The sequence below is a fragment of the Anoplophora glabripennis genome, unplaced genomic scaffold, assembly GCF_000390285.2.
Source record: "Anoplophora glabripennis isolate ALB-LARVAE unplaced genomic scaffold, Agla_2.0 scaffold158, whole genome shotgun sequence".
Taxonomy (NCBI): Eukaryota; Metazoa; Arthropoda; class Insecta; order Coleoptera; family Cerambycidae; genus Anoplophora; species Anoplophora glabripennis.
The window spans coordinates 632,385-704,473 of NW_019416265.1; positions in this window are offsets into that span (position 1 = coordinate 632,385).

Consider the following 72,089-nt stretch of genomic DNA (forward strand, 5'->3'; position numbering starts at 1 on the left):
ATTGAAACCACATATTCTGCACATTAATACCCTCCAATTCATCCCATGAAAAGTTATTAATCGTCGCTCGATTTCGACCATCATTCACAGTAACAACGTTTTCAGCTTCATTTTCGCAGAAGTATGGACCAATCGCTTTCGCCAGACCAAAGACCATATCAAGCAGTTACGGTTTGTGGATGCATTGGTTGTTCCAATATTACCTACTTGTGGGTTTTCTTCAACACAGATACGACATTTTTGTTTGTTTACGTATCCACCAATTTCAAAATCAGTTTCATCACTAAAGATGATTTTCTGTCACTGCACTATTGACAAATGCACAACGTAATCCATGAGTTGGCAATAATTATTGTGTTAACTATATTTTGTAAGCCTTTAAGTGAAGATCCTTATGCAAAATATTGAATAAAGTGTTTGTGTAATATCTAATTGGTGTGAATGATGACGAATTGATGTTTTTTGGTTCTTCAGTAACACTAGCATTGAAATCTGCAATATTTTCTTGTGACCGACCACTATGTAAATTTTAGTTTTTTGATCTTGAATTAAACCAGTTTCTTCAAATTTATTCACAATATTTCTAGTGGTGCTGTTTGTGCCAAATTATGCACAACTTTCACCAATTTTAAAATAATTTTTAGGAATAAAGACGCGATATTCAATCGTATACTTCTCCATATTTATTAACCGCCATGTTTCTACTGAACATGCGCCAAAAAAAAAACAAAACCATTTTAGTACAAAAAACAAATGGCGGCAAATTTAAAAAGTTAATTCAAATTTGAACACTATAAACTTACCATTTGTAAAAATTATACGTTTAAAATTAAAATGATTTAGAAAAATTCAGTAATTACATTTCCAATTTCATAAAATACTTATTTATTTTTGATAGAGAAATTAAAAGCAAATTTGACAGTTCTTAAAACTACATACTAAAAGAAATTTTTGCTTAAATTGAACACACAAAAAACTTATTTACTGTTTTCCAGGTTATTTAATCTATGTTTCTAGTACTTGATTCATGTATAGTCTTTCTGAAGTCAGTTAAACATATATAAAAAACCGAGCAATCAAATTTAATGAGTTTCATAGGCGTCCCTAAAAAAGTTTTCTGCTAAAGTTAAAAAATTATAATAATTTGTATATAATGTGTAGAAAATTTCTATTATATGTTCATTTGACCAACAACATAATTTAATTATTTATGTCCTCAAACAATTTTATTATATTGATGGTAAATTTCGTTTTATTCCGTTTCAAACGGTCTCCAAAATGCCATGTTGTAATAATATTAGTAAACCAAATATCCCTCTTATTTTTCCCTTTCGCAATTGTAATATGAATGATTAATAGAAAGGTGCCGATAATAAATTAAGATTTTCTGAATCACACCAAATTCCGCATTGCTGCACTGCACTGCCAGGCGACTTGTCGACAACTGAAATTTATGACGCAGTGGACCAGAGCTACAGTGCGTATTGCTGTATACATTTCTACCACCTGCACATTTCGTCCGACCAGACCCTGCATATGGGTATGGCTAAATAAATATGGGAACAAGTTTTTCAAATATTTCAATGCCGAGAGTTGCTACGTCAACGACCGAACCTGGTACATACTGTCATCCTGTTGGTTCTTCAATTGATATCGGAAAGACTATAACTTTTCATAGCATCCGAATAGAGCGCTTGGCTATATCCCAATCAGATTCGGTCCTCGTAGCTAATTGCATATTTCAAATTGACCGAGAATAATAACGAGGTTAATCTAAATTGATGTTTTAATTAAATTTTAAACACGTCGTTCGATTTTAAAGTAATTAAATGAACGGTAACTTTTAAAATAACTCAATGCGTCAAAAATATTCTGGCATTTGGCATCCCTGAACAGAGTAAATGTAATTGTTTAACTTAACGGAAAATGTTATGAAGTTAAATTAACCGGGAAAGCAAAATATGTAAACAAGAAGGTTTTTTTAAAACAAAATGATACCCTTTTCCACTTTTGTACTCGTGTTTGTTACATCTAAAATAAAATTTAAAAAGTCAACTAACAAACATAATTTTTTCTGTAAAGGGTAAATTTTGTTTGATGAAGTGAAAGTTTATTTCATAAAAAAATCCCACCAGATCTGTGTTATGTGGGAATTAGTTTTTCATTTCAGGGATTGATATATTTTCATATTTTGTATATTATACATTAGAATATTACACGTGTGATAACTTATTTTGCTACATACAGGATCTACCGCTTAAAACTTCTTACACCTGTGTCTTCTGTAATTTGTAAATATTGCAACAATCTAGGTACCTGTTTGTAGACCTCTGCAGCGCTTTTTGCAGTAATTGTTTAATTAAAAAATATAAATGATTATAACAAGAAGTCGCAGTCGAATATTTTGTTTTTTGGCAGGGGGGATTTTTTCTTTAGCGTACTGTACACAAATTTATTATGCCGTACACGGTACCCCGAAATCCCGAAATGAAACACCTATACTTTAACAGTAGTAAGCAGGATATATTTTCCTGAGTAAAAAATGTACAATTCGCAAATTGAAACTAATTAAAGCTAAAGGCATATGTTAAAGTAAATGATTTGTATTAATATTAATTACTAATGCAGGTATTCAAAATTATACTGTTCATTCGCTAGATTTTCTGGTGCTTTTTGATAAAAAAATAGTAACACCGTGTTTCACATTTGAAAACAGAGAGTGCATTGGCATGCGTTTCTTTTACGAGTTCTACAATGACAGTGCAAGATGTGCTGTCGAATAATAATGACGATATCCAACGAGAAGAGTGCTTCATCTTTACGTTTTTTAAAAAGGTTCACCAGCATCTATTAGCAAACATAGTATTCAAATTAATGGCGTCGGAAGACATCTACAGGCTGATGCTGAGGAAATAATGCTTCATGAAATTGAAAATAATATTTGCAGGTGTCAGACAAATCTCAAAGAATACCAGAAGGTCTCATTTTATATGTGATTCCATTAAATCAAGATGTATAATTTTTATTTCCTTTTTATTCAGTACTTGGCTGTAAACATCTACATTTTGCATCTCAGTTTACTACTTTGTTTAATTTCAAATTAATTTATTTTAAGATTTCCGAAGTTAAGTATCTGCCAGAAAGCTATAGTTAATATGTTTTATTATAATTAATTTTGATGAATCAAACCATTTTTTATTTGTTGTAAATCGCTCTACACTTTTTTGTTTTACATATTCCCAAAATTTATACCAGTAAAATATTGCAGTATTATCAGCATATGTAACAATAGAAAAAATATCGCATAAAGTCAATCCTCATACAGTCCCTTGAGGTATCCCATACTTAAATCTTTTTAAATAACTGAAAACATATTTCAATTTCGACGCTTTAATGTCTTTCAGATCGACAGTTTTCAGATCCTACAAAAACCGATTAGTGTCTCGAAGGCTTTAGATAAATTTAGAAATACACATATTGGACTATTTTCATGCAAAGTACCATACCATTTTTAATGTTAGTTGTAAAATTGCATCTTGTGTGCTTTTGCCTGCCTGCCTTCTAATTCTGTAGGATATGTAATTCTTAAGTAAAATGAATTGAAACTATTATTATTTTTAGGTTTAGGTTTTAGTTGCTATCTTTATTAAATTTTGTTAGGCTTCCAGTTCTCACAAAACCATCATTAAATGCATTGGCTATCAATTTTTTGTCTTGGATTACTGAACCATTTGCAGTAACCACAAAATCTGGGGAAAAATTTTTAATTTGTTACAAATTTTTCCATACATTTTATGTACAATATTCCTTTACTAAACTTACATACATTTTATCTCGTGTATTTATTGCTTTCATAATTTCATTTTCATTTATTTATTTAAACATTTTTGTGTTTTATTTTTAATCTTTTGAAAGCTGTACTTTTCTAAATTATTTTTTATTGTATCTATAAAATTAGTAGTTGCGATCGAGATTAAACCAAACAGTGTATATATATTTGCAGTGCATATTTCGTGAACTATAACTACTAGCTACTAACTAGTACTAACTGTAACTATACTATAGCCATGTAATTATCGGTAACTTTTATTTCTATTATTATAGGCAAAGCATGTCCACCTGTTGTTTTTGTTTTAATGAATATGTGAACAATGCATGATTTTGAATTTTCAGATCTTCGAATATCAGGGTGATTCAGAATTTACCTAAAAAAATTTTGAATGTACAGGGGACTCTTGCAAATACAATTTTATAAAAAAAAATCAAAAAGGGCAGTTCGAAAATGATTTAAAAATACACTTCTGCACGGCACTGGAAACTGGTCCACTATAAAACCTTACCAGGCACAATGTAACCGGCATGGCGGTAAAATGTGATAAAAACGGACAAAAACTTGAAAGAATTAAATAGAAATAGAAATAAATAGAATTTTATAGCACCTATTTTATATCAGCAAATGCAACTGCTTTTGCCGCTAATGTTATTATTAATTAATAAAATTAATTTGTTGTTTTAAGTAATAAAATAATTTGACATACCTGATGTTACAACAATTGTTCAAAATTTTGTCCACCGACGTGTAAACACATTTGGGTCCGTCTTACTCAGTTTCTACGAACTAACATAAATGTTGTCTTGCTTCACCATAACACAAATGCTTCACCATAGTACAAATATTGTCTTGCTTCACCATAAATAAAAAGGATATCCATTAACTCCGAGTTGTTATACACGCAAGCCATTTTTGACAGTAACTACTAAAAAACTATTGTAAACACTATCGCAACGACAATTGTAAAATCGGATTTCAATATTCGGAGTCGCTGAGGCCACCTGGCTCTCCACGCGTATTACGAATGATGGTAGAGACTACATTGTCCAGCTATGTAATGGTTGAAAGTACTACAACAATAATTTTTTTCTCGAAAACTCCATGTCTCATACCGGATCTATTCTCAATTTTTTTTGGATAAGTTGTCAATCACCCTGTATTTATAACTACTGAAATAAAACCAAATTTATATTATAAATTATTGTTTATTACAGTTTTTATTTGCTACATTGTTTTGTTGGTATTTTTTAAGATATTAGTTTATTTACTGTAATAATTAGAAAAAAATTAAGATACTCTTAATATCATGGAAATATTGCTCAATGTATGTATATTGGAGTAAAGTTCTGTAACATTTTAACAATTGAACTGTATCCTTTAGTTGTTTACGTGGGGTACCAAGACTAGAATGAAATACATTTTCCATTAATAAACGTTTCGAATATGGGTCACGTAAGTATTCATTTCGATTTTCCTTGCCAATTTACGGACGTAAGCAATAAATGTGAAAGTCCAATAAGAGAGGTAATTCCTTATAAAAGAGAACGCGCCAAAACCAGCTGGTACACATTTCATTCCAGGAACCTTTGTCAGTTTTTCTACAAAATAAGCAATAAAGTGTTTTATGCTGTCGGAATGTAATTTTATTGTATAGCATGATGCTAGAAAAAGTTCCTTTGAGGTTGCGAGTTAAAATGAAACTCGTTACACCACCGACGAGTAGGGTCTCTTTGTGAGATGCAGGACGATAACAGTCTATGTATTACTTCAACTAGTACTCTAACGTAAGCTATTCCCTATTTATATAGTCTGCGAGTTGTAATTGCCTTCGTTAAAATTTTTCTGAAGGAATCCTAAACCTTTCACAGCTTTCTGTGTGGCGGAATAAATTGGATTTTATTATTGTAGAACGTTGCTTAAAAAGAACATTTTTCTGCAGCTACCTTTAAAAGATGCAGGATGTAAGAAGGTTGACTGCCATTACTTCAGCATGAGATACAGTAATGAACAAAAAAGTTGTATATTACAGGGGCGTAAGATTAACAGTTTTCAAAATACAGCGAGTATTAATATTGGGGAGTTTCATCACAACGTGACAACAGCGCTTAACCTGCTGATGCACACCATGTGTACGTACACGGAACAGACTTGTCCTACGGAAAAAATGTAAACAAATATTATTGTGAAACATTTAGTAAATTTCAAGTCAATTGTTTTCCAGTTTTTAAATAAATAAAATAAATTGTGTCGATTTTTTAGTACGAAGATAGTGTTGAGCTTAAATTTTAACTCGAATTTTAATAATTATGAATTTCTTAAAATAGAACTTAACTTTTAATCAAATTACATATTTGAAAAATATGTAAGGGGTCGTTCATTAATCACGTGAGGTTCTTAGGCCACTTTTTACACCCTCCCTCCCTGGTGATACGTGGTGAGGTTGTAAGCTCCCCCTCTCATCTAACATCACGTGTATTTTTTTTTTGTTAAAAAACATCAATATTTTCAGAATATTTTTTATGACGATCAATAAAAAAACAGCGGTGGTTGTCAGCCAGCGCGAGCGGGACGATGGACGATCTTACCACCACCACGATCGATCACGTCAATTGCGCGTTACTTATCGTGATGTCATATCGCAGCTCACAGCAAGGCATTCTCGGGCATGGTTGCGCGAAAATATACACGTGAGATGTAACAACAAACCATTGTGAACAATACTAATGTCCCCTATTTGGACCTCACGTGATTAATGGATAATTCATAATTAAAGTACCCAAAGATTCACGTCGTCCAAATAATCAGACGTATTAAAAATAATTTGGGTACTTACCAGAAAGCAAAATTCAGTAATTTTTAAAGGCATAAGTACAAAACAAACTACAACATATGTTCAGAATGTCCACCACCATTTTCGATGCACACACGACATTTTTGCATCTAATTTTCGCGCACTCGCTGGAAAACATCTCAAGAAAAGGAAATAATGATAAAAAACACTCCGACATGGTCGAATCCAGATACCAACTGAACTGCGCATTGGTGGTTGCTGAATACCTTAGTACCTCTTGTTAATAAACCGCCGCGCCGTTGTCACATTGCTCCATATGAATTTTATTGAATTTTAAATTAATTACAACGCTAAATATTTTTTAGAATTATGCATAAAGAGGTTTAAAAAAGTGAATAACACTGTATTTTATGGTATTCTATGCACGCAGTTATGTCAATATTCCTTAATTAATCGAACTTTTGTACATCAAGTTGGAGATTTTGATAATTTTTTTCTCGGAAATGGTTTCTCGGGAATGGTGATTTTTTTTTGTTTATTTTAATGTATTTTATCGTCTGTTAAAATTAAGGCAGGCAAACTTCTAACACCCTATATATTTACACAGTTCGTGCTGTCTAAAATTATAACTTTACTTATGATGATTGATATTTAAAATATGATGGTTTTTCTGGTTGTTATGTTATAGCCTATGTACCTGCCCTTGTAGTTTTCGGAATAGGCTCTGTGGAGGCAGACCCGCTATCAAAATACCCTATACCCACCTTGATATTCATTTCGATTCTTGTTGCTGGGTCTAAGGCCACTACTGGTGGAACCGTTCTCCAATGGTGGTCCTCTGAGATGTTACGTAGTGGCCTTTGTATCGGTCCCATCCAATATTTCGAAACGTTACGTCATTCTTCATTATAGTCATCTTCAGTGGTGACTCTGCAGAAGCTTCTCTGCGACTAAGGGGGGTTGTGGTAGTGGGTCCGCCCCACAGAGGCTAACCCAAGAACTACAAGGGCAGGTCAAAGATTCCTAGCTAACTAACTGTAATTGATATAAAAATGTTCTTTATTCCTATAGTTGTAATAAATATTTTTTGTTTCAGGTGAGTGTATGGGACTTAAATCCATCTGAATTAAGTGAGTAAATTTTAATATTTAAAACATTTAAAAGAATTGAGATTAAATATGTAGTTAGTATTGTACACAGAGTCAGCTCTAAAAGCTGCAAGAAATATCATTCTAATGCGGGAACCATCAAAAATTACATCCGCCGATGTAATAATTTTAAATGCAAACTTTTTAGTTTTCTTTTTGCAAAAGGAAGCAAAATATTAACTTTAAGCATATACAAAAAGATACTCAAAAATAACAAACGACCTTATTGGGGGGATTCGAATTTATATGTGTTAAAAACTCATTATTATTGTATCCTATAAGCTTACTATGCTCAATAATACTTTTATAATATTTTTTTAAATGTCCATCATCTTTTTTGTAAATATAGAATAGAAACGGACTCTCTTCCAAGTTGTTGCAATTTAAAATCTGAATTATCTTTAAAAGAATGTATTTGCTCCAGCTAAAATGTTTTCTGAAATGGAAACATAAGTTAAAAAAAATCGTCGACAAATGTCATATTTCTTGCCTTTGAAAATCTAGACCGATATTTCCGTGCTTCGAATGTAAGGCACTGGGAGAATCAGATGCCCTGAAAAGGTACTATTAAAGAAACATCAATCAGAAGGCAGCTTGACGCATGGAAGCTACAATGGAAAGTAAAACAAAATGTAACAAGAATAAAATTCATTGCCGGTCCTACGGAGAGACGTCGCGGGTTAAGGTCTGATTCCCTTCGTTGAAAAATGTCTTACTATTTGCCAAACGATGTTAAAACTGCGATATTTTCAAAAAATTATTTATTTTAGAATGACATTATATTCACAGGAATCACTAGTAAGTAAATTTGAAAAATATAATTTCTAAGCTGAATAGTACGCGAAGCGCAAATGGCTCCATCTGTCGTGCTGACTTCCCACTATGCCATTCAAATGGCTACTACAGTAGGAAGCGACCTGCTAAAATTTGCCAGGTACTTTGTTGCACGCTGTCGCTTAGAAGGCGAAAAAATATTTTTAAATTAATTTTAAAACTGATGAGGACTAATAAGTCCTAAACCGGTCTGTGCCTGGTAGGTTAGACTGACGAGCGATCCTAGCTGGTGCACTAGGTGTTGCGAGTGTAATTCAATGCCGGTCGGGGCATATAGCCCGCGGAGTAGTTGTTTCTCGCAACACTGGCAATTTCTAAGCTGAAGTTTCTATATTTTATTAATTTTTCATTTAAAGTACCTAGTCAAAAAAAAAAAAACAGTAAAAAAAGTTTTCCTACTAATATATAGAAAAGTAAGGATTTTTTCTCGACACAGTGACATTTTTCTTCTCAAACCAAAAATGGTATTTTTATATCTTAAAACGAAAATGCAAATTTTTATTAAATTTACGATTTAAAACACTAAATTAACTATACTCGTATTAACCTTAACAATTTAATTTGAACATAACATGTATTGCGAATACATAAAAGTGTTTAAAATTAAAATAAAGTTATAAAATATACCAGAGTAGGTTATTATAGCCGGTGCTGAGACTCCCCCCTCCACTTTCGACCTTGGGATGACCTTGGGTGACCTTGGATGACCTTGGGTGACCTTGGATGACCTTAGGATGACCTTGGATGACGTCATCCGTGACCTGGATGACATTGATAGAGGTCACGGTGACCTTCACTTGACCTGGATNTTCTCGACACAGTAACTTCTTATAATTGGAAATTGCATTTGCCTTCACTGAATATAAAAATAATTTGTTTCATACTTTAATTGAGACATTATTGTTGAATGTACCAGTAACTACACTGAAATAAATTGTTTGCTACGGTTACTAAAAATTTACTAACAGTAGCAAAATATCTGCATTGAATAGATGCCAAGTGAGATGCCTTCTTACCATAACAAAAAATATGCCTTGCTAAAAAGAGCTCTCTTGTAGAAAGTAGAAAGGTTTGCTAGAAATTTTTGTTACCCCAAGCAAGTCGACTCATTGACCCCAAGTGAGCAATTTATACTAACATATTACCTACTTATTTTCTTTTAATAAATTAGGTCAATAATTTGTAAGTAAGTCAGCTCATTAACTGGAAGTGAGCTAATTCAATTGCTATTAGTCAGTTATAAAATGTATTATTATATTATACAGGTGTTCATTATTAGTTATGTGCACAAACTGTAAGGAGTGATTGTTTGAGTTATTTTAAACCAAAAAAATTGTATAAACATCAAATCTTAGTGAAATTGTTTGAAATTGAAAAGTACCTGAAAAAATTGAAAGTACCCAAATAACACACGGGTGTAAATAAAACATATATAAAACCTTCGTCTTCGAATATTTCACGGACATGTAAAGGTCCACTGGAAAAGCATATTTTAGATGTTTTTTCACGGAAAACGGTATAATTAAATTATACTTATAAGTATTTGGTTATATTATTTTAATATTACAGCAGTAAACTAATTGAATGAATTTTAAGCTGCGTTTTTAGGTTATCCAAAAATATGTAACCGAATTTCTTCCATAGACAGTTTTAGATGCCTAGTAAATATTTCTTAGGAGTTTTATAGTCACTTTTGAATATTTTTCAGAAGCTTCTATAAACCATTCTGTAGAACAGAATAGAAAAATAATCAGAAAAATAGTCGGGAACTTCCAATCTTTTGTTTAGGTAGTTCACTAAGACATTGGAGATCATATATTAAATTTAAATGAACAGTTGTAACATAACGAAGAAATTCGAATATTGAAAACAATATGAAACCTAATCTATTGATATGGAAGGTGAATACTTCAGATAGATACTATGATGAAATTGAACCAGTTACATGTATCCAATCATCATAAAGAGAAAAATTTGGAAAAATAAAATTTACTAAAATCTGGAACAATATTAAATATAACTTTTCTAAGTTTTTCTGTGTTTATTGTGTTTGTGCTATGTTCTGATTGATACGAGTCTATTCTATATACTCATACATTATGTATATGTATTAAGCAATGGATTACTTCTGTTTACATATTGAAGAAAGAGAGGCAGCGACACTTTGTAACAATCGTTTGCCGTTCCGAATACAATGTCCTAATGTCACGCAAGAAAATTTGAACTATGCGATGGCAACGGGGTCTAGGAACTATCGCGTGGCGTTGGGCTGCGTGGCAGTGCGTCGCGTGAATAAACGTGTTCACAATAGACGCAATTTTATGAGAAATTAATTGTTAAATTCTCATTACACTGCGTGACATACTTAGGAATAAATCAGAACAGTTGAATTGTTTGACTTTTATACAAGTTAATTTACTGAATCTTCAATTAGAAATGCATCGCTTACTTAATTCATAATGATTCCTAAGTATCTTGTTCTTCAAGGGTTTAAAGACGTAACTGTCTAAAGAAGCAAGGTTAAGGATGTACGGAAGGTGGTGCAAGTTCCAGATATTGTGCAGTTTCACAACAATGTGATGGCTAGAATTTCATGATGATTGTAGATCTTATATGAACTTACTCTTATTCTTACTTTCCTTATGTAGGTACAGACTAGTTTTACAGACCCACAGACAACGTTGTCTGGACCATAAAGCAAACCTTGTTATTCTTACATATTTTCGTCTATTGAAACTAAATCCTTAATGTATAGGTCTTGAAGAGTCGTTAATAGTGAATTCCAGAGTCCTATACTCATTCAATGCCAAACCACTCTACTACGAACGGTAAAACTAAGTATTTCATGCGCTTTTCAAAAAAATGATGACACCATATAATTGATTGATTAACTTTGAAACCAAAACTTAAGTAAACCTATAAGTCTTTATCAGATTCATAACATTTTAGACTCAAGAACTCCATAGCTCCATAACCCTGGGGGGACGGAGACGGGGATTGTACTGTCAGGGTGAAGGAATCCAAATGATCACGAAATTTATAGGGGATTTATTAGAACTAAGACCTAAGTAACCCTATATCCCCATAGAACTCTACCAGAAATTAACATAAATAGAATAACTCTAAAATCTCATGAGCTTAGTAATCCTGGAGTAGGTCATAACCTACAACTTACTATGTTGCAGACCTCCATAATCTTAAAGTTCGTCATACAACTTAGATATTAATCAGACTCCACAGTTATTTGTGAATTATCCAGATTTTCTCTTTTGAACTGTAGTCCTTCACACATGCACAAGATATTTTGCCCGGATTTAACCTGGACTGGATTAGTTTTAAAAGGGAGTCTTATGTTCCATTCCTTCATCCCTAATATAACAATCTTGAAGCTCTGCCCGACGCTATGATTAATTACCACCCAATTGACAATTGATGGATATCCTTGCTGTAATCTATATTATATGGACCTAGCTGCTCCTTGAATGAAAATATTTGGTGGTGGGAGATTCAGCTAAATCCTTAGAGCTGTAGTGGGTGTGACTACGATAAGCTTCGTAATATTTAGGCAGACTAACCTTTGAATACCATTTATGCAGCGTCGTGGTCCGCCATACCATAGCCCCGTAACTGGTCACATCTAATGATTGCGAATGTTTTGATGCTTCACTCTTGGTATCTTTAGTGGTGACTCTGCAAAAGCTTCGGACCGAGTTTTTGAAATTATTTGAATTAGTTCATAATATATTATATCATCTTCTCGGGAATAGTAACCTCTGTGGTAGATTTTCATGGAGAGAAATTGTCGTAGATGAAAATCTTTTATAAGAACCTCATATTATTACCTTCAGTTCTCTTTCAGAAGTTCACTTATCAAATATTAATCATTGCTGTATCATTTGGCTATCTAAGCTGTTTTAAAAACTGTTTCAATTTCACATTCTAGAAAATGGTGGAAGATTTACTCTTGGATGACTTCACTGAAGACAAAATTGTGTCACCTTTCCAGGCCATCAGCTGAATCCAAACCTTAACTGACAGACAATTTCTTTCACCCTTGTGGATTTTAAGTATTTGACGAGTTCTTCCATGAGGCATCATTAATTATTTACTTTATTTTTATTACTTTTTGAAATAGCGTCGTATATTTCATTCAGTAAATGGAATTAAAGCGAAAACACTGCCATGGGAACAACAAGTAGTACTGCCTTTATCTTTACAGTAACCTTTACCAATTAAAGATAAATCGCTTCTGCTACGTAAAACTGGCTCTCAAATTCTCATTTTCAATGGAAATAGTATCACTGAAGGCTTTGTAAACGCGTAACGGAGAAAGGGGTATGCTAACAAAAGGGCAAATGTATAAATTAAATTTAATATCAAAGTGTTTAATCAAATCAAAAGCCATCCTAAAAGTGTGGATATTCTCCATGTTTCAATTGGTTTTGCATTTAACGTCGGAGAAAGTAATTAAATTATTTACTTCGTCGTTAAATAGGAATTGAGCGAAACGCAAAATGTTTGTTCAGTATCTAGAGCAGTAATCGAAAATAAATGTCGGTTCCCTAGAGCAATCATTTGTGTTTAGACGGGAGTGTTACAATAAATATTAATAAAAAAAGAACACATTTAAATATACGGGGTAGTAATCAATACAGTACATTTCTCCGTACTTTATCGTGTAATTGTCAGCATTGCCCTCTGAAATTTTCAATTTATAATCTTTCTGATTTTTAAGTACGTATGTCTTCTTTTAAAACATTTCTGAGATATTTTTAATCTGGCGTTAACAACATTAAATTTCAGTCAACATTGGAAGTATTGTAGTACTCAAACAAAATAAGTAAATTAAAAATTTTCAAAGCCAAAGAAGGCTTCAATAAATTAAACAAAAAAGCTTTATTGCCTGAATTATAACAACAGTAAATATTTAGACCTATATTTTTCTTGAGAAAATTTAATTCTGCTTATTTCTTTTATAAATAAAGGGCTGTATTTACAGAAAGGCCCATGATGATCGCAAAATTTTATCCAAAACCGCCACCACTGAAACGATGGTTAGAATGGAATGAAAAATACTTGAAATTCATTTGTTTTACTTATTACTAAAAAATCGTGATGGGCCATAATTTACTGACTGAATCATCGCAACTGGTTCAGTAAGTAGGCACCTACCACTTTATATAAAACAAAATTATTTTGAATCATGATCCTCAAAAAAAAATTAGAAAGGTATCATGATTATTAGTGAGCTGCACTATAAAAGTTCTTTTGTAAAAAGTTGATATGGTTATGGTTTAATAATTGGGTAGATATATGAACGTAGGTAATTTCAAAAATTTTTCCAACAAAATTAGTGTTAACCACTGCAAATTATAAAAACATATATAATCGAGATTTTATTCGAGGCGAATTAAACCTTTCTGACTTATAATTTTACCCATTTTTAACAGTAATAGAACAAAATCATTACATCTGTTAATGGTATGGTACAGGCAATGTATTATTAAGCCAGATTACACCGAAGTGTTCGTGCATAATTTATTATCGCAAAATAAGTAAAGGCTAGCGGTTCTTACTCTATTCATTATTAAAGGGAAATCAAATATTCAGTGACCGAATAATTTTCAATGCAGCAATATTTCAAAGCTAACAAAATCTTGATGGTCGTTAACCCTTTTTATAAATATGCCTGTGTTGTTTTGAAAATATAATAGAATAATTTATCATTATTGTAAGATTGATAAGGCCAGAAGACAAAGATGATCTAAAAGTTTCAACAAGGTATAATACCACCATGCATAATTGTCGAGATATTCAACTAGTTGTTCCTTCGATTATTCGTTGAACACTTTTTTGTGTGCATTATAACCAATTGTGAGTGCTCCATTAGTTTTCATTTGATCTACAACGTCACATTACGTTAAATTCGTGTGAAACTTTAACGACTTGAAGATTGTATTGATATATTGATGAATTGCACTCAAATGAATTCATTCATCTGAGCCAACTTCAAATCATTTAATTTAATAATAAATGGATAGATAATAAAGAAATTTGATGTTTACCCCTTACATAAATCCAAATGCAGTTTGTAATATGTTAAAATCGACAGCTTCAGATACCATATTGTTCAACGTCTCATTTGTAACAAAATACGACTATAATTAATTCATCTAGCTCTCACGTAATAAGAGTATGATGATCTGTCACGTAGTAAGGAGTGATATTCTGATTATTATTTAATAATGTTTGCTGAGAAGTATGAAATTCTTACTGTACCGAGATTCGATCATAGCTGATGACTCCAAGGATATAAGGAAGATATAACTTTTAACACAGCAAGCATTTCTGTCGACAACCTATTAAAACTTACACCAGTTTCACCCACACCTATATTTCTTTCTTTTATAATTGTACAAAATATGTACGCTTTCCCACAAAACCCTTTAATAACAGTTGTATGCGTATTTCAAAAAATAGTCATCCAAAAACATTTGCATGCAAGCTATAGGTACGACTAATATTGAACATAGAGACACTGTGACAAAAATGTAGTAAATAAAATTATGCAATAAAGGAATTTACGTGAGAATGATTTATACGGAGCCTTCATAAATGATTACAAGCCACATGATTAAGTAATTTTGTTTGAAATAGTAATCTTATTTATTTCGCGTTAGCAATAAAATTATTAAAGTAATAAGATCAAGGTTAAGTTGATAATAACTTTATGTTCCATCGGCTGGCGATTGGTGTAATTTTTCAAGACATTTAGTCAACCAATCGGCGATCGCATTTTCTCGAGTATAGACACAGTGGTTTGCCATTTTTCATTGTAAATGAATCATTAATATTGACGACGCCAAGATTTAGGTATTTTTAGTTGACAATACCAATTGGTTGCCTAAGGATTTATGAAATTTCTGTGTTAGAAGCACATTTACACTGGCCACTTTGGAAATTTATTTTATATTTATTCTGAAAGTAAAATACTCATTTTTTAAAATGACGACAAAATGCAATATTCAACTCTCGACAATTTCGCGTATGGCTTCATTCCGTAAAACTAAAGTTTTTTATATATTCGTTTGCTTTACATTTTTCCAAAGGATCATCTTTCTACAAACAAACTATTGTTTACCATAGGAAATCCCTTGAAAAGGAACAGAGGTGACAAAACAGAAAGTTTAATCCCGAAACGGTGTTGCATCCAGTGGAACCATTAAATCACTGCTGTGAACGTAATATTTACAGGGTGATTCATTAATAATAGTAGGTACACATTTTAAAAGTCGATCAATTCTACCGTTTTAGAATCACACAACAGTAAGATTTTAGAGACTACGGGCCAAAATTAAATAAACAACACACAAATTTGGACTCGCTCTTACAAAATATATTTTAATAATAGAAAAAATAATAGATGGGCATTCCAAGGGGCATAGAACTTACTTCAGTGACAACTAAAACAAATCAGACGTAAACCACGTTAAGGATATATATGCGTAATTTTTTTGCCCAGCATTTTAGAAAAAAATTTTAGAAAAAAACTGCTTGTACCAGTTATATAAATTTTCTTCAGGGTATAAAACAACTAACAATACATTCAAAATAAGAAAAAAGCGTATTTTTACCTCGTGTGTTTATCTTCATTTCCTGAATTTTGCCCGACTGTTGAACGTACAGAAAATCGCGTACGGTATTATAAACATAATCACACTCCGTAGGTTGCTTTTAGGAAACTATTAACACACGTATTAATCACAATTATTGAGTATCTTTACAAATTTGCTGGACAAAGCAGGAAAGGTACATTTTCTGATGTTTGCATGATCTTTCAATGCGAAAAATTAAAGGAACTTGCTCTAGTTTAGCGTTACGTTTCGTCACTTCCTGGATGGATATAATTGTTCTATCATTGACTTACTAAAAGTGCGATAGTCTAGAAAACGCCAGCCTTAACAACTGTCGCTTGCGTTTCCCCACCGTTCAGTTAATCTGGTCTTTGTCTATATCGTTTATACTCTGAATTAGAAATAACTTGTTAATGACTTTAAAATGCCATGTCAGTATAAAATGTAGTTACACAAAGTAGAAAAGGAAGCAGTTAAAAATGTTCATTCGCTACGTTCTAGCTGAATAATTATTAAATGAGTAGCATACTTTTTTATTTTGTGAGCATTACACAACTAAAAATTAAAAAATATTTGTAGTACAATGTGCAGTTTAAAAACCATTAACATTAATTTATATACTGGAATTCAGTTTAACAAACAAAGAAACTACAACCGTTTAACATTACTATTGCAAGTGTGTACAATTATTAACAGTAATTGCAGTAAAACGGCTCCTTAATTGCCTTTTATTTTTATCTTTCTTAATATTACATAAAGGTAGAACTAAGTTTGCCTTCAAAAAAAGGGGTAACTTCTCCGCACTTAATTCTACACAGCTGCCGTTCGTATTTTCCTTACTAGTTTTTATGTTTGAGATGGTAGGGCAGTAAAAGTTTTATATACTTCGCTGGCCTTGTTTTGTTTTATTGGTTTAGGGACTTTGGAAAAAACGTTTCGGAGGGTAGGAGTTAATTTACTCTTTTTGTGAAAACCTAATGGCCTTTCCCCTCGTAAATTCCGAAGCCATTTCCTATACGTGTGTTTAATACCCGTATAATTTATCACATTTTGTAAAAAGCCCCCTTGTCCGATAATAGTTTTACCCATAAAATTTGCTCACTTTTTTCTAAACTACACTGTTGGTGCTTACAAAGTATTTATATTTGCTAGTCTTTATCGGCTATTTCCAGCTTTCTGTAAAAGCGTTCAAAATAAAGATTAACTTAATCCTAATGATTCTCTTGCTCATCTGATCATTAATGTTGAACACTTTTTGTAAATTGTTAAGTTCACAAAAAAGATTTAAAAACATATACGAAGAGTAAAGCGTTGAAATTAATAAAATTTTTAAATTTCCAGAAAAAATAATTTTAACTTTCCGCTACCGTTATCAGTTGCTGACAATAAAGTATTTTAGTTTAAAGCACCCAATTCTTTTTTGTCAATTTTCAAGTTAAATTAAATATTTTCTACGGTTTAGACCAACTATGCTTATTTAAAAGCCAACAATTTCTAAGACTGTGAATTTAGCTTTGCGGTATTGTATCTCAATAGAATTGACATTTTAATATTATGGAAGTAAGTTGATCTAAATAGACTCTTTTAGTGTGACATTACATATTTAGGCAATCCGCAACAAATTGTCATAGTTAAAATTGTACATGCCGAATATGACCCTTGTGTACTATTTACATAGATGCCATAAAAAGAAGCCATTTTCTTGGCACTTATGTCCAAAGTTACATAAAGTCGAAAATCGATCTAGTAAAAATATTGGGAAATTCTTCATGATAATGTGCACTATGGGGTTACCTATTATTCCACGTATGTGACGTCACAACTAAAATGGTCTATTGTAAACGAGATTGTAAATATTTAATTTATTTACTATCACTGCCAAACAAAGTGATTTGTTACAAATGAAACAATTTTTTATCTGCAAAACATATTTGTAAAAATGATTTATATGCTTAAAGATAATTAAAAACATTTGCCTACGTTTAGTGGAAGAATCTGTCGACACTGAAGGATTTCGTAAACTTATAAAAATGTGAAAACAATGTTGCTAAGGTGCGCATGTTACCATTGAAATAAAGTAGAATATTCTAAAAATTACTACATTTGGGATTGGGTGTAAAATTTTCGTTTAATGATCTCACGATTCATTTAATTTTATTAATACTGAGGTCAATAAGGTCAAAATGGAAAAAGAAAAAAAATAGGGTCTCATATTTTTTAACTTATTTTCATTTTGTGGAGTAGTTAAAAAATTTGAAAATACCCCTTTATACTACTGTAGACTGCACAAATACTCAGCTATTCGTAACTTCACTGCAATATAAAATTAAAATCGATTTGTCATGGAAACTACATATACAGGGTGGCCAAATGAAAACGAAACAGAGTCATTTTCAGGAACTGCGTCAAGATTGTAGAAAAACGCTCAGACCCGTCGATTTTAGATTAAAGGGGGACATTATTCGCTGGTATTTTTGACTCCGCCATTTTCACCCCCAAGCAAGGGTAAGCATCACCCCAAAATATTTAAATGGCATTGGGGGTTGAGTAATATTTCTTTTGAAAGCTCTTACAATTCTCTTTACAACAGACTTTAAATTTTATAATTCCGCCCAATACTTTGAAAAAAATTTACATTTTAAAATTTAAATTATGTTTAGTTGCTTACTTACTACTTAGTTGATTAAATGTTCAAACTGATGACCGCCCGCTTCCATACAAGAATAAAGATTTTGTTCGAAACGTTCGCGCACATTCCGAAGCATTTCCGGAGTGATTCGACGGCATTCGTCGACGATTCTTTGACGCAAATCTTCCAGCGACGCTGGCTGTGTTTTATAGATTTTACTTTTTAGGTATCCCCACAAAAAGAAATCAAGGGGCGATAAATCCGGTGATCGTGGAGGCCACTCAATGCTGCCTCTTCTCCCAATCCAATTCCGTAGAAAACGTTGGTCCAAATACTGACGGACAATTAACGCATAATGCGGAGGAGCACCGTCCTGTTGAAAAATCAAATGATCTTCATCATACTCTGGAACATTTTCAATAATATCAGTCAAGGCAGGGTCAATAGCGTCTTCCAGTAATTGCAAATACATTTGGCCAGTCAAATTACCAGGTAGAAAAAAAGGACCCACCAGCCGGTCACCGAAAATTCCAGCCCATACATTTAATTTTTCCGGTTGCTGTGTATGCACCTCGTGAAAAACTCTTGGGTTTGAATCGGACCAATAGCGGCAATTGTGACGATTTACCGTCCCGTTCAAGAAAAAACTGCATTCATCAGAAAAACAGATGTTAAAAAGGAACTGTGGATCGTTCCCTGCTCGCTCACTCATTATTTCGCAAAATTGCAAACGGCGGTCATAATCATCCTCATGAAGTTCCTGGACTAAATGTATTTTGTATGGATGGAATTTATTCTTCTTCAAAATGGTTTGTATGCTAGTTCGATTGATCCCAGACACAGATGCCAGCTGCCTCGTACTTAATGTAGGATCAAGATGAACTTGTCCCAAAACTGCAACTTCACTAGCTTCATTAACTATAGGTTTTTCAATTTCTCGTTTTTTATTGGCTACGTTCCCTGTCTCTTGAAATTTTTTTACTAACTCTAGAACATACTTCCTCCTGACATGTCGATCTTGATGTTGTTCATTAAATAGCTGAGCTGTTCTATTCGCACATTTATTGTTCATAAAGTAAAGCGAAATGATATCTACCCTTTCCGCAATGGAATAAACCATAGTGTTTAATTTTCAAAAACACAATTAAATAAACTACCAACCAACGCTTCCAAATAATACTAGAAAATAATTTGGAATCCACTAATTTTACGTTCATTGTGTGTGTATAGCATTCATTTCTGTTTTTTACAATTTTGTTTTTTTTTACGAAAGTGATAACAAATCGCCAAAAACCAATGTAACGCAAGAAATACTAAATTTATACCATTGGCGTACTTAACTCGAATGACTGACATTTTTACCGTTACTAATTGTTTGTACATAAGTTTCAACTTTAAAATCAAAATTCTTAATAAGTATTGGGCGGAATTATAAAATTTAAAGTCTGTTGTAAAGAGAATTGTAAGAGCTTTCAAAAGAAATATTACTCAACCCCCAATGCCATTTAAATATTTTGGGGTGATGCTTACCCTTGCTTGGGGGTGAAAGTGGCGGAGTCAAAAATACCAGCAAAGAATGTCCCCCTTTAATCTAAAATCGACAGGTCTGACCGTTTTTCCACAATCTTGACGCAGTTCCTGAAAATGACTCTGTTTCGTTTTCATTTAGCCACCCTGTATATGTAGTTTCCATTACAAATCGATTTTAATTTTATATTGCAGTGAAGTTACGAATAGCTGAGTATTTGGATAGTCTACAGTAGTATAAAGGGGTATTTTCCAGTTTTTTAACTACACCATAAAATGAAAATAGGTTAAAAAATGGCTCTGTTTCGTTTTCATTTGGCCACCCTATATATTTTAGCCATAAGTTAGTTTTAATTCGTTTGACTATCTCAAAAACTCCCCTATGTCAAGTTATAATGTAAAAAAAATCGGTGAGTGAAAGGAATAAAGGTACGGAATGAACCCATTGAGTGAAATTATTGAATTCACTCAATATTGAGCATTTTGATAATTTTACTAATTTGTGATAATATTTGAACTAAAACTGAGTACTATAAATAAATACCGCAGATAAACTCGTATTTTGTACACCTTTAGTTAAATTGGAGTAAATGTCCCCATTTATGGTTGTCGTGCGTTGTCTTCGTCTATTCTTATCATAAATAAGTTAATTAAAAAAATGTTTGTAGGTCCGTGACTTTTTAGGGAAGCATTTTGGTATTGAGTATTGGTATTGAGGTTAATTGCTTTGTTTCGGTTTGAGCAAACTTTAGTTAAATTAATTATGAGTCACCCTGTATAATTCAAGTGGGTTGTATTTTTGACATATTAGGTAAGATATTGCATACATACATTCTCAGTGCTTGCACATTGTTCCAGTAATTTCGGAACAAAATAACCAATTACATTAACGTAGTGCGCCCTAAATGGTCCAAATTCCTGTTAGGGGTTTTATTATAGCGGACCTGGTGGCTCTTGTGGGATCCATCGTCCTCAAAGGCCGCCCGTCAAATAAACTATACGCCCAACAAAAACTGCGCTCGCTTAGGGGATAAAAAGAAGCACGCAATAAACGTCAGGCCCGCTGGCTTTCATGGCCAACCACAAAAGGGATGTGTAAAATGCTGACTCCCAGATTCTTACACAATGCACATCAGATTTATGTAACTGACAATGTTGGTGAATTTTTAACTTCAGACATAAGACTTGCCAAACATTTCCTCCTTGGCCAAATACAAAGTTGTCCCGCAGATAAATTGCTCTGCTCTCTGGCCTAATATTTCTGAATTTATTACACAGTCCGGCCGGGTGGCCTATTTAAATTAAGGCTCTATTGGGCAGAAGTTAATTTAATTTATGACCGAATACGGCTTTCAACGGCACGCGATCTTTTTCTAATGATGGCCCCTTTGTGATATATTCTGTATCATTGTTATTAGGAATTCAGTGGAAGCTTGAAATTGACAATAGACTCAAAAATTATTGCCGTGTACAAAAGAAAGTCTTTTTATAACAGTTCTGAATTTCGTTCTATAATTTAGATATTTTTATAACTTGGTTTTTCACATAGAACATGAAATAAGGTTTAATATTTTTCATGTTTATTTAATTAATTTATTTAAACAATAAAAAATGTCTTTTCCTTCCTATACATACAGGGTGTACCGAAATTAATGCAGCAAAATTTGGTCATAGATTCTTAAGACAAATTTAAGGGGCCCGTATTTTTTATTTTTGCCAAGTGGACCCCTTTTTCGGAGTTACAGCCTCCTGAAATCTGCCCCTAAGAATAATCTTTTTTATATCTCAGAACCCTATTGTTGAGAATCACTAAATTTGATACATAGGAGTTTTATCGCACGTGGAATCTGATAGTGCTACGTTTTTGGCAGAGAACCCCCTCAAGACACTTTTTCGTGGGACCCCTTGTCTTTGGAACCAAAAAAATTTGATCGCATGTTTCAATTTCTTAAAAATTATTAGTTCGTTAGAAAGACTTTAGAAACTTTTTTCTCTTTTATTATTATTTTTTTCGTAAAACGCAATGTTTTTGAGAAAAATGGTGAATCACATTTTGACATTTTTCTCGAAAACATTGCGTTTTACGAAAAAAGTATCAACAGACAAAACAGTTTCTAAATTTAATGTCTTTCTAGCGAACTAATAATTTTTAAGAAATTTAAATATGCGACCAAATTTTTTTGGTTCCAAAGACAAGGGGGCCATGGAAAATTGTCTTAAGGGGAATTCCCCACCAAAAAACGTAGCACTATCAGATTCCACAAATCATAAAAACCCTGTGTATCAAATTTAGTGATTCTTGTACAACAGGGTTCTGAAATATAAAAAAATACTTAGGGGTAGATTTCAGGGGGCTGTAACTCCGAAAGGGGGTGGGGGGGAACTTGACAAAAATAAAAAATACGGGTTCCCTAAATTTGTTTTAAAATCTGTGACCAAATTTTGTTGCATTAATTTCGGGACACCCTGTACCTATAATTAAGAAATGAAAGTTGGCGTAATATTTATCTACGTTCAGGAGGTTTGCAAAATAACATTAATTTACTTAGTGTAAAATTAATTTTTCTGAAACGGTATCGTAGATATCTAGAAACAACAATTTTCAAAAGCTGTAGATCTTAGGCGCTATTTCCCTATCTATGTTCGTATAAACTTTTTCTCTTATTTCTAGTTGTAGAATGCGTTGTATATTCTAGCTAATTTTTTTCCCTTTTTTCCCCTTAGTACCCCCCAAAAAAAATTATATGCTGAGACAAATTGTATCAATTTTTTTTAAACTTCAAATTATTTTTCCCTTCAGTATTTAAGTTGCAATATAGGCTAATTGATTTTCTGACGAATTTTAATATATTTTAACGTAATTTAATTTTGCTTCAACTTCTTGTAAATATATTGAGATGAAATCAGATTAACGAGAGAATGGTTGAAATGGTTATTACAAAATTTATTATTGATTTGATTATCATGTTATTAAACTGGAGCATAGGCTAAGATATTATCAGAAAAATATAGTGAAATAAATTAAAATGCAGAATGGGTAGACATCTAACAAAAGTTAAAATGCCAGAGTTTGATTAAATAGGTATAAAATAAGGTAGAGTATGAGTTAATAAAAGATATAAAGATCTAAAGACAAGTTTGTACATTAATTAAAAAGATATGTCAGAAATATGTCAAATTTAAAGTGGGATCCACAAGGAATTCAGTAGTTACTAGAAATGTCAAATAATATTATAAAATAAGAAATATTTTGAAGTATAAGGTAAAATTGATTGTAAATAAAGTAGAATAGGATGTATAAGTGCAAAGGATACAGTGAAGTGAAGTGAATTGCAAAAGGAAAATGGCACGTTAAATTAAAAAACCAAAAAGGAGATATGTGGAAGGGCCTTTAGAAGAGAAAAAAAAATCAAGATGGTAAAAAAAATGGAGATTATTGATTAGTTACAGAAAAATTTTGTAAAAACGTCAGGTGTTGAGGAAAGAAAATAAAACCCATAGCAAATATAAGTATTTAATGAACGAGTGAGTATAAAATGAGTCAATTAGAAGAGATCAAGAATATAAAAGTACCAAGTGGTGAAGAGGTGACCCAAGAAAAGACAATATAAGCGGAGTACCCATAATCAAGGTCCAGGAAGACAACAAGGACGAAGAAATTCTATAGCAGGTTCCAAGAGGAAAGAAATAAAAGGAATATTAGTAGCAGGATCCAGGAAACCGGTGGTAAATCATAGTAGCAGTAGCAGGGAACAGGAGACCAGCCAGAAAGCGGAGTAGTCGACAGGTTCATGAAAGGAAGCGAGATAGGATAGACAAGAAGTAAGAAAACCAAGCAAGCAGAGGAAAGGAGAGAAATCAGTCGATAAGTCATTATCAATAATACGTATAAAAGGTACCTTTCGATTCCCTTGAGACTTTGTGTACAAATAAAATTAAAAGTAAATTTCGTATACGAAATAGTTGGATATAGATAATTAAAAGAAAAAAGTAGTATATAAAAAAAAAATTTAGAATATCACTAATTTCATATTAACCAAATTTAGATAACTATATCAAACATAATAAAAATTGGCCAATCTTAGTAAAATTATCAATATTAATAATAGAAATAAATAACTAGTGATTAAACAAGTTATAAGAAAATTGTCAATGTCATGAATGTATGCAACCAGACATACATCAAAATTTCAGAATAACAGGTGTATCGAGATAACATCTTGTTTAAAGTTTTAGAAATAGTGACTATTGTGGTGAACACGGCTTATTGACAAATTTGACATATATATCAAACCAATAATAAATTCATTTATTAATATCCTGTTGTATTTATAGCTGTGATTGTGTGTGGTTTCTAGCTGAAGCATTTAGTACATAGGACCAACTACTGAGAGGAGTCTAGAGCTAGGTAGGGCCCAGGTATATAACCACCAATACGAAAAAAAAAATCACATTAATATCACAATAAAATTATAATTTTGGCGCTAACATAAACACACTGACACACACACATTCTCATAACAATATGTATAATTTTAAAAATTATATAAATCAATTTTTCATTGCTTAGTAAATAAAGATATACATTAAATCAATTGTCAAAATTCTACTGCGTATTGCTAAATCAAAATTAACAAAAATTTAAATTAACCAGACCACAATTCCTCCATGCTTCTTATGAAGACATAACACGTTGAAGATTATTAAAAATGCATTTTTAAAATCTTAACCAGTTGAAATATACTGAATTTGGTATATGTTTTTGGATACTAATTTATGCAGTACAAAATTTATGTAAAATTTTGCGTGAAACTGGGAAAGGCTTTCACGGAAACGTTTCAACTTTTGAAACAAGCTTACGGAAATAATACTCTGAGTGGTACGCAATGTTACGAATGGTTTTCACGATTTAAAAGTGGTCATCAGTCAATTGAAAATGATCCTCGGCCAGGAAGGCTTTAGACCTCAACTGATGACTCCCACGTTCAGAAAGTCAAAGATTTGGTGCGTGCAAATCAGAGAACAGAGAAATTGCAGAAGAGGTTCGCATCTCAATTGGGTCATGATCAAATTTTGATTGAAAAATTGACCATGCTTTGAGTTGCAGCAAAATTTGTTCCTCGTTTGATGAGCGAACAACAAGGAAAATCGTGTGCATGTTTGTTGGCAACTCCTTGAACAATCCAATGTTGATGAAACATGCATTCAAAGCATTATAACGGGAGACAAATGCTGGGTTAAAGGCTACGACATTGAGACAAAGACAAAGGAGGCAAAGGATCTCCACGCACCAAGAAAGCACATCAGTCTCGACCCAATGTCAAAATGATACCCACTATTATTCGACTTCAATGGAATTGTGCATTTTGTGTTAAAGTTTTTGAAAAATTTGAAAAAACTTATATACCTTTCTTATACAGTTCCGTCACCAAAATGTTAGAAAAATCATTGTTAGAAACTATGAGTTTTCTAATAGGTACCACAGAGAAAAAAATTAAATCAAAATTTCCACACTACTTATTTTTTATGACGGCATTATATTTATATTGATTTATAACTAAAAGGTTTTTTTGTGAGATGAGATTTAATGAGTACCTAAGGTTATTTTAGAAAGGAACATACTTATCTACATCTTTTATTTACTGCATTTTTATTACTTCTTTGAGTATTTTTCCGCACTAAAATGAAATTAAATTGTTTAAAAAAAAATTGTTTAAACCGGAAATATCCCTACCGTAGTAAAAACAACAATGTAACATTTCGTAAGTTAAAGTTTTTTGAAAACTTTCAGTCATTTTGTTTTAATATTTAAGAATATGTATTTAAAAAATATGTTACAATATTTCTTTTAGGGAAGTCATGAACAATTGTTTTCTTTCTCAGTTCTTCTTCTAATTACATCAACTCCTGATCTTTTTGGTACAAGGGGTTACTTATTTTTATCTGTATTTTTTGATATTTCTAAATAATTGATGGTTTTTACTTTTTTATGGTGTCTACCACTATTTTTTATTAGAGTGATAATATAAATTCATCTTCCACGTTATCCGAACAATATTGATTGAGTTTAGTCATTTTTTGTCTCACCAGTGGCAACCTGGGTCTTAAGTCTGCGCGAAATCGATCCCGCTGGGTCTTTGTAAATCGTGGAAAAATAAAGTTTCTTCAACCTGCGGAACAAAGCTTTGTACTAATTACTTTAATTGTTTGTCTTTACCAACTCATAAGAAACTTTTATTTAATTATCGAGGTGGAAATTCGTCACCTTATTCCTCGGCCCGCCGATTCTTTTTAGAAACGTTGAAATTAATCAAAATTAATATTTAAAACGCGCCTTGGATTAGACGAACTTTTTTTAATTTATTTTCCTTTGTTTGTTTGGCTAACGCTACTTCATAATTTAAACTCGTACAATAAAAATGTTTTCCTTAAACTTCGGAATTTAAGACATGTATTATTAAAATTCCCAGCCAACACAAAAGCTCCATTATGTACGTTTTACTAAAATTTGTTTCACATAGTTTACTTTTACAATGACTTCTTAAAGCTCCACAAGGGATGTAAGGAATTTTATTCTTAAAAGTAAAAATAATTAAATTAATATTAAACCTATATTGTAATTTATATGCAGTGATTTATAAATTTTAAAGGTATGGTATCTGCCGTATTTTGCAAAAATTTCAGGTCAGTCCATTAATTTAATTTTTTTTTTTCGTATCCCAGTTCCGAATGTTAACGCCTGTGAAATACTATTCGATAGTAATCAGGTGATAGATTGAGAAAGAGAATAGAGACACTCGCCAAGCGTGTGTCTTTGACACTCCCATTTGTTTCGTAGATAGTTTGTATTCTGTTAAATAAGATTGTGATGCAAAACTGGTAGGATAATTTTATCCCTCTTTTTTGGGGATCAACAGGAATTTTGTGAGTAGCTGATAAGTACCCAATTAGAAACACAGTTTAGACAAAGATGTTGTCTAGACGAATGAAGCTATGTTTACAATTCAATATTATAGACCAGGGTCGAAAATTTTTGAAACCAAAAAAAATTATAGTAGGATGAAACCCATTGGAAAAGAAAGAGAATATAACAGAAATGAAAGGAAAAATAATTTACGGGCGATCTGAGGTCGGGAAGGGGTAGGGGGTGAGTTTTTAAGGGTAAAAAACGGTTTCCCTTGATTTCCAGAAAAACTACAAGTCTTATGGAAAAAAGTTAAATGACAAAGTTGTAGGTAATAAAAAGATCTACAACTTTTGTATTTACACTTTTTTCACATAACCTCAAAATTTATGTGAAAAATTCAAATAACCAAGTTTTTGGTTTTTTATTTTTATCTTTTACAAAAAAATTTTTTTTTCACGAAATTTGGTGAAAACTTACCTATTTATGTCCCAAACACGCTGTAATTTTTTTGATTTGAAATATTTATTTTTTCACCTTATTTTTACTTAATATCGAAAAAGCACCCTAATTTTCAATCGAAAATTCTCACGTCAAAATATCTGCTTTTTTAAAAACGTCGGTGGGCTTTTTCTTCGTTGAAATCTCTACTTTCTGATGGTGTAAAAAAATATATACATTACTATGGTAAGTTTTCTCAGGAAATGCAAAGAAACGAACTAGAATCCGAAAATTTTTTTCTAATCATTATGTACAATTTTGAGCTATTTATTAAAATTTACACTTTAATTACTCGAAAAACGTAAGATTCCATGTTACATTGATAAACAAAAAAATTACAAGTCGAAATATACTATTATAATTAACAACCAAATAAGTTAATAAAGTTAATATTTAATAAGACATCTACAATATTTTGAGAAAGTTGTAGAATCTTCTTTCGTTTCTTTGCATTTCCTGAGAAAACTTACCATAGTAATGTATATTTTTTTTACACCATCAGAAAGTAGAGATTTCAACGAAGAAAAAGCCCACCGACGTTTTTAAAAAAGCAGATATTTTGACGTGAGAATTTTCGATTGAAAATTAGGGTGCTTTTTCGATATTAAGTAAAAATAAGGTGAAAAAATAAATATTTCAAATCAAAAAAATTACAGCGTGTTTGGGACATAAATAGGTAAGTTTTCACCAAATTTCGTGAAAAAAAAATTTGTTTGTAAAAGATAAAAATAAAAAACCAAAAACTTGGTTATTTGAATTTTTCACATAAATTTTGAGGTTATGTGAAAAAAGTGTAAATACAAAAGTTGTAGATCTTTTTATTACCTACAACTTTGCCATTTAACTTTTTTCCATAAGACTTGTAGTTTTTCCGGAAATCAAGATAAACCGTTTTTTACCCTTAAAAACTCACCCCCTTCCCCTTCCCGACCTCAGATCGCCCGTAAATTATTTTTCTTTTCATTTCTGTTATATTCTCTTCCTTTTCCAATGGGTTTCATCCTACTATAATTTTTTTTCACTTTTTACCATTTTTGAAGGCTTAAGCTTTGGTCTATTAATGCTATAAGTAGTCACATTTGTAACTAGTTGTAAGAAAATTCACACATTTTTTCGGTCACTTCACGTCAGTTTTCGATAAATCTTTAGACAATAACAGATTAATAAAACCATTTCGTTTAAGTATACTTAATGTTTGTGAGAGATGTTATTTGAGGATTAGCCTTTAGATATTTTATTTGGTCTATGTTCTTCTCCCTTATAGTCGGTTCTTGGCTTCCAAGGAATTTAGTGTCGCGAATTTAGGTAAGTCGGTTGTCTATTCTCTATCTTAGCCCCACGGTGGGCGCCATGACGTAAATGTTGCTCGATCTGACTAGCTTGTAGTGGCGTCGATCTACCATCAACTCTCCTTGGCATGTTTTGAGGGTTATTGACCCTCATAATAGGTCCGGAAAGAGTGTTAGTCGCCCGCTCGTCGATGAGAGTGTTCCCAAGTATCTCGAGCGTTTTCCTTTTAGCGTTAGCCACTAGGAACGTCAGGGAAATACGCAGAAATGATTGCTCTTCCCTCACTGTGAGTTCTAATGTTGCTTCCACGCTCTAATTGTTGTGGTTTGACCTAAGGCGCAGTTTGGATACTTTATTTTACCCTGTATATCGCTGTATATCACTGCCAGGTCTGAAAACTTTGTCTTTGCATTGGCTAAGCTGTAAATTGAGTTTTATAGTGTACGATCTCCTTAGAGTGTGGTATGTTATTCTTCAGAAACTTTATAAGTATTGCAGAGTAAGAGCTGTATATTATTGGCTAAAACTGTATGTAAGCGTTGCGCTCGGTTTGGCTATTTTTAGCAGAATTATATAACTCGAAATGGGCTTTATTAATTTACTTAAATAGTAATACAGAGTATGCAATGCGGTGGTTGCTATACAATAGGAATCCTCGAGATTCGGGTCGTGTACACTCTCTGGCCAGGCATCTGCGCTCTGGTTAATAAACTGCGGAAAACCTTGGGTTGGTATTCGCACACTGGCTGGGTGGATTCCGCTAGACGACCTGATGTATGGTCGGAATACGGACGTATCTGAGGTGTCTGAAACTAATGTGGGTTAATATCGACCCTAAGGCCATTTATGGGTGTGAATTTGAAGTCCCTAGTATGTTGTTATTTTCGTCACTTTTTAGAAAGTGTGGAGAAAAATTTTGACGCTCCTTGCTCGACGGGACGATAGTGGCATCGTCCGAGGACTCTTGGCAGCAATCGTGTCATCCTGGTGGTGTGGCGAGTAAAATTTTAGAAACATAGGTGAAACTTTTCAAAACATAGGTGAATTTCTCAACACCTGGTGCCCCGCGAGAAATATTAGAAAGATTGGTGCAAAATTGAGTGTATTCCTTTTATAGGTATTAGCGAAACTGTTTTTACGGCAGGAAATGTGCTATATGGCTTCTTTTATGGAATTGTTGCGAATATCTGAAACATAGGTGAATTTTGAAAAAACCTGTAATCTGTATTTAAAATGTCACAAATCAAAAAAGTAGATATAATTACATTTATAATATCTGCGAATCATGTGGATGGGTGTGTTTCTGTAAATGCATTGATTTTAAACCAAATAGCCAGCCAATGGAACACAATTTAAAACTGTTTTAAACAAGGAAAAGTTTTTTTACTTGAAAAAAGTTTTTTCTTTTTCATTCTACATGCTGTTACAAAAAAAGTCTCAACTTAGAAATCTCCCTCTATTCTTCTTTATCTATTATCTTGAGGTAGTTAAAAAATATTGAAAGATTAGATCGTATGGTTTTTGAACTGTTTCGGAAATACTGAATGAATTCTGGAGAAGAATGATTTATTTTCTAACAAAATGAGTCTTTTTCAAATAGTCTTAATGTTCTGCTCTCTCCTACGTGCTTATATCCATCAGTACGACTATTATTAATGATTACCAACTTGTGGGCTGAAAATCAAAAATATCTTTAAAGTAATAAATCTTCAAATGCAGCTTACCCGTGCAACCACGGCTTTGTAATTCAAATAGTGTAACGGCAATGCCATAAATTGGTTTATATCGGGAACGATCTGATATATCTAATAATAATCCACGTTGAACATTCCGTGGAAGTGAAGCACTTGATTATTTATGGCTAGATTACTGTAAACATTAACGTTATCCATCTAAATTTGTTTCGCCCCAGAGTACTTAAGCCGTCCACGAAGAGGTTACGAGCCACGAATGCAGAGATATCAAAATTATAAAAACATTATTTATGTTCTTATTTTGTCCAAGTTAAATGTCTTCTTGATTGAGATAAATTTCCTTTACTTTTGCTGCTATATAAATGGATAACTTTGTACAGGATGTGATGTTCATAATGAATAAAATAAAAAAACTCATATTGCGGATGACAAATGAGATAAAACCATACAATAATAAGTATAATAATAATAGTGCAATTATCAGTTTTAGTGCGATTTTAAAAGAGGGAACTACAAAGTAAATGCCGGACCTGTGCCAGGTCATCGCATTAGAATAGAAGGAATCCGCAATCATAAGTAAGGAGCATCAGCTTCTTGCACCTGCGAGAATAACGTAACAACTATTAACACAAAGCTATGTTAATTATTCTAAATAAAATTAACATGTACAATCAACAATCTTAATTATCTTTTTAGTTTTAAAATATATGCCATTTGTAAACACGAATGATTTATGCAACAACTAGATATAGCATTGAAAGAATGTAATTTCTGAATTTCATATTCATATAAATAAAATAGAAAATCGTTTATGTTTTTACGCAGTTATAGTTAGTGTAGCTTACGTCATTTCCGCTGGCAAATTTATACTTACAGTTTATGCACCTTTCAATAGCTATCCAAATTTTGTCAACTTTTTCTCAGCGTAATTGAGAGTATTTAAACAAAAAAATTCTTTTTTTTTTATTCAGTAGAAAATAACATTAAAGATTAGTTTTTCAAATTAGTTTTTTAACAAATAAAGTTATACGGACTAGCATTAGGAAAAGCACTATTTGCCAAACGTCGTTTGTGAAATATGTGTCGTATTTTCCTTATAATATGGCACAATTTTTGATGAACCCATCAATATGCATTTGACAGTGTCATAGCTTTGTCCGACTTTATTGGCGTTTTATCAGTTATAATTAAAGCCATTGAAGAATTAAAGTTCATTTCAATTTCCAATTATCAAATAGGAATATAAATCAGATATTTCCATTTTAACAAGCCGCTCAGTGAATATTACTTGTTAATAAAATACTACTGTCGATGTAGCGTTATGTGCAGGAAATAATGCAATAATATACAACAGCGGCAAACTAGGTGTCTTTAAAATTCATATACGAGTAAGACCCCAATATTCCTAGGGTCTAAATAAGACCAATTTATCTACATGGTCTTTCAGATTTTATCCGAAACACGATGTCTATGATTACCTATACATATTTTGATTATTTTGAAATATATCCTCCTAACACTCAGCATACAAATTAACTATCAAGTTCTTTATTATACAAATAAGTCATGTTTAAACCCTTTAAAATGAGCCATAGTTCGTTAAATTCGGATAAGACAAATTGAAGTTACAGTACTTTCAAAAATTCGTTATATTGCCCTCCAACCTGGCGTTGTCATAGTAAGTAGCAAATTGTTTTACCAAGACTGCTTTGAAAATATAATATCCAACTATTTATTACTCGAGGCGCAATGTTGTGTGTTCACTTAAATTTACATTATTAACATTAAAGGTAAGAGATTCCAACTTATTTGGCGTGGGTACACATGTTCGCAAGTGACCCATTTTTAAGCACAACGTCAAGAACGCCGCCGGACGCACCACGAGGTTCCCGGAAGTCGACCCCTGCAGAGTGGCGCCAAGGAGCAGGGACTTCTACCAGCAACTACCAATATACCTACGACCGACTCCGCACAAGAGACTCTCCAACGAACACTCACACCGTCAACACGTTTTTTCCATACAAGTTTTCTATACATTAGTTTTCAATAAAATTCTTTATTATTACCGTTGAGAGAGCGTTTATTTCTTGCTGTACAGCGAAAGCAACCCTCATTGGTATTTGGTCTTGTGTTCTTCCCCTAGATTGTCTGTGTCGTTGCCTATGTTTTCAGTCATGCGCACTAGTGATTGAGCATTCTCTTCTCACGCTGTTGCTTGTTCCTTAGAAGAAGTAACCAGCTTGTGCTCATCATACTTCCCGTCTCGCTAGATTATAAAACACTGTCGTTCTCACAAGTACCTCGGTGTCTCCGAAATTATTTGCATATCCTTCATCCAACGCATGCTGTTGGGCGATAGCCGATTTCTCAGGGTAGTTGAATCTTAAGACTCTTTGGTTTTCCTTCCTTTCTGTAATAATCGAAGTGTTTGTCACATATATGGCTCCTTCCTACATTCACTTGGTATTCTGTATATCCCAAGAGTGGACAGGTCAAGCCGATCATTTACTGGTATTAACTCCTATTGGAATTTTCGTGTTGAGATGAACTTCATATCTACTCCCTATCTCTGCCAACTGTAGATCTTTTTTGGATTTTGTAGATATCTAGGATTGATGACTTCCGTTCTTTATAACGATTTGCCTGTAAAGCTCCAGTAAAATATTTCAGTGGAGTCAATATTTTGATTACAATTATTTTTTGTGCTGGGTTTGATTTCGCTTATAGATATCTGTCAGCATAAGTGGATTTCTTGTAGACACCGACTACACGCATCCAACGCAACTCTTCACGACCAGTTTTATTTTTATAATTCTAATTTCACTTTTTATAGAAAATTTATGTAACAATTTGGTAAATTAATAGTTATATGCAGTGACTTGTATTAAGACATTACCTAGTATAATTCATCCCATTGAAACACTTATTTTTATACCTTATAATGTAATCAAGTTAAGTAAAGTAATAACAGGTGGACCATGGGAGCGGGAAGTTTTGAAAATGTTATTATTTCATTACTATATATAGGTTGCCGCGGATTTATTAGACAAATTATCTGTCATTTTATGCCATTTAGTAATCATGGAACAGTGGCCCGGCAAACAACGTTCTTTTGTGATTAAATTTTACTACAAAAATAATGATTGTGATTTAAAATAATTGCCTTCCAACTCTTGACGCCCTGTATTATACAGTAGCTTTATCTCGATTACGACCGGGCTTCGAGAATGTTATCGATGTCCACTTATCACCGCGGTTAGTAGCAGGAGTACTATTGTGGGATTTTAGCCGTTATTATCGGAGATAAAAAGTTTTCCAGTGACACAAATTGTATATTATTTGATATCTTGAATAGGCGCTCATTACCTCGGTCACGAATGCTGACGGTGCTGTTTTGGCTCAAATTAAATGCCCCGTAGTTTGTCTTCCCATATTTTACACAGGAACTGGTTGAGTATTTGGAACGGGCGTATTTCAGCGCACTGTAATTTTGCAAGGAAATTGTTTCGTGATAAATTAAAGCTGAAAAGTAAGTAGGTAGATGTCAATTATTTTTCTTCGGTTCGGTGCTGCCTGCAATTTTTGGTGGAACGAGTGCTTTCACTACGAAAAAAAATAAAACAAGTATTTTTCAAACATTTCAGGTAATTATGTGTATACAGGGTGTTCCTTAAGTAATTGTACGTAGAAGTATGGTAGATTTGTGACTTTAAAATATTACGATTTGAGTCAACTTGCCTTAATAAAATACTGATAATAAGAAAGATACAGGGTGTTAAAAGTGAAATTTAAAAATTTATTTTTGGCAATAACTTGAACGTTTTTGGAAATTTATACAAAAAAATTTTTAACTGGGGGTTTTTTGGTATGAGAAATCATAATTTGCTATCTACTTTAATGTATTTTTTAGAGGGTGCCACAAAAGCCACATGTGTGGCATAAATGTATGCTAAACTTTTTTGCCCATCAAGGTAGCGCTCTTATTGGAAAAAAATATTAAAGACACGGCGTTGTAAGAACAAAAATGTATACTTGTTAACAAGTTCTAAACTTAACGGTTTTCGAGATAATCGAATTTTAAAAATCGACTGCATAATTCTTCTTTAATTCATTACGGGAAATTTTAAGGTAGTAGACAGAAGTCACGAATGATTTTGACAGCTAATCGTTCTTGTCTCCATAATCTATGACGTTTGTAATAGTTTTAATTGAATATTAAGATAAATTAACGAATAGCAGAAAATGCCGAGACATAATAATTTTTCTAATGCAGATATGAGAGATATGGTTACTATTTACTGCCAGCAATATTTCAACGGGCGTGCAGCGAAACGGGAATATTTCAGAAGATATCCAAACAGGCTGCAACCCAATCACCAAACATTTCAAAATCTATTTAGGAATTTAGGCGAAAGTGGTTCATTTCGTCCTAAACTTGATGATTTAGGTCGAACGAGAATCATTACGCCTGATCAAGAACATGAAACATTGATTCGCGTTGCAGATTATCCTTAAGTTAGTACACGAAGTTTATCTTCAGCTTTAGGAATCAGTAAAACTTCAGTTTTAAAAAGACTACATCTCGATAAATATCACCCCTACCATTTTACGCCTGTGCAAAATTTATTATCAGCTGATCTACCATTAAGGTATCAATTTGCAAGTGATATTCGAAACAGGCAAAATCTTGACCCCACCTTTATTAATAGANTTCAAAATCTATTTAGGAATTTAGGCGAAAGTGGTTCATTTCGTCCTAAACTTGATAATTTAGGTCGAACGAGAATCATTACGCCTGATCAAGAAGATGAAATATTGATTCGCGTTGCAGATTTTTCTCAAGTTAGTACACGAAGTTTATCTTCAGCTTTAGGAATCAGTAAAACTTCAGTTTTAAAAAGACTGCACCTCGATAAATATCACCCCTACCATTTTACGCCTGTGCAAAATTTATTACCAGCTGATCTACCATTAATGTATCAATTTGCAAGTGATATTAGAAACAGGCAAAATCTTGACCCCACCTTTATTAATAGAATATTATTTACGGACGAGGCAACATTTACCCGCCGTAGTATTTTTAATGTAAGGAATAATGATATCTGGGAAATTAAAAAAAAATTATTAAAAAAGACGTATGGTGTGGGATCATTGATGACAATATTTTTGGGGCCATACGAGTTTTCGCATACTTTGAATGGTGAGATCTACTTACGTTTTTTACAAAATTATTTCCATGATCTTTTGGAAGAATTGCCACTAAATTTAAGGCAAAATATGTGGATTATGCACCGCCACATTATACGAGAGAAGTTAGACCATATCTAAATACCAACTTTCCTGAACGCTGGATTGGTCGTGGTAGTTATTTTCCTTGGCCAGCACGTAGCCCAGACTTTAATCCTCTCGATTTTGGTGTATGGGGCGCAATGAAACAACTTGTTTTTAAAAATCCCATAAATACTCGTAATTAACTTTGGGAAGAAATAAATGCAGCTGCAATTTCTTTTGGACCAATGATGTTATTTAATATGAGGCGATATTTTATGGAACGTATGGATAAATGCATCGAAGGGAATGGTGGACATATCGAACACTTACTTTGACATAATTAAACTTGTAATGTTAGTTAGCTTAGTTTTTTATTTTCTTAATTTGTGTAAGATGTATTGCATTTCTAATTATCATTATTAAACTTATAATTTAACTTAATTTTAATTTTTTTTTAATTTTTGTGTCAACTCCTACGTTAATATTCATCCTATTTCTTTAAAAACATGATAACGTATANTTAACGAATAGCAGAAAATGCCGAGACATAATAATTTTTCTAATGCAGATATGAGAGATATGGTTACTATTTACTGCCAGCAATATTTCAACGGGTGTGCAGCGAAACGGGAATATTTCAGAAGATATCCAAACAGGCTGCAACCCAATCACCAAACATTTCAAAATCTATTTAGGAATTTAGGCGAAAGTGGTTCATTTCGTCCTAAACTTGATAATTTAGGTCGAACGAGAATCATTACGCCTGATCAAGAACATGAAACATTGATTCGCGTTGCAGATTATCCTTAAGTTAGTACACGAAGTTTATCTTCAGCTTTAGGAATCAGTAAAACTTCAGTTTTAAAAAGACTACATCTCGATAAATATCACCCCTACCATTTTACGCCTGTGCAAAATTTATTATCAGCTGATCTACCATTAAGGTATCAATTTGCAAGTGATATTCGAAACAGGCAAAATCTTGACCCCACCTTTATTAATAGAATATTAGTTACGGACGAGGCAACATTTACCCGCCGTAATATTTTTAATTTAAGGAATAATCATATCTGGGAAATTGAAAATCCTCATGTTAAAAGAGAAAGACATTTTCAACACGAATTCAAAATAAACGATTGTGTGGGATCATGACAATTTTTTAGGGCCATACGAGTTTTCGCATACTTTGAATGGTGAGATCTACTTACGTTTTTTACAAAATTACTTCATTGAACTTTAGGAAGAATTGCCACTAAATTTATGGCAAAATATGTGGATTATGCAAGATGGTGCACCGCCACATTATACGAGAGAAGTTAGAACATATTTAAATACCAACTTTCCTGAACGCTGGATTGGTCGTGGTAGTTATTTTCCTTGGCCAGCACGTAGCCCAGACTTTAATCCTCTCTATTTTGGTGTATGGGGCGCAATGAAACAACTTGTTTTTAAAAATCCCATAAATACTTGTAACTAACTTTGGGAAGAAATAAATGCAGCTGCAATTTCTTTTGGACCAATGATGTTAATTAATATGAGGCGATATTTTATGGAACGTATGGATAAATGCATCGAAGAGAATGGTGGACATATCGAACACTTATTTTGACATAATTAAACTTGTTATGTTAGCTTAGTTTTTCTTTTCTTGATTTGTGTAAGATGTATTGCATTTCTAATTATCATTATTAAACTTATAATTTAACTTAATTTTAATTTTTTTTTTTAAATTTTTGTGTCAACTCCTACGTTAATATTCATCCTATTTCTTTAAAAACATGATAAGCGTATACGATTTCTACGTTAATATTTCTCGTAATGAATTAAAGAAGAATTATGCAGCCGATTTCTAAAATTCGATTATCTCGAAAACCGTTAAGTTTAGAAGTTGTTAACAAGTATACATTTTTGTTCTTACAACGCCGTGCCTTTATTATTTTTTTTTTTTCAAAAAGAGCGCTACCTTGGTAGTAGGGTTTGCAATCCCGCAGTCTTTTTTTCCAGCTGGAAATTTGCGGTAAATTCGCCTTTACAGCGGGATCCCGCTGTAATTCCCGCGAGAGATTTAAAAATATATTTATATATGAAAANTTAAACTTGTAATGTTAGTTAGCTTAGTTTTTTATTTTCTTAATTTGTGTAAGATGTATTGCATTTCTAATTATCATTATTAAACTTATAATTTAACTTAATTTTAATTTTTTTTTAATTTTTGTGTCAACTCCTACGTTAATATTCATCCTATTTCTTTAAAAACATGATAACGTATACGATTTCTACGTTAAAATTTCTCGTAATGAATTAAAGAAGAATTATGCAGTCGATTTTTAAAATTCGATTATCTCGAAAACCGTTAAGTTTAGAAGTTGTTAACAAGTATACATTTTTGTTTTTACAATGCCGTGCCTTTATTATTTTTTTTCAAAAAGAGCGTTACCTTGGTAGGCAAAAAAGTTTAGACTACATTTATGCCACACATGTGGCTTGTGTGGCGCCCTCTAAAAAATACATTGAAGTAGATAGCAAATTATGATTACTCATACCAAAAAAAAAAACGTTACCTAATCATTTTTTTGTATAAATCTCCAAAAACGTTCAAGTTATTGCGAAAAATAAATTTTGAAATTTCACTTTTAACACCCTGTAACTTTCTTATTGTTAATATTTTATTAAGGCAAGTTGGCTCAAATCGCAATATTTTAGTCACAAATCTACCATATTTCTATGTACAATTACTTAAGAACCACCCTGTATACATATTATATACAGGGTGTTTTCACTTTAAATTTGGAAAATGCAGGAATGTATTCCCTATCAAAAATTAAGTGTAGTTTGCTCTATACAATTTTTTTATGAAAGCCTTTGTTCTGGAGTTACAGGGCGTTGAAGCTTAAAAAAACACTTTTTGACATATCTCGGCTATCCACGAGTAGATTTGATTTAAACTTGGTACACATTATGCGTATTGGGAGTTCTCATAATTGACAGAATATTAGTCCTATCGCAGTAGCCAGTGGCGTGCAAAGGGGTGATGCGTGGCCCCTTTTTCAAAAAAAGTACGCCATTGAGTTTTTCGAAGAATGTAAAGTAAATTTAAATACTACCATACAAAAGCAATCTAAAAGGTCTCTTGGTATTTTTCGATAATACGCAGCGTTCATGAGATTCTTGGACTNTATATATATATAACAATTTTAATATACCGAATACATGTTATCGCTAGCGAAGAAATTATATACACAAACATTATTTCGAATATATTTAAGAATTGAAGTGCGTTATTTAGTGACGAGTATTTTTTCACTTTATCTGTCTGCCGTTTTCAATGTGGAATTTTTGTCTTTGCAAACATTCTGTTAAAATAACACTTGATATCAGTTTATTGAATTATTGACTTGTAGGTTGGAGGATACCCAACTACATAGAAAAAAACTAAAAATATGCCACAAATGATTAATTTTAGACGTTAAAAGTTAAATTGAAATCTTGTCAACCTGTTATATTTGACGTTAGACTAAAGGATGGAGGATAGTAGTAGCCTACCATATTTTTCTTACTTTTTAACTCATAAAAAATTTACATTAATTCAATTACAGATTCAATATTATGAATTTGATACTGATAAATGGGGAACCAGATTATCGAACCATACTCAAGTTTGCTCCTAACTACTGCGTAATACAACATTTTTAAAGTATTAATATTTCTAAAATCTTTACAATTTCTTAACATAAAGCCTAAGTTCTTATTAGCATTAGTTACTAGTCGATTGATTTGGGTAACAAATGAAAAATTTGAATCGAAGAAGATACCTAAGTCCTTCACTTCATTACATCTTGTTTATACACATATTCATATATTTCTTTTTTCCTACAAAATGAAACCACGTGACACTTGTTAATATTCAGTTTTAAGCAATTGGAACTACACCAGTCATTAATATGGTTGACTTGAATCTGCAAATGTGTACAAGCCTCAGGAGTTTTAATTCTTGTATATATTTTTAAATCATCCGCAAAAAAGAAGTTTACAACAAGAGATATTGTTGGGTAAATCGTTAATAAATAAAGGAAATAACAAAGGTCCTAAATTAGATCCCTGAGGGACACCAGATGTCACATTAAATTTGAATGAATTAAACCCCTCGTAACAAACAAACTGCTGTCTATCTGTTAGGTATGATTTAATAAACTTAACTAGATTGTTAGATAGCCCAACACTATCAAGTTTATGGAGTAATATATAACGATCAACTTGATCAAACGCCTTCTGAAAATCCATATATAATACATCAACTTGTCCTTGACAATCAATGGTTTCACAAATGTATTGAGAAATACAAGCTAAATTAGACATACAAGACCGTTTATTAATAAAACCATGTTGTTCCAGCGAGAAAATATTTTTAGCTGAAGCATAAATATTTTCATAAATTATAATTTCTAAAAGTTTTGAAAAATTGCATAAAATGGAGATGGCTCTATAATTAGATATTACGAACTTATCGCCTTGCTTTAAAACCGGACATATACGTGCCATTTTCCACTTTAAGTAACTAACATAACTAATAACAAATTTAAAGCCGTCTCTGGTGCGGCAGCCATCTGTACCTTTGATATCGAAGCAGCCGCGCGCCGCAGTTTCAAAATGTAACACACAAATTAAACGAATAAACCAATTACTTACCAAATGACGACGTGCTTTACAAACATCATTTAAAGTTGTTTCCATGTGCTAATAAACATGCTTCCAAACGACGCGACGGTCAAAATTCTGTCATCAAAAACGTTCACCGAAAACCGTCGCTGAAACCGAGATACCTAGATCACTGTACAACGTGAGAATTTGCATGACACTAATAGTGAATGTTATGAAAATTTAGTATCCAGTAAAACAACATACATCCTTAAAAAGCACCTTGCTTATAAAATCCGGATTTTATGCTATTTGATGTCGAAGCAACTGGCAAAATTCCACACGAGGCTGAAAATCATTGTTATTTAATGCCTGAACACTTTGTACATGATAAGAATATAATAAATTTTTCCCGTAGTACTCGCCACACGATACTATTAGATACACCCATTTCTCGACCAATGTCGCGAGTACTGCGCCTCGGATCGTCCTCAACAAGTTTTATGATATTTTCTTCGTTGTCGAAACATGTTGCGGCCTTTCCCGTCTACTGCCATTCGCACTGTTCTACTGTTACGTTGTCATCTGTTACGGTAACGGACCGCATGCAAATGACAAGTTTCATTTAAGTTGTACTGACATTATCCGTACATTAACACCGTATCTGCTAGTTCTTGATCAGAAATTATTGTATACGCCGGCCAAGTAATACCGCAACACACGACTAAAGTACACAAGACATAATGACTGCTGACCTACCATCAGATTTGCTTGATTCTGGAAGTCACTGGAACGTTAGTCAATTAGAGAAGCGCTTCATCCATGTAGCGAGTTCGAAGCATAGGCCACCTCAGACAGTAAAATATTTAAATCAACAATAATTATTGAAATGTTAAGGGTTTTCAAGTAGGTTTAGCATCGCTGTAAAGTCGTCAAGAGACTAGTGCCTCTTGTCACCGGGAGTAATAAATTTGCGAAGCTTTGCCATCGCCGTCCTTCGAAGAAGGCCTCATGAAATTTAGCAATGATTTTGAACAAGTTGACTTAGACCGTCGACCGTGTTGGGCATCTGGTATCGACTAACTGGCGTCGGTTTAGCCCACGGTGAAGGAAAACATCGATATTTCTAATAACGCGCGAAATACATTCGAAAATGCGTAGGAATTCAAAGACATTTAAATAAATTGTTAGAATGTTGTGAGGAAAATAATAATAGATCATGGCCGGTTTTTACGCGAATTTTCCAAGCTATAAGAATACATTAAACGAGATTGACTAATCGGTTGCTATACGGAGTCACGAGAGGAAGGTGTAGGGTTACTTGTATCTTCAGGTTAGTCACAAAATTATTGATGCAACTGTAAATTCAGCGAATTAGGTGTAACTATTAACATGGTATAGTTAAACCATTCCCACCCCCGGTATATAAGGATCTCGCCAGTAAGATAAGAACCGAAACCTTTGAACCCAATAAATGGGCGTGTCGAAGAGAGGTGTCGAATTCAACAGAGATCTCCGAAAAAGGCAGTTCTTCCTTGGGATCCGCACTGGGCAGTCTACTTAATTTTAGAGTTTCAGGTTAATTTAATAATGGATAAAGTATTCCCAAATTTTCGCTATGAATCTGCGCCCTGAATCTCGGTACGCTGTCGCGTGTAAATAAATGAAGCATGTTTGTTCGAATTCGTTGTTATCGTTATTTTGTTTGCTTTGTTTTTTATTGTTATTAAAAACCCTTTCTCAAAAGTTTTGGGATTTTCTTGTGTCACCTGTACAACCAGCCACTGGATTACAATCTACGTAAGCAATGAATGGTAAGTGCCTGAAATTCATTCTCTGAACGTACAACATTTCTAAGTGCCCACGTATCTATTAAAATTAAAAAGAAATAACACCTCGGGTTACACATTTATGGTTAATTTTCTTAATTAAATTTCTCGAAAACAGAAGTATTTAGAACCATCAATTGCTTAATAAAAGTTGCTAATTTTCGCGCCCTCTATCACCCTTTTCAAGAAATACATTTATTTCAGAAACACCCTGTATATGGCTACTTTTCAATGGAATAATAATAATCCTGTTTAATTGGAAAGATATAATATTCTTATTGATATCAAACTCAAATCTAAAACAATTTTTCACTGGTTCAGGGAATGGAATTAAAAATAAAATGATTTTAATTCGATACTACAAAAAGTATCTAGTCCAGGGAAGGTAACAAACATCCCGTTATGATTTTATTACCTTGCTAAAACTACACGTAGCAGCGTTACTTAAATTCAACAGCGCACCGTCATGATTTACTGGTNTTTGAGAAAAATTTCATTATTTACACAATTACTACAATAAAATATAAAATAAAAATGATGATTATAGTTTACATTTCACTTGACGGGCGTAATTTCACTGCTCCTAAGAAATCTTTTCTGCTGAGGGTTTCTACTATGTCATCGTATGATGGCAACAAATGTTACGGCGAGCCAGCCACGTTGCTGGACATTAAAATCGTACCTAGTGAATACTGTCTTCAAAAATCATCTAAAATATAAAAAATATTTAGATTTTTGCATTAAATTATGAATATTTCGTCCAATATTGTCGCGATGGTTTAAAAGCTTGGGGAGACTCTCTTCCATATACCTTGCAGATCCACACTACCGTCCCTGTTGAAATTGTTTGAATTTTTGTAAATTTCTAATGCTTCTCTGTATAGTCGGGGCCAAAATCTTCTCTCTCTCACCACCATGTTGATTTCACTCAGATCCTATGCTCTGCTACTGCCGATTTTTCCCCAGTTATCATTTTTCAGGTTGCTACCCGCTTGTGGGTGGTAAAATAAAATTTTAATAGATTTTCCTTTCCAAGGACAATAAGGCTCTCTCCAACTATAGGGTTGGCCCTAGCTCAGCTCAGCAACGGGGGTGGGGTTGATATAACTGAAAATAATTCTCTTAAGGCGCCACCCGTNTTTAGCCCACGGTGAAGGAAAACATCGATATTTCTAATAACGCGCGAAATACATTCGAAAATGCGTAGGAATTCAAAGACATTTAAATAAATTGTTAGAATGCTGTGAAGAAAATAATAATAGATCAAATGGCCGGTTTTTACGTGAATTTTCCAAGCTATAAGAATACATTAAACGAGATTGACTAATCGGTTGCTATACGGAGTCAGGAGAGGAAGGTGTAGGGTTACTTGTATCTTCAGGTTAGTCACAAAATTATTGATGCAACTGTAAATTCAGCGAATTAGGTGTAACTATTAACATGGTATAGTTAAACCATTCCCACCCCCGGTATATAAGGATCTCGCCAGTAAGATAAGAACCGAAACCTTTGAACCCAATAAATGGGCGTGTCGAAGAGAGGTGTCGAATTCAACAGAGATCTCCGAAAAAGGCAGTTCTTCCGTGGGATCCACACTGGGCAGTCTACTTAATTTTAGAGTTTCAGGTTAATTTAATAATGGATAAAGTATTCCCAAATTTTCGCTATGAATCTGCGCCCTGAATCTCGGTACGCTGTCGCGTGTAAATAAATCAAGCATGTTTGTTCGAATTCGTTGTTATCGTTATTTTGTTTGCTTTGTTTTTTATTGTTATTAAAAACCCTTTCTCAAAAGTTTTGGGATTTTCTTGTGTCACCTGTACAACCAGCCACTGGATTACAATCTACGTAAGCAATGAATGGTAAGTGCCTGAAATTCATTCTCTGAACGTACAACATTTCTAAGTGCCCACGTATCTATTAAAATTAAAAAGAAATAACACCTCGGGTTACAAATTTATGGTTAATTTTCTTAATTAAATTTCTCGAAAACAGAAGTATTTAGAACCATCAATTGCTTAATAAAAGTTGCTAATTTCCGCGCCCTCTATCACCCTTTTCAAGAAATACACTTATTTCAGAAACACCCTGTATATGGCTACTTTTCAATGGAATAATAATAATCCTGTTTAATTGGAAAGATATAATATCAATATTGATATCAAACTCAAATCTAAAACAATTTTTCACTGGTTCAGGGAATGGAATTAAAAATAAAATGATTTTAATTCGATACTACAAAAAGTATCTAGTCCAGGGAAGGTAACAAACATCCCGTTATGATTTTATTACCTTGCTAAAACTACACGTAGCAGCGTTACTTAAATTCAACAGCGCACCGTCATGATTTACTGGTCAGACCAATACTTGTTCAAAGTAAAGCTGTTATAAATTACAAACTACCAACATATTGCACTTCAAACAGTGAACCGGCCATAATTTGCGGATGATGGATAACCAGAACTATAACAAAAGCGCATTAGGTCGAATTGGAGCTTCATTTAGCTTAAAATGTGTAACAGTAACTATTAACAACTAATTGCAACAGAAACAACCCAATAGCTTCTCAAGGTTGGCACTAACGAGCGTAGCACGGGCGTTATTCCGAGGTTTTTATCTGTTTCTGCATTCGGCGCAAAGGGTCACGTGAGTTGGTATTGCAGGAATCGTGCCAAAATGACGGCGCAGTCGTGCGCACGATTCATTGTAATAGACCACGACCGGCTTCTTGGTCTTGAAATATTGACTCTAATTTCCCCACAATCCCGCGACTGCAAAATGTTCAGATGATTCTATTGCTGATGTTGTTTGAATGTAATGCAATGGCGCCACATCTGGTTGCGTTGCGAGTACATTACACGGTGTTCCCGGAAAGAAGGTCACGATTGTTTCTAGAGGTAAAACACCGTAGCTATTTTTATGTGCCTTGTATATTAAATGTACTGGTTTATCATTATTTCCAAAAATGGACCTTTCGTTTAGTAAATTTACATTACAAAATGAATATTTAAAAATGCATCTTAAATTATTGCCTACCCCAATAATTTTTTCACGGCTATTAAAGTAAAAAGTATATTGAGGGTGTTCCACCGAAAAAATTCTGCAAGTTCTTTGAAATTGTTTAACCTGGAAGATAATTCAAATTTGGTACATTCAACACTTTTTTATGAACTGACTAATAAACTAATTGCCACATGGCGATTTCTTTTTAAGAAATGGCGCAATTTCTGTGTTATATCTTTTAACATCTATTCTCCTGATTTTTCCTTGTTTTGAAACGTTTAGAAGATATTTTATTAAACTGTGACTCTGGCCACATTTTTTTTGTTTGTGCTACTTAAAATAAATGAAATTTTTGTGGTATATTTTCAAATAACAATAAAAGTGCATCTCATAAAATAATTAACTTTATCATAAATGAAGCTTATTTCTTCTTAGTTTTGGGCAGAAAATCACCAGTATAATTTTTTCGATGGAAGCAAAGCTGTAAGAAACGTATGTAACGTTTGAAAAAAGACTGTTAAACATAGAACTTCTTTTGGATAAGTTATGAACCTCTGGAATAATGAAGTGGACACACTTTAACCATTCACTATATTATATTTCTTTTGAATTCCATCGTACCCGTTTGAAATAATATAAATACAAAGATTGTTAATGTTTTTAAAATAAATAGAATAGGTGTATCTATTTAAACTCAAATTAAGTTGATTTACACAAAAATTAAACTGATGTGTTCAATTGCTTAAATACGGAAAACAAAAGAAAAAAGTTAAAGTATGGTCTGAGAATTCACAAAAATTTCCCATTTTCTCTCTCGAGTTTTATTAATTATCGTAAATCCACAATATTTGAGAAAAATTTCATTATTTACACAATTACTACAATAAAATATAAAATAAAAACGATGATTATACTTTACATTTCACTTGACGGGCGTCATTTCACTGCTCCTAAAAAATCTTTTCTGCTGCTGCTTTTTTTATTTAGATTTTTGCAATAAATTTATGAATATTTCGTCCAATATTGTCGCAATGGTTTAAGTGCTTGGAGAGACTCTCTTCCTTGCAGACCCACACCACCGTCCCTATTGAAATTGTTCGGAGATTTGTAAATTTCTAATGCTTCTCTGTATAGTCGGGGCCAAAATCTTCTGTCTCTCAACACCATGTTGGCTTCACTCAGATCCTATGCTCTGCTACTGCCGATTTTTCCCAGTTGTTATTTTTGAGGTGATTTTTGTGTTCCTTTAAACTCGTGTTGATGTGCCTTCCTGTTTGTCCTATGTAGACCTTTCCGCAAGAGCAAGGAATATTGTACACATCGGGGCCTTGGAGCTGGTTGTTGTTGCAGGTCTTTGGAAACGCTGTCGCCGCCTTCTTTAAAGTGCTAAATACTCTTCTTCAAAAGACGCCCGATTTTATCTGTATAACATTTCACGTAAGGTAGATACGTCGCCGTCGTCGCTAAGTACTCCCGTTTCTCCATGGGAGTATATCTCCTCCTGATAGCTCGTTCAATATTTCTCGGCTGTAGCCATTCTCTCTCAGGGCCGTGCTTAGGTGTTCTAGTTGATCGGCCAAGCGTCTTGGCGCGCTGATAAATCAAAGTATTTATAATCCCCTGTTTCTGGGCTGGACGGTGGTGGGACTCCGCATTCAAATATCTGTCTGTGTGAAATGTCCTAAAGTGCCATCTGGTTTCCTCTCAACCAAAACATCCAAGAAGGGTAGGGCGGAATTTTTCTCTACTTCCATGCGAAACTGGATATCTGGATGTATTCCATTGATGTAATCCAGGAAATTCGCTACGGTGTTTTATCCGTGGGGCCAAATGATGAAGGTGTCGCCAACATATGGATACCAGCACTTAGGCTTCAACGTTGTAGATTCCAGGGCTTTCTCCTCAAAGATTTCCATGTATATATTGGCCAGGACTGGAGATAACGGTGAACCCATTGCTGCTCCCTCCGTATGTTCTATTTGTAGAATTGGTCCCGGAATGCAAAGAAGATCGATTTTATGCACACTTTTGCCAAATTCGTTAGGCTCTCATTCTTGTCCTCTGCGATTAGTCTTCCATACAGTTCCTCCAGGGCTTCGTCGACGACATGGCAACCAGACCGGAAATCATTCAACCAGTTAAATAATAATTTCTTACAAAAATGGTACAGATCATACTTTTTGTAATTTTATGAGAAGGTGGCAACACACTATTTTGTAATCTTAGATCAGTTATACTTGTCTTCTGTGAAAGAATACACTTTCTACCGTGTCTTATACCTGGAATATGCCATTGACATGCAGACCTTCGCCATTACAAATTAGAAACATTGGTACTACTTTTTAGATACGTGTTCAGATATAGCGTGCTAAAATTTTTTTTAAATCATGTTTGTTAGGCCCGGTACTTTGAGTCTCGGTGAAAGCTTGATTAACTAATCAGGCGATTAGACTGTGATCATTCAATGATCAACTTTTAACCGAGACTCAAAGTACCGGGCCTTAATATGTAAAATAACGCAAAATCCCAAAGAAGCATTGTAGTTAAAAATTTGACACCCATATTAAAAAAAAGACAACATTTAACACGGGTTTATTTCGATCATCATACGGGTTTCTACACTCACCAGTCAGAAAAGTATGAATCAATCCCAGTAGTCAGTGTAATTGTGAAGTTAAGCGCCCAATTTTTTTTTACTGTGCATTTTAAAAAAAATATATTTATTTCACTGGTGTAACTGTTACCACAGTAGCTATATATAATGCGTACTATGTCTAAAGAGCCTTTCAATTTAAATTATTGTCACCCCCGAATATGTTTCGTGAAATAAATCTCAACAGAGAGATTAAAAAACGCCCTTTAAAAATTATAATTGAATTGTGAAACATGTCCATAATTCACATTGAGTTCAAACTTCAATTACTTGATATCCATTTTTTTTCTCTAATTGAGTATGTGTGGAAAACAAACTTTAGAATTATAAATAACTTGATTTATGTAGAATTTGGCTGGTGACTACAAATAATTTTAATTAATTAATTAATTAATTAATTGCATTAATGGAAACAAATCTTACAGAAAAGCATGCAATTAACACTAATTACTTGTTTCAGGTGAGCCGTTTGCTGTAATATGATTTGTAAGTACGTACTTTAAAAAATTACAATCCCTTTAAACGCAATAAAATTATTTTTTAAGATACAATAAAACTTTGTTTATAGGGATATTTCGGAATCCTTCACGTTGTTGTGGAAGTTTTTATGGGCTTCTGACGTCTTCATTCCTCTTTAAAATTTGTTTCTCAATCATTTAAACGGTAAANAAAGCTTGATTAACTAATCAGGCGATTAGACTGTGATCATTCAATGATCAACTTTTAACCGAGACTCAAAGTACCGGGCCTTAATATGTAAAATAACGCAAAATCCCAAAGAAGCATTGTAGTTAAAAATTTGACACCCATATTAAAAAAAAGACAACATTTAACACGGGTTTATTTCGATCATCATACGGGTTTCTACACTCACTAGTCAGAAAAGTATGAATCAATCCCAGTAGTCAGTGTCAATGTGAAGTTAAGCGCCCAATTTTTTTTACTGTGCATTTTAAAAAAAAAAATTATTTATTTCACTGGTGTAACTGTTACCACAGTAGCTATATATAATGCGTACTATGTCTAAAGAGCCTTTCAATTTAAATTATTGTCACCCCCGAATATGTTTCGTGAAATAAATCTCAACAGAGAGATTAAAAAACGCCCTTTAAAAATTATAATTGAATTGTGAAACATGTCCATAATTCACATTGAGTTCAAACTTCAATTACTTGATTTCCATTTGTTTTCTATAATTGAGTATGTGTGGAAAACAAACTTTAGAATTATAAATAACTTGATTTATGTAGAATTTGGCTGGTGACTACAAATAATTTTACTTAATTAATTAATTAATTAATTAATTAATTAATTAATTGCATTAATGGAAACAAATCTTACAGAAAAGCATGCAATTAACACTAATTACTTGTTTCAGGTGAGCCGTTTGCTGTAATATGATTTGTAAGTACGTACTTTAAAAAATTACAATCCCTTTAAACGCAATAAAATTATTTTTTAAGATACAATAAAACTTTGTTTATAGGGATATTTCGGAATCCTTCACGTTGTTGTGGAAGTTTTTATGGGCTTCTGACGTCTTCATTCCTCTTTAAAATTTGTTTCTCAATCATTTAAACGGTAAATGTGAATGTTATGTTTCTCGAAGTTAGGATGGAATAGTGTCAGACAAGGAAAATTGTATTTTATAAAATGCACATCTTTAATGGCACTGTAACAATACATAGCTTCATTTCCCGTAGCGTTTGTCCTTTCCGAGATACTTAAAATTTGAAATAAAACCATAATATAAAATATTTTATTGTCCTAGCTCGTAACTATGAAATTTACTTGTCTATTTACAGAAAGCTAAAACGAATTTTTATAGGTTGATTTCAAGGCGATGCTAACTTCAATAATAGTCATTATTTTTTACTCAGCGAATGTAATGGATTATAAATTGTCGTAAGTATTTAGTAAATCATGCAGATTTATTTGATATACCTGTACAAGTACATTTTAATATACAGGCTGCCCTACAGTGAGGGCCTATTAGAATATTTTAGAGACTACTTCGATTTTAATTGTGAAGATTTGAGCCCCGGAGGTTTCGGAGGTGCTCTCTTTAAATAAAATAATGCCATTGTTGTAGCACATCCGGTTATACCGGAAGTCGCCATCCACTTGCTTGTTTTAAATGGAACACCCTATATACCATTGCATTATCGACAAGATAAATTTAAAATAAGTCAAAAATATTAAAGCTTCCCTATTTCTAAATCTAACCGATTTCGAGATAATCGATACTTTTGAAAACTTTTACTTGTTTTTCGAACACAAAGAAAATAAGATGCACCACCTTCCACTATCAGAATTACTTTATTATCAATAATGTTTTCAATTTCATCAATTTCCTTTCAAAATTTTCAGTATGACATTTAGTTTTTTTTTTTGAAAACCTCAATTCCCAAATTAATAATGAAATAAGAAACACATATTTGGTAGGCGTTAGTTATAAACAACCCAATTCATATAGATGGATCGATATTCCTTTGAAAAACGCTTAGAAGTAATAAAAGGTAACGAATCTGGTGAAAATTTCGCTGCGACTTCGAGAACTCCGTACCAGGTTTGGTACGTTCTTGTATAGCAATTGTGAACTTAATGGCTAAATTTGAACGTACAGATCATATTGTTGATGTTAAAATCCCAATTGGTGCTCAGTCAGTCAGATAAAACGAAAACATTGCTGTTATGTCTGCAAGTGTCACAAAAAATCCTGGTCTCTCTACTGTAAAACGTTCACAGCAATGTGACATTTCATGAACCGCATTTTGCACAAAGATCTAGGCCTCCATCCTTACATTGTCCAACTATAGCAAGATTTGAAGCCGACGGATTGCACAACGCCGTATGTTCGCAGAGGGGATGTTAGAAATGCAAGAGATCGACGTTGAATTTTCCAAGAAAATCATTTTTAGCGGTTTCCCACTTTGAAGGTATGGGTGCTTCGAGTTCATCCAAAGAAAAATGCAACCTGTAACAATATAACTTTATTGAACGCTTCTTTATAGGATATTACTACCGACCGGGAGCAAAACTTAACCCATACTAATAATGTCGTTTCTTTGCCTCATCTAAGATAAATTTGCCCTCTCGGTCCTACCTACCTACCTACCTGTCGTTTCTTTGCCTCATCTAAGATAAATTTGCCCTCTCGGTCCTACCTACCTACCTACCTACTTCTAACCCTGGTAAAACCCCACATCTGGATACTGTCTAATAAACAAGTTAGGTACCTAAAGCTCTATAATTAATGATGTACTTATTCTTAATCTCATTTACTCTAAATACAGCTTAATATATTGTGATATTAATTATAAGAACAAATTTATTTGCTAATTAAATATAAAAATGTAATTGTAACATGCCGCCACAAAGGTTACGTGAATAAACGAATTTGTTGCATGTGGGACTTCGAAAATCCGAATGTGATGTTCGGACAACCTCTCCATAAACAACGTGTCAATTGAACTTTGTAAGAATGAAGATGCAAATCTTTCATGAGAATACGCTGTAGACAGTTTCTCGAAATGTCAATTCTTAACCATGGTGCCGAATTGTTAATCCTGGACTCTCGGCGACATTCTCACGAACTGTTTCGATGTTTTCTGCTGAACGACTTGTTGAAGGACGGCCAGAGTGTTTAAAATCACTATTCCGTCCATAACTTTCATTATTCTTAAAATATTGTTCAACAATGAAAACGCGTTGTTCTTTCCATTTTTATCCATTTTTAATAACCCTGAACTGACAGCTGTCACGTTGTCGTTGACAACACTTTACCGCAGTATTGGCGCAAAATTCAAATCTTGCGTGAATTTTGGCACACCCATGATTTTTCCTATCTAATTCTAATATAATTGCTCTTTCAACTTAATTTTTAAAACATACATTTTTAGTTTTGATTTTTTTCACATCTGAAACTCTGGAACTTTTTATATAATTTTTAGATACATTTGGGACTATATGAAGGAGTACAGGACGCTAAGTATTATACACTGTTTAATATCTGATATTTAGAACAAAAAGAAATTATCTGAACCACGATTTCGTGGCCACACTGTACAACTTTAAATTGAAAAGCCAGGACGTCAAAATACTTTTATCACGGCAGCAAGAGAAAAGCGGATCTATTCCTGTGACATCCACTTCACAATTAATTTGCATGCACAAGAGATGTTTGAACGAGTAATCGAAAGCTGTGCAAACAGATCCTATTTCTTACGTCTGCATCTAAATCGTCGATGAGACTAGACGCGCCTCAGATAACGCCGTCATCTTATTACTAACTTAATGAAACTGTCGTTTTGCATCCATAATCTCCGGTCCCTTATCGGAATAGTTTTCCTTACGAGCAGTTGAGCAAAGATACTCGGGAATGGGGTATCGAGGTCAACTGCGAAAAAAACTTTGTGGCGCTACTATGACTAACCATATATCTCGGCACCGAACTTCTCTTAAGTGAGTGATATAAACTTAATTGTTATTATTATTTCTCCAAATTCCGACATAATGAAGAAACTGAATGGGTACACAACATTTTTTTCGGCTACCACGTTGATCTGTTTTATCTACAAGCTCTATGACAAACTTTGACAGATGGTAGCTGGGTTAATTTCAAACAATTTTTTCTTTAATGAACATAGATCTGATTCGTTTTTATTTAAAAGTTACAAACATTTTAAAATATGGGATTCCATATTTCAAAGTAGCCTGATAAATAAAAATTATGGTTGCTATAAGAATAATTATTATTTGTTTGTATTGAAATTTAAACATTAGTTAATCTTTATTAGCCAAATTATAAGACTATAAAAATTGTTCAAAATGTCCATCCTCCGAATGGAAGCCTCACATCGACGAACTAAAGATACCGTCACTTGATGGATGAGATTTGGAGATCTTTCAACTAACTGCTGGCGGATAGTGATTTCAACATGGTAGACAAGCTGCTTCATATGTCTCCATAAATAAAAGTCTAAAGCATTTAAATCTGGGGAACGCGGTGACCATGCTATTAGACCTTGTTGATCTATCCCCTTATTCAGGAAATGATCATTTAACCAAGCAGTTACTTGTTTAACTCTATGCGGTGGTGCACCATCGTACTGATACCATATAAATATTTTGAACAATATTATGCCCTACGTCATCAATGAAATCAAAAAGGCCTCAGCTGTTGGTAGCTGATTGTCTATCTATGTAAATTCTAATAGTTTTGACTGTTATCTGCCTGCGGACAATTTCTTTAGCAGATATGGTTTTACCTGCCAGATCCGCTTGTATCACGGTGGCACATAGCCCACTGATATCGGATGTGTACGGATCTAGAATAGATCCCACAACCTGTACCTTCTTTCCCTTTTGATCTGTCAGTGAAGATGTTAATTACACCCTCACTGGCTGTCTCCTCAATTTTGATGAGTAATGTGTACGATCTGTCAAGCAGTCTGCCTTCTTGACGACCTCTTTCCATAGACGACACCTGACTTCTCCACATCCTACGTTCTGTTTAATTAACATCGACATTCTTGAAGCGAAGCATAGTTGTCAGAGCCACCTCCTTTAGATAAATATCTACGGGTGGCAGACATAGCATCACCTCCATTACTAACCTTGGTGTTGTTATTGTATTCTTTGCACGTGGCTGAGCTTCTGCTTAGTTACTGTCCGTTGGGTTTTTGGCCACCAGACAACAGCTCCGTAGGCATTGGTCTCAGTATGGCAGTGTACATCCACATGATTACCTTTGGTTTCATCCCTTAGGTTTTACCAACGGTCTTGCGGCCCTGCTCAGGATATGTACGCCTTTCATATTCTTATCTACAAGTGAAGATTCCATGTTAGCTTTGCATCGAGTGTGAGTCGAAGATAAGTACTTCATATCCGTTGCAACGCTTAACGTGGCATTTAGAAGAGTTGGTACCTTTATTGGCCCCAATTTCCTCTTCCTCGCAAAGAGGACCATCTCCGTCTTCCTGGGGTTGACAGACAAAGCATGGTCCTCGTACCACTATTTTTAATAATTCTTAGGGCCATCTGCATTCTTTGGCAGAGGACACCTTCGAACTTTCCACTAAACAGCATGGTAAGGTCCTCTGCGAAGGCAATGGTACAGACCTTCCGAATTGAGGTAACACAAGAGGCTGTCTAGCACTTTAACGCTAAGTGTCAAATGAATAAACAAAAAGACATAAATAATAATTATTGTTATAGCAACCTTCATTTTTATTTATCAGGCCACTTTGATTGAACTATGAAATTATGTTTTTTAAAATGCTTGTAAATTCTAAACAAAAACGAATCGGACCCATGCTCATATAAGAAAAAATGTTTGAAATTAACCCAGCTACCATCTGTCAAAATTTATCTCCCAGACTTTTCCTCGTAAGCGAATTTTCTCACAAACTATACAGGGTGACAAGGAAAAAAGTGCAGTGCATGGCACCACATGATTGAGGACCTCAAAACATATAAAAAATTTCAATTCACTTATGTCTAAAATTCTTTTGTTTTCAAGATACAAAGCGTTAAAGGAATTTTGGAAAATATTAGTTTTTTTTATTACCTCCGATTAAGTGGAGGGAATGTACTGACAATTGGTACATAATATCCTCTACGGGTTGCCAACCAGTGGCGGAGTTAGAGGGTTCACCATGCTTAAGTCAAATTAATAATACCTACGGCATGTAAAAATTACTACTTTAACATTTTGCGATAGGTATTGTAATTCCTAATAAAAGTTCCTCTCGTAACACGTAAATTCTATCCTTTCAGAATTCTGTAGTCAAGAACTTTAGACCTCTGTCCACCAAGATCTCCAGATATTTCCCCTATTGAACATGTATGGAACATGTCAATTAGAGACTGTGTTATTTTCACCATGAGATTCAAGTAGCTTAGAACAAAGATACCCCCAATAGCATAGATACCTATATTAATGACTACATACTTGATACACGATTTTATTCAACTTCGTTTGAAGTCCCTTCAATATGAAATGGAAGCCAACTTCTCTGTCACTTAATAGATATATTTAAAATTTCTAGAAAGCAAACTAAGACAGCGCTTACATTGGATGCGACTGCGTACGAAATTATACGAATTCGTACTAAAGTATTCGTAGGAGTATACTTAGATTTTTATTCTATGTCTTGTCTTCTATGTCTTGCACACATTATAAGTCAAATACGAACTAAGTGGATGAAAACGAACTCTTTTAATATTTCTATATTGAGCACTACATATTTCTAAAATCCTTTACTTCCTCACATCTAAGTCGTCTACAATTTTTATCGATCAGTACTAATTTTGCTAATTGCTTATCATGGCAGTATACTACGAGACGTACTATATGAAAAAAGGAAATAATTTCTATTTTAACAACTTTTAAATTAACGTGGGATCGTGAATAGTCGTAATATGAATACATAATTAAATTATAGCAATTTTCTAAATGAACGTGATTAATATTAATTAATGCATTTATGATACATTCATATAAATGAGTTTAATTATAGATTATTAACTCTTTCCCATTTTGTATTTATTTAAAATAGATCAAAAAAATTTCAAATAATTTATTTAGTCATTATAAAAGGCGGCTTGAAAATTACCTGTACCTAATTAAAAACATCAAATCACATTTATGGTATACAACTAACAACATACTATATCTACTCTTTTAAAATATTCAAATGAGTTACTAAACAAAAATGACTCTAAATGGACATAATTTTTTTGTATCAATTAATTTTTGATGATTGTATAGTGCATTTAGCATGTATTTATAATCTTAGTTTTTATTAAAAAAATTATATCTAAGTTATATTTCTAAACTTTTCTCTTCAAATTATAGAGCTGTATATTTTTATTTAAAAGAGTGGATATTTATTTATTTCGGACTATTCTTATATCATTTATTACGCGAAATCTATTCTGTAACTTTTTATTTTACCGGTCCACAAAAAAATGCTACTCGTTTGGCAATGCGAGAAAATATTGGGACCCACTGTATTAAATTTAATTTTTAATGTGATCGTTTTTACCAGTCTTGATATACATATTAAAAGTGAATTTCAGTAAACCGTTTGCGCTAAACAAACTAGATCACATGTTTATGTTTTCAATTATAGAAGTACACTATGCACAATTGGGATATATTGTTCAAAATGTGCATTACAAATCAATTATTACTCTACAAAATTTTTGTAATTAATATGCAAATATATTATACTTACAAGTCAAAATTAGTTACTTGCAAATATAATGAAAATACAAAATTTTAATTAAAAATTTCAAAAATTAGTTGAGTTTAAACCATCGTGTGTGCTCTAAAGCTACATTGCATTAATAAATAAAATTCCTATGTTTTTCGAAAGTAACTTCTGAAACCCCAAATAAGGAAATCCCGTAAGGGCTTTAGCCGAACCACTAGGTAGGTATTAGCGTCACAGAGACACGTTCGTTATTCCTAACAATGCTGCTAAGGTTGTCTTTCCATTAATAGGATTTAAAATATTTAAATGAATCCACACAAACGGTAATTACATTTGCAAGTGTTGGCTTACAAAATCTGTTCTATTCAAATCCTCTGATATCGTATACAGCCAAAGTGGAACTGTGCAAAATTTAATTTGATTTCGCGGCGGGAGGCAGTAAATTGTGATCAGCCGAATCGTACTTAAATTTAGGACACTACTCTCACATGCATATTCACCCAATATTTTCAAATAGGTGTTATACATGAATACTATATTAGATAACATTTGAAATATAGAGTAAAATGGGCAGAGTTATACTTTTTTGAGACAAAATATATTTTGTATATTTGAAAACGTATGATTAAAATTTTATATTTACACCTTTCCTTTTGGATATGTATTTCATAAAGGATCAGTACAATTTGATCTTAATAGTAAAAACAATAAAAATGAATGGCATTTAGAGCTTAAAAATGTCACAATAAACCCGTGTTTTGTCGTTAACAGTTTCGAAGTTACAAGGTTTCACATATTTTTGACGGTAACCCAAAAACGAACAAATATTTTTACAAACATTTTCTTATTCGGTACTTCTCAGTCGAGATAATCCATCTTATATCATGCTCATGCAACAGAATCGTTTTCTCCTAACAAAAAGAAAGCTCTAACTAAATGCACTCTTTCTTGATTCGTATATATCCTTTTTCATAATATTATTATTAACCGCGTCATTGTGCAGTAATGTGTACACGACTGCCTTTGATCTGAAGTTTCGCATCGACCAATTTATTCGATACGTATCCAGCGGCAACCTACCGCCTGCCCTGTCCGCCTGGCGTGCCGATAAACAATACAGGTATTTTGCTGAGGGACGTTGCCCGTGCATTTCATTGTCGTTTGTGTGTGAGTGGGGGAGTTTGACGCTTTGCTTGGTCAAGTGTATGACACGTGTTTTTGTGGCAGTCAATAGCATTGTCTATCGTGAGCATAGAGCGGCACACCGCTTGACCATAGATTTAGTCTATTTCTGCTACAACAACACGTATTGTCGCTTACTAGCGTAATATGAGTAGATTACTGCTGTTTATTTATTTGATTGTCGGCACAAAATTGCCGATGTCTTTCCTTGACCTAGTTTATTCCGCTCAGTAATGGCATAAACAAAAATTTAAGTTTAGTTTTTATAATTTCGTTATTTACATGCATGATTTAAAAAAAGCTAGCTGACTATTCAAAAATACAAATTTTGAAATTACTTATAATGCTTATGGAAAAAGTGGGGAGATAAAAATATTTGAATTTAATAATTAATTGGTAAGCTGCATAAACATAAACATCACTGGAACTATTTTTTTGCGTGGCAGCTTAGACAGATCAGAAGATATTTTTTCGCTGTGGTGGTTCGACAAGTTATGTACAATCTGATTTAAATTACCAATTAAAATTTTATCGAATTATCAAAATTGTATTTAGAACAATATTTTGATTTTTAAAGCACATGGGTATTCGTATCATAAAATACTACATTAAAAGTGTTATTATCATTTCCTCAAATCACTTAGCACAATTTTTAATAAAAGTATTTGGCTACTTTTAATTAATTATTATAGATAGATATAACTTTAAGGCTATTTGGTGTGCTGCTGTGAAGTACACACGATTTTAATATCACAGTCAGATTGGACTGCTGCCAGCAAAGAAAACCCCACAAAAAATTTCAAACGGCAATATTCCACTTTGCAGGGAACTAGAAAAATGCAGGGCTAGACGAAAAAAGTTATAAATGGCACCTCATGGAGACATATAAAACGGTATGGCGATATACCAATAATAAATGAGATATATCATCCGACTCCCGTAAAAATCTTAAGCTTTACCAGGATTTACGATTCGCCATTCACTGATGCGCCCATTTTGTAAAAAGAAAACTACGTATTTCCTAAATACTTATGACAAATGTGTGTCCAGCGGAGATCGTTTTTCTTACACGCGGCTTTCTTTTGTAGCTACAGGAAGCTATAAAATTTTCACAGTATTGTGTATCGAATGTGTCGATAAAATATAGGGTGTCTAGTAAAATATGTTACATACTTCAAGGGTAACTTCCTTGGGTGACAATAACCAATTTGGACGATAGGTCCAATTTTGCTTCCTTAAAAGCTGTTAGCACTTTATTTTTTCTCTTTTTTAACATAATTCCGTTAGTTTAAATTCTTTAAAAGTTGTTCATGTTACTAAAATGCACTGTTTCAGAGAAAAATTGATTTCTCCAGAACAGAGTTGTGTCAGAGATAGTCCCAAATATTCAACTGCTGATGACTGCAGTAAATAATTCAAATCAGTTTTTCTGAGGAACGAAATATTTTGCATCCAATAAGTATAAATTTTTTAAAGAAAATAGTATCTTCTTCCTATACCTTTTAAATAAAAAATTAACTCTTATTCATGTTCGAGTATCCCAAAAACACCTAAATTTCATGGAAACATTTATAAAAAGCGACAATTATCTTTAAAAAAAAAAGACTTGATCTAAATCAGTTTGCACCCAAGAAAGTTACTTTTGAAGGAAGCTCATTTTTTACTGGAAACCCCGTATATACATGAAACAAGTAAGATTAAAAGTTCACCTAGAAAGCAACCATATAGGTAAAAAAATTTGTTGAGATATTAATAAAAAAAAATATCACTTGCTGCCTAGGTACTCAAAGTATACCTACAAGGTGATTCACAATTCATCGAAAAAAATTTGGGAATAGATGAGTCATCAAAAATGGAGTCAATATTGTAAAAAAAAATTTAGTAATATCCTTATAGTTTCCCTGTATCCTTTATGCAATGCGCTGTCTCTCCACGTGGCGCCAGGCGATTCCGATTACTGGAATCCGATTTTAGTAACGTTTTTGCGATGGTATTTACATTAGGTTTTCAAAGTGTCAAAAATAGCTTACGTGTATGGCAACTCCGAGTTGATGTATATCGTTTTAATTTAAGACAACATTTGTGTTCTGGTGAAACAAGGTAACAATTGTGTTAGTTTCTTAGAAACTGGGTAAGACGAGACCATATGCGTTTACACGTCGTCAGGCAAAATTTTGAACAGTTAATTAATAAGTATAGTAGCAGCAAAATCAGTTGAAATTGCTGATATAAAATAGGTGCTACAAAATTTTATCTATTTATTTCCTTGGAAAATAAATTCTTTCAATTTTTTGTCCGTTCATTTTTTATTATACTTTGCTGCCGTGTTGGTCGTCGATTGCATGCTTTGCCTTGCGTAAAGTCAGGTTTTACAGTGGACAATGTTTCCAGTGCCGTGCAGAACTATATTTTTAAGTCATTTTTGAACTGCCCTTTTTGATTTTTTTTAACAAAATTGTATTTCTAAGGTTACACTGTACATTCAAAAAATTTTTTTTCGAAAGTTCTGAGTCACCCTGTATTGTCCTGACCAGATACCAACAAACGCTATTTAGCAGAAGTGTTCACAGTTCAATAATTATTATTGACAATAATACTTCTACGCAGGAAGTTTTAAGCATAAAGAGTAGATTTTTTTCCTCCTTTTGTTCTATAATTTTTTTATCTCATCTATACTTACCCACTTCCAGTATTTATGCTATAGAAAAATATTGAAAAATAAATATATTTAAATTTCACTAAATGTTGACAAAATTGCAAATTAATAGTTAACAAGCAATTGATGCAGGTACGTAATAATTGGAATAATTAATTTTAAGATATCAATGCAAAACATTTAAAGCTCTCATTTTGACCGAAATTAAATTAGTTGCATAATATATTATATTTGATTACAGTTTTTGCTTATTTTAAACTATTTAAACGGTGAGTAATAAAAAATAAAAAATAATTTCTAATATTTAATTATTTTTCACCAGAAATGAATGCGGTTCGAAATGTAAGATTAAATTTTGTGCAGTTCTTATAAATAAGCTTTTTCCATATCTAGCCAGATAAGTAAATTTTTGTGATTTCATATTAAATATTGCAATATTTCCGCCAAAACAAATCAAGTTTTCAGTGGTCAAACATGGAAACAAAAAACTTGTAGAGAATTAATGGATATTATATGTATTATCTGAAGTTATATGTCATAGTTTTCGTTTTTTTTTTCTTTATTTAATTATTATTTATATCATTTAAAACATATCATAAATTTGCTTTCATTTGCGACTAGTTAAGTTAGAAGAAGTTAGAATAGTAAGACTATTCCTTGTATATTATTTATTCTTTTAACATGCTAAATATTTCACATCATCAAAAACAAAATATATAGATATTTCATTCCCTGATATGAAAGATTTATGATACGTACATATCTGATATCATGTAATATCTATTATTATTACGTGGTTTCTTCTAAAATACAAAGAAGTATACTTACGAATCCTTTACTGAATATTTTACTAAACCAAGCTCCGTTCGTATTTCTTATAAAGAATGGAACCAACTAAGAACCAGTCTGGATAAGAAAATAAATATTTTCTCTGCTGTAAACATCATGACCTATGGTATTAGTACTGAAAAACCTTTTATTATTATTTGATATATGACAGTCTTCACTGTTCACTAATGCATCATTCAAGTAAACAAGGCAACTCACAGGAAAAAGGAAACTTGGATGCTAATGTGGAGAACGACTTAAGGATAACTTTAAACAGAATGTTCCGTCAGTGAAAATGAAAAAAACTAGCTAAATACAGGGTGACCCAACACCTCAAAATATGAAAAAATGTTCAAACAAAAAAATTTAAAAAAATATATTTATTTAAACATCTCTTAAAATGTTTGAAATTCATAAAATTTGAGATAATAATGAATCCCAAATTTCTAAGCCACTGAATATTTTGAAAATTGAGTAAATGCCTTTAATTTTGGTTTGTAAAAAAGGTGTCTTCTATATCGTTCGAAGAAGAGCTATTTTCGAGTAACTATTTTTTGAAATTTACAATAGACCTTCAATGTAAATGAATAAATCGAAAATAACCAATCGTTTAAATATATTAAAATACAGTTTTAAGTGCAATTAATATAAAAAGTTAAAAAATCATTGACATGACAATTTTTATGTGGTTATTATCCCTGAAAAAATCCCCTACACCAATGATGTTCTTGGCCTTTTCAGTATTATCTTATTTTTGATATTTAATTTGCATCTGAAGATTCCTATAACCTTTTTTATGAGACGAATGGTTTTGGAATTATTTTTTAATTATTCAACTATTTTGCTTATTTTAAATTTAAAAGAAATAATAATTGCTCAGAAATGACACGATTTTTCGGAGAGCATGGAAGACATCTTTTCACATTTCCAGAATATTCATTTCATCGAAATTCTGGGATTCTCAATGACGGTATTTCCTAGCATCTCCGCTATTGATCGGTATATATTTATGTCAATTCATCTCATCGAATTTTTGTCCATAATTAGTGAAGTCATTATCCCAAATTTTATTAATCTAAATAAAAATTTTTAGGCAATATTTAAATAACCGTGATTTTTTTTTAATTTCGATACTCATCTCAAAATAGAAATTATGTTAAAATTAACTTTTTTTTATTTGGGTTGGGTCACCAGATAAAATATGTCGAGTGCAATTTGGTACACCCTGTATATTTAAAAAACAATTATTACTAAAAAATTATTTAAGTGCTACGGATTGAAATATATAGGGTGTTACAAATTAGTGGGTCAAGCAGTTAACCCCATATTCTTTGGACTAAAAACATTTGAAAAATTATTTTTATTAATGACTCCGGTGATCGCAGGGATATTTATTTGAAATTTAGCACATATGTATTTTGATCTTAAATCGGCACAGTTTTTGTGTAACCTTGCAGTGAAAATAGATAAAAGGTTGTTGAACCAACATTTCTAAAAATTTTCTCATTTCAGTATCTTCGGTCTTTTCCACCAATTGGATATTACAGTTTTTTGGAACCAATGATAGCATTTATTTTTTGACTTATTGCTTCTTCTATATATTAAACCATATAAAGGCTTAATGTTTGGAGAAAATTATTACTTCACTTATAGAAATTTTAGAAAATATTCAAAAAGTCTCTTCATGTATATTATTGGTTTTTTCTTTATTAGGGTTTATACTGTTGATTTAAGCTAAAGTAGATTGTAGATTTAGTTGAAGCAATATGATGAGCTTTTTAGTAAGGTATACAAGGTTACAACTCTTTAATTGTCCAATACAGGTATCTTCCTTATTTTAAGAGATACAGAAATGGTTAAATGAGCAAAAACAGAAAAAATTCAAATGTTTCACATGGCTACTTGACTTTTTTTTATTAAAATTATAATTATATTGAATATATCTTGGTTAATATACATCGTTATAAACAGAATTTCCCTTTTCTTCAATATGGCGTCCATGAAAAATAAACAAAAGTTAACTACCGCTCAGCTCACATTTTTAGAGATATGTTAATACTGACAGCAAAAATAAAACGCTCTCTCAACGGTAATAATAAAGTTTTTTATTGAAAACTAAGTTGTATAGAAAAAGACGTGTTGACGGGGTGAGTGTTCATTGGAGAGTCCCCGTGTGTGGAGTCGGTCGTATGTATATGAGTACGCATCTGGTCGCCGGCGCCAGCCCGCCATAGACCCTTCCTGGAAGGTTGGTGCGTCCGGTGGCGCTCTTGACGTAATGCTTAAAATGGGTCACTTGCGAACATGTGTACCCACAATCGGTCTACAAATCTTTGTCCTAAAATTTTGAAAAACAAGTGAAATACGATTAAAAAAGAAATAGCATAAAATCGGTTTCCTTCGAATATCTTTTTGCTCATTTAACCATTTCTGTATCTTTTAAAATAAGAAATATACAATTGGACAATTAATCATGTATTTAATTGGCAAACCCTTAACGTCACTAAGTCACTTAGAGTTAACGAACACTTATTAATTAATTTGAATTAGTTTAATACCTTGCAAGCAATGTAAAAGTACTGAACTGGTTAGTTCTCCTGAAGGTAATCAAATTTAATTTTAGGATTTCCTAGTCGCTTAAATGATTTTTGATGACCGACTGTTTAACCGGATATTAAAAGTTTGTGTTTACGAGGATAACTTTACTCGACAAATTCACAACTTGAACTAACGCAGATTATTCTGGTAATCGTCCTACTAATTACATTTTGCATCAAACTTGAAACCTTCAAAGAAATTATTACTCGTATTGCTGCAGAACTATTTAAATGCAAACTAAGTTCCATATGCAATTCGCGAAGTGATGAGAATATATTATTACTGTAGGCAAAATTGTGCTAAAATTAGATGAGCATATTTCGTAGATAATATAATATACATGAGATGAAGGGTATTTTAATTAAATATCAAGGAAGTTCTAATATCAGTTACATTGCCAAGTTCTAAATTAATTTTATTATTGCCGACTTGATGCCGTTCCATTCATAGAGTTCAGCATTGTGAAGGTATTACAGAGATATTCTGATTCTCAAACATCAATCAAAAAGGTATTCATTTTCGCCAATTTGTTCCAGTTGAGGAAGACAAACTAAGCTAAAGTTATTAGCAAAAAAATATTTATCATTCACTTACCAAAATTAATGGCATCGTGTAATCTTAAAACCATTTCAATGGCAGAAGAACAATAGACCCTTGAAGAGGTCATTAAAATACGTATATAAGTAAAGATGTACAAACAGAAATAAATTAGTGGACATCTGGGATAAATGTCGAGCAGTTTTAATGGAAGCTAAAAAAACGAATTTCCAACCCCAACTAATTTAACTTTTCCGGACTTTTTACTTAATTAAAGGAGTCGTTGAAAAAGTTGAATGACATTTGAAATTCAGAGAAAATATAATTCTATACCTATATCTGCCCTCAATACACTGTAAGAGAGATGCTGTCTCCATGAATTTAAACGTAAATCTTTCATTTTTTTTTTTTCCAGAGCCATTTATTATAAGAAAAAACTATACTTTAAAAAATGTTTTTTAATAAACCTTTGAAACAAAGGACATTCTTTCAAGTTTTTCTCTTACGAAAGGTGCGCAAGAAGTTTTGCATTTTACCACTATACAGGGTGTCTCATAATTAGCTGCCAACCCTGAACAGGCCGATTCTATGATCAAAACTAAGTAAAAAAGTTCATGTAAACATGGGTCCGGAAATGCTTCCTAAGGGCACAGGGACCCATTGAAGAGGGAGGAATGGAAATAATTTGTTTGCAATATCTCTCAATCGCGTTGTGATAAATGAATGAAATNAAAAACGAATTTCCAACCCCAACTAATTTAACTTTTTCGGACTTTTTACTTAATTAAAGGAGTCGTTGAAAAAGTTGAATGATATTTGAATTTCAGAGAAAATATAATTCTATACCTATATCTGCCCTCAATACACTGTAAGAGAGATGCTGTCTCCATGAATTTAAACGTAAATCTTTCATTTTTTTCCGTATTTGGATTTTACATATTACCACTATATAGTTCTTCATATGGTGAATATAGTAATCAGACAACGATTTAATAATAATTAATATCACCTAAAGGAGTAAATATTGAACAAAATTAGAGACGTGGACGAAATACTATAAAGAAATATACTGAGTGTTTATTAAGTACTTGTACAAACTTTAAAGGGCGAATCTTTGACTAATTTTAAGATGAAAACTTCATATGGACATAGGTCCGCAACGACTTGGTTCTTGAGATATTAGGCGTCCAAAAAAATTTTTTGTTTGGTACCTATTTTGATTATACTTTTGTTCAATAACATGGAAATTTGACGAAATTCGGGAAGTATTGACGATAAGAAACTCAAAAATTTACTTCGTTTTTTGTTTATTGTTAGAGGGCGTCACATACAGTGTTGTACCTGTATTTAAATAACCATAACTTTTTTGTGTCGCACTGTATATCATTTTTGACTAAACACACCTATTCTCCATTCAATTTTACATATTTGTCGCTGAAAGCAGCTGTTTTGTAAAAAATCGTGTTTAAAGTTAAACCTGTTAAACCTGAATTTTGTTGAATCTTCAAGTTTGACCATACTGAGAAGTCCAGAGAGTTTAAGCCTGGACGTCTCTGATGGCCAACTAAATTCACTTCCATGGCCAATCTAGCGAGGAGGATTTAAATACTGGCGTACTGGAAGGAAAAATATGGTGGAGTGGACATAGTCTCTCTTAAAGCGAATGGTATATCATCTAGAAGCTCGTTTAAATTATGCTGAAGAAAATTTAAGTAATGAGGTCCAGTTAGATTGGGTGGTAATTTTAAAGGTCCTATGAAAAAAACAGAAATTAAACGACACCAAATATTCACCTTAAACTCATGCTGAAATTGTCTTTCTTTTACAGCATACGGATTTTCGGAATCCCACAAATGATTGTTCTTCCAATTGAAAACTCCCCGTAGTAAATGTCGCCTCATCGGTAAATAGAATCTTATTGAGGAAATCTGGGTTTTCCGTTTGCATATTTTGTACAAACTGAGCAAATTGTAGGCGAGCTGGTAAATCTTGAGGCAATAACTGCTGAAACGGAGTATAATGATATGGATAAAGCATTTCTTTTTTCAAAATTCTACAAATTTTCCGAAACACGAATTAAAATTTCCTCTTCTTCATCGACTGTGATAGATTTTGGAGTACCATGGTTACTTTTTTTGGACGAAAAGATCCAGATTCGCCTAAGCGTTTGTAAAGATTTCTGAATAGTTTATAATTAGGTTGCAATCTATTTGGGTACAATTGTAAATATCTTAGGGCCGCCGCATGTCCATTAAAGTTAGCCTGAGCAAAAACAAATTATATCACGCATTTCACCATTGGAAAATTATTATATCGAGGCATTTTTTGATCACTAGCTAATAATTTTGCACGAATAATAAACCACACATACGCAAAATACGCTAATATTTATTGATATGAAAATATAACACAAGCCTATTTAGAAAAGAAATAGCAATATCAGCGCCCGAAAGAAAATTACCCTAAAATACATTGAAACATTTAAATGCAAATAACTCAAAAATCGATAGTTAGGCGACCTAAACAAGACTACATTTTTTATGTAGAATTGAACGTTCTTTTAGATTTTTTACTTTCTTAAGCTAGCTCAACAGATAAAAAAAATATGTTCTGATTTACTTAAATAATATGGTGAATCTAGCGCCCTCTAGGAGCATCGTCAAACTAAGCTTCAAATTTGTAATTCTCACATCAAAAAATCCAACACTACCAATTTTCAGCGTCATGCTATCAAAACTTTCTCAATTATTGAAAAATTTCAGAATAAAATTTAAACCTTGAACACCCTGTATTTCTTAAACCAGCGACATTCGTATAAAGCAGGATGAGCTCAAACATAATATTTTGGTGTCTAATATCTCCAGCTTAGTGTTGACCCATTCTTTTTGACTCACCCTGTATATTGTGCAAACTGTCAGAACAAATCTGTGATATGTCTGTCGTAATGAGAACAAAAAGTAATATATTAAAGCTAAAAATCAAAATCTCTTCATTCAAGTAGCAAACTGTCTCAAGTAAAGGGACGTTGATTCTCATTTTTAGACATTTTTGCCTATTTTTACTCAAAATTTTTTAAACATTCAGAACGCATTTCTTTGAGTGGTAAATATCAATTTCTAGGTATTTTTCAATCCGCCATATTGGGTCCGCCATTTTGGATTTAAGAATTTCCGAATTAAAACCTTATAATCGTGATTGGCGACTTTGAAAACCATCGAGTAACAAGTTTTAGCCATAATCTTTTAATACTTTTCCGGTTTTTACATCCGCCATATTGGATAAGCCATATTTTATACAGGAATTTTCGTATTCGGACTTCAGATTCGTAATCAGCGACCCCAAAAACATTCGTTATTTGTACTTAGACCTCTTGTAGGGGTGGGTGTGGATTTAGAATGCATACTTATATTTCTTTCTAATGCTCAAAATATTATTTTGAAATGTTTTCTCAAAGTATTTACAAATTGCTGCTTTTTATTATAAATATTTACCTTATCCTCAGTACTTCACCCTATTTTAGGAGATATTTTATAGTTTACTAAAAAATTATCTGGAAAATAGGTCTTTTGGCTGGGAATTCGGATTCAGCATCAGAAAATACATGAGATCTATGTACTCATGCTTCTAGTACAGAACTTTTTTCGTGGGACTGTGTTATTATTATAAGAATACTCAAATTACACCGCTTTTTCCGGTATATGTTTAATATGCGTATGAACTAAATACATATTATCCAGAGCTTAAACTAACAATCAAATTTGGATAACAACGACGATTTTCTTCCAAAGATGTCCTAACATCAGCAATCAACGCGCGTTTTATTGACTGTCCGCAACATCCCTGAAGATTTCTCCGTGCAGTGGCATTAATTGTTTTATCAAGCAAACCGAGAGCTCCGAGGTGCAAACAGATTCCATCCATTGTAAGTTAACTTCACACAATATGTATGTACAAGGGTAGATGGTAATTCCAAACTTGGTTTACCAATTAACTCAATCAGAGAAAAGTTTTCAGTCTGTTGTTTTGTTGTATGGCGAAATTGTTGCCATTGTGTTAAATGCAGTGCAGCTATTTGGAAACTCCCTGAATCCATCATATTTACTGCGAAAAGTTTGGTTCGAAGCTACAGCATTAGATAACTAGCTAAGAAATATGTGTTACAACTAATGGATTAAACTTTACCGTATCTCTTTTATTGTAGAACCCCTTAATTTTGTTTATTTTGAACTTTTCGTAAAATTTTTCATTACAAATAGAAAGATTATATTTTTTAGTCCAAACCGTAAAAAAATACCTAAATGCCTTTTTTCTTGTGTAGTTTTTTTTAATACCAAATTAAAATATGTATAATAATTTTTCAGTTTTGCGTTTTATAAACAGGGCGACTATTAAATGAATCGACACAACGCAAGCGCGTTTAGAGGAGCCTCAGAGTATGGTGTTTCATTGCAATTTACCCTTGTACCAAGTTATTTCATTTAGCTGGCAAATGGCTTTGAAGCAGGCAATTTTTTAAATTATTTTAAAGTGCTTTGTTTGGTTTAAATGTAATTAATTTTTTGATACAGTAACCTAAGTAGTTGCANGAGTATGGTGATTCATTGCAACTTACCCTTGTACCAAGTTATTTCATTTAGTTGTCAAATGGCTTTGAAGCTGGCAATTTTTTAAATTATTCTAAAGTGCTTTGTTTGGTTTAAATGTAATTCATTTTTGATGCAGTAACCCAAGTAGTTGCATTTACAGAAATAAAAAAAAACTACGCTCACTCTAAGCAAGAATTTTTATTATTATTATTTATATTATTTTATTATTTATTTATTTTCTCTTGTACATTTTTTATATTTTTAACTCTTCTAGCGTAATTAATTATTTTATTAGCTACCGCTAAGGAATATTTCTCACAAACCTGATTTAATTGTCATCAAAAATTTGACTTGTTCGATATTAAAAACTAAATAATGCTTCCTAGAGTAAATTCTGATTATCAAATTATGTGTCTGTGATTATCCTTATTTGAGTTATTTGAGAAGCTTTAATTAAGATCAATTCGGTACGTAACTACCATAGATAATTAACAGAACAAATTATGTACTACTGAAAATGATTATCATTTCCAATAATTTTTATGAAAGGGCATACAATTACAAATTTCTCAACTTCGATTTTATAAGCAAATAACTTATTTTCGAATACAAACCAGATTTGTATTGAAAACATTGGCGAGAATTAATAAAATAAATAATTACACGAAAACTTTTAGGTATACCAAAAAGAAATACACAAAAAATGAAATAAAAGAGTTTCTGCCTTTATGTTAAAACAAGAACTGAAGTTGTAAGATCACCTGTCAAAAAAAAATATTAGCATATTTGTTTTTGGGTTTGTCAAAAGTAACGTCTGGTCACAAGTGTTTGTATTCCAATCGGACTAAGCGTTTTAGAGATAGGTATGTGGAAAAAGTAATATTTTTTCTATTAATACCATATTAGCGGTTAATCGAAGCAACTTGGTATAGAGGTAAGTTGAGTTGAAACGCATATTTTAGAGTCCCCTGCATTGCTTCAGTTTTTTTACGAATCACTATATATTATAATTTAATATTTATAAATATACAAGTATCTAAAGGATTAGACAAAATGGAGCGCTATTCGACGAATGATTGAGTACAGTGGTCTTTCTTGAATGGCATGTGGATTGTCTTTGTCCCAAATTCGACAGTTTCCATTAAGATGGAAATGCTTCTCGTCGTTAAAGATGATTTTCTTAGCAAAATCACCGTCCACTTGATGATTCTCCAACATCCAATCAACGAATGTCCGGCGCATTAAATGGTCATCTGGTTTCAATTCCTGGGTTAGTTGAACCTTGAATGGGTGCTGATGCAGATCTTTTGTTAAAATCCGCTGAATTGTGCTTTTTAAAATATTGAATTGTAGTGACCGACGGCACACTGAGGTTTTGGGAATTTACGCCACACTATCACTCATCGTAACAATATTTTCGACTGAACGGCAGTACAAGGCCGGACTGTTTTTTATTGTCTGCAGAACCGGTTTGTTCAAATTTCACTAATTGGCGCACAGTCTCAGCTACACACTATCGGTACTTGTATAGAATTATCACAATCTTCATTCACTCATCTTCGTATGACGCTCCATTTTGTCTAACCGCAACGTGTTTACTACATGTGATCCTGCACAGTGCTGGCCAACTCTTCGAAATGAAAATGGCACACAATTCAAATCCTGCGTTACGTTTGGGACACCCTTTATTCATGGTTGAATTTCATATTTTAATTCAAAATAATCTTATAATAATAATATATAAATAAAAAAAAACAAATTCTGGATGTACAGGGGACTCTTATTCCATCTTATTCAGTTTCTACTAACACAAATGCTTCACCATAATACAAATGTTTTCTTGCTTCGCCATAAATTAAAACGATATCCATCAACTACATCACTAACCACTAAAAAAACTATTGTAAACACTATCGCAACAATGATTGTAAAATCGGATTTCAGTATTCGCAGTCGCTGAGGCCACGTGGCTCTCCACGCGAATGATGCCAGAGACTACAGTTGTCCAACTATGTAGTGGTTGAAAATACTACAACTTCAATAATTTTTTTCTCGGAAACTATAAAGATTTTACAAAAAAATTTTTTACGGTATCGACTCTATTTTCAATTTTTTTGGATAAGTTGTGAATCACCCTGTATATATTCCTTACGTATTAATATCAGCCACACGTGTTTCTTGATTAGTACTACATATTTCAATTCATTTATTTTTTATAAATAACCTGTTTTTATATGAAGTTATTTTTTTAGTATACGTAGATATTTGGTGTCAAATAATATATGTGTTCTACTTTTTGGACTAGCTGTATCGCTCTAACTTTTTTATTTGTTGATCAATTATAAAAAATATTTTTTTATTGAAATTAATGAACTATTAAAGATTTAAAAAAGTAAACTACAAAAAATGTATAATAATAAACATTCAGCTTAAAAATTTTAAATCAACTGTCTGCTTTTATGAAGAGGAAGAAAATTCCATGAATATATAAACCGTTTACCAGTATTAAAAAGTAATTTTCTTTGACGTTAATCTAATTGCACCTTTGAATTCAATGGCTGAAATCAGGCTGTCACGTTTGTCCAGCCTAAATTATATTAAACGAGTTACTTCACGACTTGTCTGTCAGTCAGTGCCAGTTAAACGGTAACGTCATAATTACTCTTTTATTTAGATTTTGTTGATTGCATCGAAAGGCACAATGGTTGTTCTAATCATTTAAATGGAATTTTCGTATCGCTGAACAAATAATAACAGGCTGACCTAACTTCATTTCTATTAAAAATATATATTTGTTTTTTTTACAGTCAATCAAATTGACCTGTCCTAGCATTATTACGTTTTCTTCAAATAATATTATAATTGCATTTTCATATATCACATAATAAACGTATGTGAATCTCAACATGAACGAGTTCTTCTACATTCAACTGCAACGTAGAGACCTTTGAAGGTATTAGAAAAGCAGAACATTTTTTTCACTATTTTTTCACAATTTTTTATTAAAAGAAATCAATTCTCCGTATTTTCGTTTTGTATTTTTATTTCACTTGAATAATTTGAAAAGAGTTACTAGTATGTTCAACAAAAGTGGCTCAATTTCAGTATGAACATTTAGTGCTTGGCTAATGATGATTAAGTTCCGATTGTAATCATACATTCCGGGTTTGTAATTTATTTTCAGATAACATACCTATATAGAAGAAGAAGTATAATTGTAAATTTATACATCATTTGAAAAATAAAAAAGTACGGAGCTGAAATACAAGTTGGCTGTAGGCCGAATTCTCTTTTATGTAATTTTA